This window comes from Uloborus diversus, chromosome 1 (assembly GCF_026930045.1).
Source record: "Uloborus diversus isolate 005 chromosome 1, Udiv.v.3.1, whole genome shotgun sequence".
Lineage (NCBI taxonomy): Eukaryota > Metazoa > Arthropoda > Arachnida > Araneae > Uloboridae > Uloborus > Uloborus diversus.
This window is the reverse complement of record NC_072731.1, coordinates 162715498-162787586: the sequence shown is the minus strand read 5'-3', so window position 1 is coordinate 162787586 and position 72089 is coordinate 162715498. Positions and strand designations below refer to the sequence as shown.

At 31.8% G+C, this 72089-nt stretch overlaps 1 protein-coding gene across 1 annotated transcript; it reads right to left on the bottom strand.

Moving 5' to 3' along the window:
* Nucleotides 1–23116: 23116 nt before the first annotated feature.
* On the bottom strand, nucleotides 23117–52987 carry LOC129233334 (protein Tob2-like). Its single transcript, XM_054867379.1, has 4 exons — nucleotides 52641–52987; nucleotides 32158–32722; nucleotides 30432–30681; nucleotides 23117–29501 (listed from the first exon to the last, which is right to left on the bottom strand). The coding sequence occupies exons 2-4, from the start codon at nucleotides 32460–32462 to the stop codon at nucleotides 28788–28790; spliced, it is 1269 nt and encodes a 422-aa protein (XP_054723354.1). The 5' UTR covers nucleotides 32463–32722; nucleotides 52641–52987; the 3' UTR covers nucleotides 23117–28787.
* Between the last annotated feature and the right edge of the window lie 19102 nt (nucleotides 52988–72089).

Sequence of the window (72089 nt, the reverse complement as noted above, 5' to 3'; positions counted from 1 at the left end):
TTGTTATTGAAGTACTTGCTCGTGTTGAAGACTACAAAGAAAGACTAAGGATCGAGAATGATTGTATTTTTAAACACTGGTCTCTATACCCCTATGGTTTAAACACCTATATGAATGATCTTAATATCAGCAAAATGGATAATATTTATAGATTTTTATATCAGTTCAATAGTATCATTAATATAAAAAGAGGGCATCGGGGTTCACATAAAAATAGCAAATTTAATAGTTTCATCAACGCTGTTACTTGGATCAAAAATACTGAAAAGAAGTTTATGGCTAACTTTAACGTTAGATTTGTCAAAAAATCTGTTTTCCATCTTAAAAACTATTCTTTGCGGAAAATTTATGATACAGCTTCAAAATATAAATGCATGAATAAGCAATTTCAAGACCTTTTACTTGATCTTATTAACTTCAAAATAAACAATAACAAATTAAAAATAAAAGATACTATTTGCTTGACTGTTTTGTTCCAGCAAAAATCTCTCAATAATTTAAATCTAAATAAAATTTTGCAACGAAGTTTCCTCTTTTTTTCCTATAAATAATACTCGTATTAGCATCACGTATAAATACAACAAACCTTTCAGTTCTACTATTAGAAAGTTTGCTTCCTCTAATTCAGATGACGAGGAGCAATGCATCTGTGATCAAACTGATTTCATGGAATTTGTTGATACACATCATAAGCACATTATCGCAGGCAATCTGAACATAATTAAGAATGAAAACGTTAGACATATGATGTCCTTCGGGACTAAATTTAGGCTAAATAAGCATATAAAATATAAAGTGGCTTTAGATATGTTTTCACAGGACTTAAACAACTTCATTTTAAATACTGCTTACAGATTCAGCATTCCTGTTGATGCATTTTTTGAATGGAAGTACCATGTTCATAAGGGCTTCCAAAATTTTACTAAAGTTTTTCTCAACGATAAGGGTAATGAGTACTTCATATTATACAAAGATGATATCAATTACATCAAAAAAATGCAACAAAGTTTTATCTTTGTGCCTGTCGATAAGGCAGCTAATAATTATGCTATTATATGAAAAAAGTTCTATATGACAAAATTTTTTTCTAAACTAAGTGATTCTAAATATTATGAAAAATATAATTTGAATACACAAATTATTCATAAAAAGTTCAATGCCTTTATCAGGCAATGTAAAAACCTTTTTTCCAAAACTTTTTCTATTTCTAATAATAAAAAATTCCATTCCTGTTTTTAACACCTAAATTTCACAAAAATCCTTTAAAATTTAGATTTATTTGCTGCACTGTGGGCAGCATAAACAAATGTTTCAACATTAAATTACAAGGATATTTGAAATCCATTTATGTTTTTATCAAAGAAAAAAATTTTGAAAAAAAAAATAGAACCGACTTCAAATTTGCTCTAAAAAGTGAAAAATAATTTTATTCTTTAAACACCATCGATAATGCTTTTAAACATAATTTTTAAAGTTGGCGCAAAAACAAAACGTAAAATCCAGAGTAACCATGCTTCGTTCATATTTTTTTCAGAAAAGTATCCAAAGTTACGAACGAAACATTTATATCGTAATTCAAATATGTTGTCATCAATGCATACTTTATGTGATAGTGAAGAAACTGGGCCTGGTTAAATTTATAGTTGTAGTTGAGTTATGGCTGTGAATGATTTTGTCTGTCGTTTTTGCGCCAACTTCAAAAACTATGTTTAAAAGCATTATCGATGGTGTTTAAAGAATAAAATTATTTTTCACTTTTTAGAGCAAATTTGAAGTCGGTTCTATTTTTTTTTTCAAAATTTTTTTTTATTTCATTCTTTTTAATGTAAATGTAGGTATTTCAGAAATGGTAAGAAGTTACCATCACGAAACTTCACCATATTTTTTTCATAAAAATGCTCCATACTAAAAAAAAAAAAAAAAAAAAAAAACTATAAGCACGCGTTAAACTTTAAGCGATTGGCACTAAAAACTTATCTTTGTTCCTCTTTGAAATTAATGTGTCGTTAATTTAATTATAACCCTTTAAGTATTACGTTTTTGCTAACTAATTTACATTTCACAGCATTTAACTTGCTCATGATGCAATTCTGTATTTTCTTACTTAGCCCCCATCATTTGTTATTGGCATAGATGATAACGAAAAAAATACTACTGTAGTTGAGGCAAACATAATGGTAGCATTGTGAAGGCTAAGAAGATCGTAATCACTGCAGCACCTCCCTTCCAGGTTAGGTTTACCCCCACTATGGAGCAATAGCACTGAAGAAGGGAAGATTTCGATAATTCACATATTGTTACTATAAATCAGCAAGGTTACCAAAATAAAATTATTTACGCCAAAAATGAGACGACAGAGCCAGATTCCCGATTATTATCGAAATATCCCCCTGAAGAAACTTGATGCTTGCTTCAGAGAAGCCTTCATTCAAAATTATCATTACAATTACTATTAATGTTACTGTCGTATGGCACCAAACTTTCATAACAATGGGTTTCAAATTTAATCATTTAATAGGGAAATTGCATGAAATTTATGGTTTTTTGCCCATAACTTATTTTCTAAAGGACAAATATGGTCAAACAAAGTAATGGGACCTAAGTTGAGCCATCCCCTATCCATTAAAAAAAGAATCATCAAAATCGGTTCACTAGGTGAGACGCTGTGAGTGGACAAACAAAAAAAAACATACATACGGTATGAACTGATAACCGCCTCCTTTTTGAAGTCGGTTAAAAAATTCAAGAATACTAGCTATTTCTGGTCTATTGATAATAGTTATGAAATTATCGACAGACTTAAATCTGGTTGCACACCTGTATCTATTCAAACGTTTGATTTTGAGAATCTTTTCAACAATATTCCCATCGAATTACTTTATAATAACATCAAAGATATTTTCGATTTATTTTCTTTCGATGAGGAACTCGAAATTAACAGAGATCTTTTTTTAAATCTCTGTAATTTTTGTTTCAACAATAATTTTATTCATTTTCATAGCACTATCTACAGGCAAACCCACGGCATTGGCATGGGTACTAACTATTCTAGTACAGCTGCAAACCTTTTTCTATTTTTTTACGAATATAATTACGTTATCAAATCCAATAAGAGCCTGAAAATTTTTCGTTATATAGATGACATTTTGGTTTTAAATTCTGATTTTACTAACGAACACAAAAACGTTTATCCTGATTGTTTATACCTTAATTGTGCAAATGAAGACAATAACAACATTAACTTTTTGGATATTAATATAAAAAATGAAAACAATGTTCTAAATTTAGATTTATACGACAAACGGAATAATTTCAAATTCAGTACTCTTTCTATGCCTTACTGGCATAGCAATTTACATAAGCGCGTTTTTATCAACATCATCATCGGACAATTAAACAGGTTCAGTAAAATTTGTAATAATAATGAAAATTACAGTAAGCAAATGTTCCGTTTCTTTGCTAATGTTTTTTACAATAACAATTTCCCTCTAAAGTTCATTCGGTATTACAGTCAATTTTTTCAGAAGTAGCGGCAGTATTGCTCCTAAACACTTGGATGCACGGTTATGCAAATAACCGTGATGATAACTGCTTGCTCAAGTCCCACGTGGAACGCTTCCAGTAGGATGTTGGAATTTGTGTGCCGTGCAGACTGGACTGAAAAGTACTGATTTTGGATTACGGAACGACTTGAGTTTATCCGAATAAGTTTCATTGGATGAATTTGAAGCAAGATTTTTCGTGGGGGCAGTGAGTTTTTTTAAGTCTTTTTTAAGTCTTTTTATATGAAGTAATGTTACCCTCCTTTTGCCTTTCAGGTATGGGTGGGGACGTTCCGATTCAGCAAGTTGCCTTTAAACATTGATGCCATATTTACGTTAATTCCATTTTGTCCTTTTTATAAATTGTGATTTTAAGAAAAATGTATATCTGGCTGTTCTTTAGAACATTTATTAGCTGCAATTTGCAATATACGCTAATGAATTAATGAAATGTTGTATCTTTTGCAAACGTTGTTTGATTATGTATATTATATGGTTTACTTGCTGACTCGCGACGCGTTCAGAAACCTGTGAGGCTTAGTTAGAATATGCTGCTCCCACCCACTGACGAAGAAGCAGATCAATTGCTTATATTGTTGTTCTTGTTTTTGTTCATTTTTAATAATGTTGTTCATTTGTCGTTTGCATACCTACAAGTTATCACAATTTTTAAATCATATATATATATATATATATATATATATATATATATATATATATATATATATATATATATATTCATTCTTACGGTGTTTTAAATATTTTATATGTTGTGTTGTTTAGCTATAGTTTTTTCCCTTCATTTTTTTTTATTTTATGATCCTATCTCATCATATAGGGGAAGAGTGGGTACATTGAGACGAAAAAATTGAATCACATTTTTTATCATGAAAAAGGTTCTTTTAAATTCTATAATATGCGTTAGGTATTATAAAAGTTAGTTCAGAAAAATCTACGAATTCACACAAAACAAAAATAAAATAAAAACGAAATGCAATTTTTCTCACTATTCCCCACCGTGAATGGGAAGAGTAAGACACAGTTAGTGGGAACAGTGAGACACACATTTATCGAGCTAGCGAACATTGAAAGCATCAAGATTGATCTGAAAACATATGGATGCTTGTTGCCATTTGGTTTATCCTAGGTTACGGGCTTTATGAAGTTTCATTTCAAACAAAAAAAAAAAAAAAAAGTCAGAATCGGGTTTGCCGTTGCAACACAAGGGGCTACAATTCACATGATAAAATTAGCTGGTCCCATATGACCCGAGGGCCGTAGGTTGGGCACACTCAGATAAAAACACTCTCGATAAAGTACCTTTCAAACAAAGAAAAAATATCAAACTGGTCGTCCGTTAGGTATCATTGGTTAAAATAAAATAAAATAAAACAGGCGCTGCGATGCCAAACACACACATACACACGTCTCATTATAATCACATTCCCTTTTGCGTCGGGGTTAAAAACTAAAATTGTATAGATTAAATACGAAATCGAAATAAAGCCGCCATATAATTTATATAAAATCTAGCAAAGGCATCTATATTATTTCGATATAATGGCCATAACTATACTCAACACCCTATTTGTGTTGGTGCAGGGCTTTCAAACTGATCTTGTGACTGTTTTTGTCAAGAGTTTAGTTGTAATTAAATTCCATTCAACATATAATTTTTCCACTTAAAAAGTTCCACGGGCATAGTGAGACACGAACTCATGCTGTCTCACTTTTCTTGTCTCATTGTTGCCTCATTGCTGTATGTGAACTAAGTAAACGCCATTTTCATACAAATAAAAAAATCATTTTACTGCTAAAACGAACGTTAAATAATAGGCTAATAAAAGATTAATAACACCAGTTTTTAAAGTATGTCAAACAAGGCAAGAAACGATGCAACAAGCAAAGCAAAAAAATTATATTGATGGGGTTAAATTAAGATGACGTAATTACTTTTCTCATTTCAGATCTGAACGCAACTTTCTGAAATAATGTTTACAGCATGATGATTTGACTTTACAAAATAGTTGCCAGTTTGGAAATAGATAAAAACAAAAAATAAATTGCTGCTATCGCATTGTTCCTTCTGTCTCACTGTACCCACTCCCCCCCCCCCCCACATTATATAGACACTTGTTAAAAGTGAGCTCAAATTGAAATTCAAAATTTAATTTTGTGTTTTGTATCGTCGTTGTATCTTACGTATCAAAACATTAAGAAAAAGATTTGAAAAGCTCTAATTCCATTGTAAGACGTATACTACCATATTAAGAACTTTTGCTTTATTGCGAGCAATTATTATGCCCTTTCAAAACTTATTCAATGCAATTTTTATAATGATTTTCGTCTAGACTCCCACGTTAATGCAGGTACCTAAAATGATACTCTAAACTTTAAATTACAGAAATATTTTAATACTTAGTGAAATTTAAAAAAACTATATAGAGTTGAAAATTTTCACAGAAAACTCAAAGAGTTCAAAAGAAATAAATTGAGTGCTACGTTATTAGTCAGTGCACTCGAATTATTTCTCAGAATACCGATCACAGCATTTTAAATCTTTTATTTAACTTAAATTCTCCTATCAAAGCTTGCTGTGAGGCAGATTGCCTCCTGGATATTCGCAAATGGAAAGATGTGTTTGAAATTCTTGATCCGGGTTTGAAGAGGATTATTTTGCAAAGAATTGGAATAATGCAAAGGAATTCTCGGAATGACTTCCGGGCATCGAGACATTGCAATCTCTATCTAACGATTCGCTAACAATTCTGTAAATTTATTCCTTTTTGAAAAGGACATGCAAAAATAATAATAAATTCTTATTTTTATCGTTGAGTTACAGATGGAATTCCCACTACTTGAATATACAATATATATTAAATAAAAGAGTCCTACATTTAATGTATTGTGACAAAGTTGTTAGAAAATTAATACCACGAAAAATATAGATACATTTTTTCAATAAAATTGAACGAAATTGAAAATTCATTTTGTGCACAGAATTGGTGTCTTAGAACAGTGCAATTTATTTGAAATTGATTCATCTCATCGGAAATATTTAACAAATTGTAACGTGCAATGTCAAAGGAAAAAAAAATGTTCATTCATTAAAACCGTTAAATGTTGCTCACTTTGCAATTTTTTTTAAATTTTTGTGCCATGGAAGTTATATCTTTGTAGACACTTTCCAGAATGTTGTGTATTTTGGGATACAGCTTTTTTTTATTTTTAGGTGTGACACATTGATATGTTTTGCACAGATTATATCAGCAGCTACAAGTGAACTACACCTGATAGAAATGTTAGAATAGACAGACATTAAGACAGCTCATCTTATTTTGTCCTGCTGCATTATACTGACTGGTGCGTTGTAATCAACGCCTTTGTAATTTATCTGTAAAAGACGACAGGCTATCTAAACCTCGGATCTCCACATAAGGTGCTATGGTAGTGCGTCGCTTAGTAATCAATACAGTATTGAACACTGAGCAGTTGACCTTCGCATATGTACGACGAGTCTCTTTAAACGTAATTCGTTACAAATAATCCCCTTCCACAAATCAAACATCCTCCAACTTGCTTGAATTTCACACCAACACAAATCTTGTGTATTCTGAGATATTTGAGGCCTTAATGGACATTGGGATTTGGTTTCAGAGTGCCATGTCGTAGATGATATGAAATAACACTACTTGTAAATTTCCTAGGGGCAAAGAAGAGATGACAACTAAAGTTTGTCTAGCTGAGGAGGCTCTTATGATAATATCTTGATTATTTCGTGCACTGCTTGTGGGATCTTAGCCATTGCGACGGTTTACTTCGTCTTTCGTGATCCACTGCCGCAAAGCTTGAAACCAGAATATTGTTCCAAGATCAAACTGTATAACTCTCACTTGTCCAACCCGCTTTTATGAAACCTACGAAGTTAGCAATTTTCAGTTGAGAGAGCTGTTCGAAGTTTCATGGAATACCTTTTTAAATTATTAGTCTTTAAAATCTCCTGTGCACTTAGAATGTAGTTAGGTTCAAACTACATGTGAGTTCGATGTGTACTAGCTCTTTAAATTGCTGTTGCTACGCAAATTAATTTCCCGTTGTCGAAGTTTCTGATTGTTCATCACTGCTGAAGGACTAAACATTTCAAAATTCATCAAATCTTATTATTACACCAAGTTTCGTATCCCTGGATTATTTTTTCTGTTCACATATGTCATATTTTGCATATATGACAAATGTTGCACGTAAAAATTCCCACATGTGCTGTAGTGTATTTTGTTTTCTTACAATTACGCATTACAGATTAATCCCTTTTATGCATTTGCTATGGACATACCATTTACAATAAAATTAAAATATTTTTATCTTCTTATTGTCTTTATTAATGGTATATATTAATAAAATCTAATACACTTTCAATATTTGCAAAAGAAGCAGTCGAAAACTTTGTACAATGAAATGAGTAAAAATATGTGTGTATACATGTATACATGTACAAATAAAAACAATTAAAAAGAGTTGAAAAAAAAAAGACTCTGCCAACAGCTGTTTCGATCCTATAAAAACAAACTCTTTGATTAGTTCTTAAAAGTACGATAGTAGATTAAATCAGATGACGGACAAGTGGTAGTAATTACACATGTAGCAATACCAGTAATTTTTACATGTATACGAGTTGCCATATTTTTATTTATTTTTTTTTCCTTAAAGAATATTATGGGCATTTGACTTCAAAATTGCTCCAAAGTGGGATTCAAATTTCAGTACTTTTTGTAAAAGTTTCAGTGAAACTTTTTATTTTAATCATATTGTACAGTTATAATTTTCTGTAAAAGCTGCGTTAATGTACTAAACAGTCTTAAGGCTTTATAATATTCTTTTTAATGACTTACTATTGTACTCTATTTTCATATGTCTTCAGTACAAAATATAATTAAATCTTTGTCATGAATGTGACGGATTTTGTTGCTCATCCGGTGGGAACACTAATGTCTTTCTGAATCACTTCTTCTACTTGTTGTGTAATATGTTACATTAGAGATAAGCATACTATGTATAAAATATTTATAATAATTAACAACATTTTTTAATAATAAATAAAGGTTTAAAAAGTGCTCTATTTGGCTCATCTTCTTGCTGCATTAAACAGAAATGCATAAATAGTAATAACATTTCTTTCAAATTAAAATAGATTAGATTCAAATAAATGAGCACCATATAAGAAAACAAAACAAACAAGCAAACAAAAAACCCCAAAGAATTACTACTCTCAAGAATGTATCTTCTGTTATGAGAGGCAAATTCTACGACTGGTTTGCAGAAAGAAGCGCGGGCTGAACTCTGGCATTTTGAAAGTCCTTGCGTTGGCGTAGGGGCTTGTAAAGAAAGGGATGAAGACGATGCAGTTGCCATGGCAATTACCAAGAGGGGTCGTCCTCTAGTGGAATAGAAAATTCTTTTCAGCTTCAGAACTAAAGTGAATTTAATGACATAAGACATTTTGTCAGTAATGAGTGTTTGCAAAAAAAGAATGTAGATCTTCTCTTTTCTTTGTTTTTCCATTCTTTCGTTGTTTTTTGACTTATATTTTAGTTTATTTATATAAAGAGATAAAACGTAAAAGAAATAGTACAGAAGAAAAAAATAATATAGGTAATTTATCAAATTTCTTACTTAAAAGATTATTAATGCAGAAATGAATTTTCAATGAAAATGAAGTTTACAAGCTCCAATGATTCCTTTACAAAAAATACTTCCTTTTACAAAAAAGGAAGTATTGCATTCGCAAAAAAAAATTCACTCAAAAATCGACCTTAATTTCCATTTTACTCACCCCCGAATGAATATTGTGACTTTTTTTTCGACTCGACCACACGTGGATAAGTGCCTAAGAACGTATAGACACGCGAAATATAGACAATAATGATTCCCGATTTAATTACAGCGAATTTTCTCGTGGCGTCTGTATGTACGTATGTATTTAAGTGCGGATATGCGTATGTATGGCGCATAACTTCAAGTATGGTAAGTCTTAGAAAGTTGAAATTTTGTACGTAGACTCCTAGCGAGGTCTAGTTGTGCACCTCTTGTTTTGGTTGCATTCGTGTGTATCTAAAGGGGTCTTTTGCCCCTTTTTTGGGGGAAATCATTGTTAATTTAGATGTAACTCAAGTGGTGTTATAATTTGGCGGATTCTTGGCGATATATCGCCAGTCTATTGGTCGCCAAGTTTTGTTGCCAACTTGGCGACAAATTTGGCGATTTTTTTTTTTTTAAATCTGATTTCAATTCGGCCATTGTTGGTGATATTTAGAGAGTAAACTATTGAATCACATTAAAATTGTCAGTAATGAGCAAATGACATTAAATTGGAATAAAAGAAAGTCACGTGATGCACACATCAGCTCGTTTTAAAAAGGTTATAGTTACCAGATAAGATGTCCCTATTAATCCAACGAGTGTAAATATAATTGGTCACTTTGCTTGACCCACGTCAATCTTAAAAGTACTACTTTTAAACAATTCTAAAAATTTAGAGCAGTTAAAAGCTTTAAGTGTAAGACTAAAACAAATAACTCTACTTGGCATAGTTTCAAATCGAATTTTTTATGAGTGCAAGTTAAAAAAGTCGAAAATAAATAACATCAATTTCTAGCAAAAAATTTTTTCCTCGAACAAAAACACATACAAAATAGAAAATTGGTGTTATCCGAGAAAATTCAAAGAAATAATTGGTCAGTATAGTAAAAGAAATTTGTTTTCCTGTTTCTGATTTAATAAAAAAATTGATCTGATTTAGTAGAACAACTTTTGACTTACTACTACTAGGTTACTACTTACTAGGTTACTCATGGGTTTAATCATAGTCATTAAGATTATTCAGTGCATTAATACCCTTAAAAATTATATATATACACCAAAAATACTATTTGATGTTCAGCATTGGATAAAATATAAAGACAGAATAAATAATAAAACTCTCCAAAATTTAGCAGTTACAGAAGGAAATTTCTATCATCATCAATTAAAAAACAAGTACTCAAAACGATACATTTTTTTTTTCAATTCACACATTGATGAACTTTTCATGCGAAAAGAAAAATTAAGATAGCTTTAAATTATTTTACGAAAACAATTTTTAAAGCTTTCTTTTACGTAAAATCTCTTCGTTACTACTCAAATTGGGAAATGTGGTGCAGAATGAAATGGTGAAATATATACACAGTTTTTATCACCACCTATCAGGTAATATTTTAACTATGCCGTAACACATGTAAGCTGCTCCGGTCAGGAAAATTTGTCTCTGAAAATCAAAACGCACAACAATGCAAGAACTTTTACAAAATTGATTCTCATATTGTAATATTTTGTTGTAAGACAAAATTTATCTTTGCCATTATAAAACGATAAAGTTTTTAATATTAACATTTTTAATATTAACTAGTGTTCGTCCAATGGTTGAAATTCGATCATATTCATAAATGAATATTTGAGAAAACTTGTATGAATTTAACTATTTCCAACATTTTAATTTCTGCTCTTACTCATGTTTGCTGCGTATTTGGGAACACACAATTTTTACATGTACGCACAATACCAGACAGTGATAATTTATTCCAATTTTGCTTTTTGTCTGTTATTCTCTAAATGAATGGATAAAAGGGGATATTTCGGTAATGGGGTCGTTTCCGAAATTTTAAAAGTATTTTTTTCTGATAGAGCAAGCTTAAGAACATAGGTTTTAACCATTTTTTAAATAATTTGAAAAAAATTAATATTTTGTAACAATTTTTTCAATCGGTGCGCATATTGGAATTCATTTTTTATGCTTCTGCACATGGATCAAAAGCGATGAAATGCTGTTCACTGATGCCATTAGCGCACAGCGAAAATTATCAAAACCTGGAAAACGCGGTTGACAGCAAAGCTAAACATTTAGCGCGGCAATGGAGTAGCGCGCCAAAATACATCACTGGTAACGTCATAAAGACCACGCTTTATTTCCAAAATCGAACATTTAAAAAATTAATAAAAAATATCTGACGGGGAAAATAAGTTTTTTCTGGCCCCACGTTATTTCTTGTGCTTATTCTTTCATTTCAGTGATTAAAATTAGTACTTTTGACTGAAGAAAACAACTTGGTGTGGTCGTCAAATTCTTGGTTTGAATTATTTTATTTTGGATACTATGTTGCTTTGTGCTAACCCTATGCAAATAGATATTTCCCCACTCTTTGTTTGCGTATGCAAAGGAAAAACGTTTTTCGTGCAGGTATTGGAAACAAAAAATTTGACGCCAATGGATGAAAATCGCCAACTATCTAATTTTCGAAATTTCCCCGTACGAAATGAAGCATCAAATCGCAATTTATACGTAAAACTTCTGTGTGAACAATATTACATATAAAACGTCTGCTATTATTGAGTAAGTTGTTTCTTCGTCATCTCTACAAATAATAAAGCTGAAGGTCTCTCTGTCTGGATCTCTGTCCAGATCTCTGTCCGAATCTCTGTGACGCGCATAGCGCCTAAGTGGTTCGGCTGATTTCCACGAAATTGGGAACAGAATTAGTTTATAGCATGGGGGTGTGCACTTCGAAGCGATTTTTCAAAAATTCGATTTTCTTCACTTTCTATTCCAAATTTAAAAACATTTTACCCTGCAAATTATCATAACGTTAAAAAGTAAATTACCAAATTATCATAACGTGGAACCGTAACGTAGGCGAGCAAATGAACACAGCCATATTAGCGAGAAATTCATCCATTATTTGTAAACATACTGGCGAACCGAATGACATTTTAATTTTTCTACTACGGGCAAAGTCGTGCGGGTATCGCTAGTTAGAAATATAAATGTCCAAGTACCAAATGAACGAATTCTACTCGTGGCAACATATAACTGTCCATTCGAAAACACTGCGACCTCGCAACAATGCTACAATTAAAAATAAAAAAGGTGGTCTTTGAGATTTGTTTATGGTAGAGGGTGGTGCATAACTGATGTCACACTTTTCAACATTTTCGACCCTCTCCCCCCTTTGTCACAAAGTTTCGCACTTCACCATACCTCCTCTTCCCTTTGTCATTGTCACGCTGTTTTTTATTAATGTTCCTATTAAAAAAGACTTGTCACATTCTTTCCATTGTATGTCTCTCTTGTCATTTCTTTCCTCTCCCTTGTCACAAACTGTAACTATTTCGTGAACCCCACACTAAAGCGGGACTTCATTCGTGCACAGCCCCGGTTTGTGATAACCTAATGCAAATATATATTTCCCTACTTTTTGTTTACTTATGTAAGGAAAAAACATTTCTCGCGTTTCAATTGGTGCCCAAAATTTAACGTCAATAGATGAAGAGCGCCAATTTCCCAATTATCAAAATTTTCCCGAAAGAAATGATGCTGCAAAATAAGATTATGCGTAAAACTTCTGAATGAACAGTATTGCTTCTAAAAAGTTTAATATTATTGAGTAAGTGCCTTGACCTCTTCCATTAGAAATATAAAATTTCAAACAGTCAAATGAAAGAATCCTACTAGCTACATTAAAATTTCTCCATTCAAAAACACTGGGCGCCGCAATTATGGTGCAATTTTATTGAAAAAAAAAATCGTCTTTGTGATTTGTTTTCGGTTTAGGGAATAACTGACTAATGAATTTTTAAAAATTTTTGACCCCTCTCCTCTTTTCCACAAAGTCGTAGTCAACTCCTTGCAAATAGACATTTCTCTACTCTTTATATACGAATGAAAAAGAAAAATATTACTCGCGCTGGCATTGGTGGCAAAAATTTGACACCAATGGATAAAGATCGTTATTTTCACAATTATGGAAGTCTTCCTGAATGAAATGATGCCGCAAAACTCCCTTAATACGTAAAACTTCTGTACAAACAATATTTTTTGTAAAAGTAGGCATGATCTTGCCGTTAAATACAAAAATTCCAACAGTCAAATTAATGAACTCTACTAACGGCAACATATAATTGTCCATGCGAAAGCACTGGACGTCGTAATAATACGCCAATTTTATCAAAAGTTTCACCTTGAGATATGTTTGTTGTGATAGACAAACGCAGGTATTATTGGGAGCTGGAACTTAAAAAAATTGTCCCTCACTCCGTAAAAGGATTTATTCAAATAATAAAATCTCGAAAACATAATCAAAATGAAAATGTTTTAAATGCCCGTAGTTACCCAAAAAGCCTCAATAATAAAAACAATTGCAAGAGTTTCATTCCTTTACGCTCAAGCGAGAAATAGCAACGCATAATATTATCCAGAAATTACTTCGCGTTAACCAAATCGCGTGAAAAAGCAAATAAAAATGAATTTTCACTAACTTTTAAATGCTTCTAGCGGTTCTTCTAGTCAATATAACGGGTTTGCGTTTTCGCACGGTAAACCGGGTAAAACGTGTTTTAAAGAATTTTTTGCAAGCTTTCCAAATATACCAAGTTCGAAGCACTAAAATGCATTTTTCGTTTAGAAAAAGCGGTTTAAAAAAATGAACTAAAACTAAATGTTTCACGCTTCCAACGATGAATTTCAACAATGGAAAATAGATAAAAATAAAATTTTTGAGTTTAGCTTACTAAAAAACGCTCAAAACTTTTTTTCTATACGATTTAGGTTATTGGACCTTGAGCGCCGTGACAATTTCTTCGTTAGGAGAATTTTTTAAATACCTTTCCAACCATTTCAAGTTCGAAAAAATTGGAATATCCGTTCGTGTAGAAAGAGCCATTTAGGACGAAAAATACGTTTTTAGTTAATATCTCCTTTAATTAGCGTTCGATTTGAAAATTTTTTATTGATGACACTAAAACTCGGCAATGGCTACTGAACAAAAAAAGAATAAAGGAAATCGGTTCACAAACAGAGGAGGAATCGGTACCGAAGGAAAACGGCTTGTTTATTAATATATAAATTAAAATTTAGCTTATTTTCATTTTAAATTTACTGTTCAATAAGTCAAGTGAATGTGGGTCAAAGTGAAATAGTACACTTTGTTTTCTTATTCAAATATTTATTAAAGTATTTATGTAATTACTTATTGGTTAGTTAATTTGTATTCCTTTACTTAAAAGAAACCATTTATTTATCCAATCATTCACCTATTTTCTTACTCATTCACTATTTTATTCTCGGATTTATTATTTGTCATACATCAATCAATTAAATTACTTATCTATTCGTTGATTGTTTCCTTCTCGTTCATTATTTTAGCTATTCGATAATTTGATAAACAATGTTTTTAATATTGAGATAGAAAATTTTAAATTAGAAAATTATTTATATTTCTTTTGCCCATGAAAAAATGTGACTTTACGCTTTAAACACTTTAAAACTTTTTCCACACATTTCATGCCAAGAATGAAAATAATGTTTTAATGCAAGTTTTGCTAGAAAATACACTGTTCTTTTTGTATGAACCGTAACATCCAAGACAAATTTTAAATTTGTTCACTTTGAAAAAGGAAAATTATCTTAACTATTCCACTTTACCCCACATTCCTCTACGTATAGATTTTACGAGAAACGCGCACAAAAGTGTACACGCGTATATCTTATTAAAAGAACTAGAATATAAAATTGCCAGCAAAAACAGTAATTTTACGTTGCAACTCACAAGGGGTTTTTCTTTAATTTAGACTTGAAAATTTTCACTTTCCACACACCATCTGGCGATTGAATGAAATAAAAAATAGCACACCCAATATATACCGCCACAAGGCAAAAATTGTCTATTTTAAATTACCTCTATCATTGAGTTATTACCTGTCTTGGTGCATTTTTATTAGTTCTATTGAAATGCAAGACATTCCACAAACGAAAAAAACGATATATATATTTTTAAATGCTTCAGTGTGCTGCTATAATAATTTAAGCTAAGACTCATTAAATTTAAGTTAATTTTCTCGAAAAGTAGTTTTTATAGGTGTGGCAGGGTTGTAATAGGTGTGTGAAAGCCGGTCAACGCACCATTTTTACGTGATTTATATAGTTTATTTTTCATGAACAGTTCGTTTGAAATTTCAAAATGATTTTATTTTCACACACAGCATTAAATTTAACAATTTTTGTTAACAGAAGATTTAACTCTTCTCTCTCTCTCTCTCTCTCCCCCTACCTGAGTTTATTGCAAGTAATATTTTTGAAGCTAACTGATGAAATGGAAAATTTAATGACTTTCTTTCTTTTTAATTAATTTTGATTGGAATAAAAAGGTTTATTCGAAGAAAATTCAATTACATTGTGAACATTTAAAAGTAATAATGTATATTTCAATTTGTAAAAGATGTTTTTCAGAGGGTTTTTTTTCAGAGGAGTGCATAGATAGTATTTTACTCTTTTTTTTTTCCTTTCGCAACTTTCAGATTCCAATTAATAACTATTGGGTAATTTTTCTATGTAGCTAGTTGGATTTGTTTTACAATTAATTATTTTTCAAATTTATTTCTTGAAGGGAAGGCAAATAGGAGTTATGCAAGTAAGACAAATTGTAGTAGACATTAGCGTTTCTTTTCTTTGTAAACCTCGTCTTGGCATCCCTCTTCCCCAAACCCCACCCCCACCATATATTAAGATAATAAAAGTCAATTATTGACTTTTCTTATGGTTATATACATTAATATAAGTTTTTGAGATTATTTGGTAGGATTGAAAAATACGTTTTTATTTCATTTTATCAAAGGCGTAAGAAAGGGAATTGTGCCCAGGTTCAGACACCTAGCCCGAATCTAAAAATTAATTAATTAGTTCCAACAAAATATAAGTTCCTGTAAAATTCCTGTAATGAAAATTTTCACTTCTGTTTAAAAGTTGTTTATCATAATCGAATCAATGTTACGTGTATGTGTGTCTGTGCAAAGTTTAATCATTTAATTGTGGCTGCATCGAATTGACACTTTCAAGTGTTCGAGTAGCACTTCTTGAATTATATCCGCTGTCTGGAAAGGATTAAAAATTTGAAGGTTGAATTCCTTCAACTTTTATATCCTTTCTTGCAACGAATATTCGAAAAAATCGTAAAAAAAACAGTTTCAAATGCCAAGTTAGCTTGAAATAAAATAAAAGTAAATAATTCTTTCTAATATTCCATGTTCAAAGGAGCTATTTTATTTAAGCCGTTTTTCGAATATTTTCGTTCCATCCTTAAACAGCGTGTGTATGCTTTTTATTTTCTCATTTTTTTAAAAAGTTAGTGATTTAGCGACTACATCTCTAAATAAGTTTGTAGTTACAACGTTAAAAAGAAAAAAAAAACAGTAGTTGTAGCTTACATTTGTAATAAAGATGTAGTTGTAGTTCGCTAAAAAAAATGTAATGTAGTCTTTCTGACCACTGCTTTTAAGCTAATGAACTAGCCGATTAAAAATTAATATATTTTAGTTATTGGAACAAGACCATAAAAGTTTTTGGTCGTTCTCACACATAGAATTGTTGATAAGATATAAACTAAATTTGGAAAGCGAGAAATGCGAAATGCAACAGTAGAATAGTTCAATTTATTTTAGTAATTTATTTATTTTTGCTATATTTGTCGAGATGAAACTCTTAAAATGGTTTGTCAGTTGTCCATTTCTTAATTTTGGTAGTGCTTGAATTGGTAAGTGGAAACTTAATCGCAAGAAGGAGGTGCTGTGTAACATCTGTGTTTCAGCACTTTTCTCTTTCCTGAGGGGACTGAAAAATAATTAATTACTAGCTGTATTGTTTTGTTTTCAGTATTACGCCATTCATGTGGTTCCCTCGAAAATAACTTTCGAGACTCAGATGATGAGTAACGAAGTTCATCGCAAAGGATGTTGAGACGGATTATCTTGCTAGCCTTTGTAGTTTTTTGACTTTGCAATGCAAGAAATTGCTACACAACGGTTTTTTATTTTTGTTTCACCATTTATTATCTACAAAATACAAATCTTATTGTAATGAAACATATATGGAGCAGGTTATTAACGATAAGCAAAAGTAGTGATAAGTACACTCAAAACTAAAATGACGGAGTGGGATAAGATGGTGAAAGGCAGCGCGGGCAAGATGACGAAAGATTGCAAAGTTCATCATATTAACTAATGCGTTTTTGAGTACCCATCCTATATAAGTAAACTTTTGGACATTAATATTTTTGGAGAAAAAGATTTTCAAGCTTCGTACGCAACTGATGATGCTGATGCCAACAAAAAGAAGATCCATCCGTAGATTCCCTCATTTCCTCAGTGCGAGAGAGTAGACAATTTTAGAGCTAAAAAAGGCAAGAATGTTTAAAACAAAAACCTTAAATATTATTTCCATATAAAACAGTAAGACAATAAGGAAAACTAAAACTCTACGGGCAACTGCGTTTTACGTCATTAGATAAGTTAATGTTTAAGTATAAATTGTATTTTGTAATCTCGTTCCAATAAGTTTTGTATCACATCATAGCCAGTAATTTTTTCCCCATTACGTGGCGGTTCTTTTTTTACTCGACTGCGCTTGCGTGACGCAAAAGAGAGTAATGTGCTCATAAGTCTATGTATGTACAGTGGCTCCCAAAAGTGTTCGTACACTTTGAAATTTTTTAGTAAAACCAAAATAACTCTAAACTGAATTCGAATGTGAAGTCCAATATTTTTTCACATCATTCCTATGTCATTCTAAATACAATCCATTGGTTTTTTTCAAAATATTGACGGATCTTCTTTTTGAAATGGGTCAGAAAACGAAGAAACAGAGAAATAACGCGCCACAAAAGTCATCGTGCACTCAAATATTTTCGAACTAATTCATGATTAAAATTATCACATGCCGTTTTATTAATATTTTTGCATTGTGTTGACCCTTATAAGTCATTTGGCTTTAATTTTTTGTTTATTTATTCCTTAATATTGTGCTTATTACTGTAAAATGGCTGGTATTCGTAAAAAACCGCAATCACCATTCAAAATTTGAATTTTTTACCCACAGTAGTGGTAAATTGGTTTGAAATGTCTCTAAATTAGTTAATTTATTTGTTTGTATAGTAAAGTGCTTGATAAAATGCTTTAAAGAAAGGAATCGAACCGAAAACAAGGTAAGAAAAGGTCTACCGGCAAAGTTGACAAAACGTGATCGGAGATTTAAAGTTAAAAAATTTATGAAAAATACATATTTGAGTGCTGTAAAAGTTTCTGTAGAGTTAAATGAAACATTTTATATTTAATTTTCACCTAAAATTGTTGGCCAAGTTCTCTGATTTGCTGGATTAAATGGGACCTCTTCCCGCAGAAATTTTCTTGGTCGTGCAAAATACAGAAAGCTTACGCTTTTCGTCGTAAAATCAATGATAAATAAGCTAAAAACGTTTTAGAATCATGTCTTACTTACAGATAGAAATTAATTCAACATTTTTGGTTAAATTGTTCTATAACTGCAAGTAGAAGAAAAAATTAGGAAATTAATCTTAAGAACTTATTTGGATCAGTTAATCAGGACGGTGGAGGTGTTCTAGTGTGAGGGTGCATATCAGCATCAGTACTAGGTAGTTTGTAATTTTTTGATGAAATAATTAATCATGCTGTTCCTTTAAATATTTTAAAAACCAATTTTGAACTCTTAGCTAAAAATTTGGTTATTGGAAACAACTTTGTTTTTTTATCAAGGTAACGATAAGAAGCACACGGTTTTCAACATTTGCGTCTAGTGCCTCGAAAACTGTCCTAAAGTTTAGAAAATACCCCCTCAATCTCCAGATTTTAACTTAATGTAACGTATTTAGAGATATATGGAGGCTAGATTACGAAAATAGAACTTTAAAACGAAAATAGAGCTGGAAACAGTAAGACTCGAAGTGTGGTTGAACATTTACTCAGAAATTACGCAAAAAAAAGAAAGAAAAAGAATGAAATCTATTCCCAAACGTTTAAAAGGTGTTATGAATACTGTATGATATTCTACTAATTAATAACTTAATCAAAAGTTAGATTACTCAATAATATATAGACATTTTATAAAGTGTACGAAGACTTTTGTGAGATAAAATTTCCGGCACTTTTTGGTTTTTGATTTTAAAAAAATTAAGTTTTAATATTTAAAAAAAACTTTTCATGTAGTTTTGTTAAAAAGTGATCATAGATCTTATAATTAAATACCTATTCCGAAATATTAATTATAACCAATGGATAGGGTCCTATTTCGTTGAAAGTCGTAGGTGTACGAAGACTTTTGGGAGCCACTGTATGTTTGTTCCTATGTGGCGTTGCATAGGCTAAACGCCTTGGCCAATTTTTTTAATTCTTACGTCAATGGATTTGTCTTGGGAGTGTCACTAAACATATGACGGTAATCAAAATTCACTATATACACAACCAGTTGCCATTTGTTCAATTTGGAACGTGCGACAGATGCAGATAGATTTCACTGCCTGAATTTTTTGTTTACTAAGTCTACTAATTGGGGCCTCAGTGGCCAAGTGGTCTAAGCGATTGCTTCTCGCGTTTGAAGTGGTGGGTTCGACTCCCACCCTCGCTCCGGATGTATTTTCCCCTCCTTATGATATAAATTCTTTCATGTGTTGTTTATATACATTCTGTACTGTAATAAAAACTATATCATGCGTAAGGGAGGTGAGACACTCAGATTGTAGTCCTCATCAAGATAAACCCGTGCAATTAGCAACAAAAGAAAAAAAGTCAACTAATTCGATTTTCATCTCTAACATGTTGCATTTGTTTTTGTCGGGATTCAGGGGACTGAGTTCTGTGACGTGTACTTTCTGGACAGGTTTTTTTTAGTTTTGCGAGAAAGATTTTCCTGACGATGTTTGCTAGCTCGCGTCATCATGAGTTATACAGGTTGTTTATATAGTTGTGCTATGGTTGACTTAAGTTCGCGCGTTTTTGCTGAAGGTCAAGCACATGTAGCTTTTAGTCGAGTTAGGTCCCTAGAGGGACTAATTATCAGTAGTTTAGTCCACCGCAAGTTACTTAATAAACCTCACGATGCAAATTCTCTCAATGAAATAACAAGATTGCGAAATGTACCGTCTTATAATCATAATAATCTAGTAAATGAAAATTAACTAAAAAGTGTAAAATAAAAAATTATTCCGACTGCGTATAAACTAAAAAAAACTAAAAAGAAAAATGTATAAGCACAGTAGTTTAGAATGAACAGAACAGAAGGATCAACAGTAGGGGCCCATTCCTTTCTAAATCAAGGAACCCCGTAAAATTTGAATGGTCCTCGACTGTTGATCTTTCTATTCTGGTTTTGAATTTATGATTTGTATTATCTGTGTACGATTATAAAACTATTTCAATGGTGTAGTTATTCAGTAGTACTTAATAACATGCTAAACTACTGGGCTTATACATTTTTCTTTTTTAGTTTTTTGGTTTTTACGCAATCTGGTCTTTTGTTTTTATTTACTAATTTTTTATTATTTTTTATTGAGCAATCACGATTGCTTATTGTTCTCATTTGACTGTTTTTGACGTTCCTTTGATTTTTCCCACCGCCTCCCTCCGCACCATCACCGTCGACGGGCTCCTCACGATGCTGCTCCTATAGCGAAAGCCGTCTCCAGGTTGCATTCATGTCCTACACACACACGCATACATACACAACTACACACACACACGCATACACACACATACACTTACACACACATACACATACACCAACACACATACACAAACATATACACACACATACACACATTCATGCTTGCACGCAGACACAAACACATGTGCCTACACACACAAACACATACCCCCCCACACGCACATTCATACACACAACTACCCACACACTTATGCCAGCACACAGACACAAACACACATGCCTACACACACACATACCCCTACACATGCCTACACACACATACCCCTACACACAAACACACATACCCCACCCCCACACAAACACACACGCCTACATACACACACTCGTGATTGCAAAAAACATAATTTGAATTCAATATGTCAAAATTCAAATTAATTTTTTAATATTATTTTTTATTATTATTTTTTATTATTTATTTTTATTTATTTATTTCTTTGTATTTTTAAAATCTACCATTTAATTCTCCATGTTTACTTTTAATTATCTTACCCACTAGGTTGGATAAGACAACGAAAAATACCATTTGATTTTGATGACATATTTCTCCAATTTCAAAAAAAAAGGTTAGCCAGAATCTCAATTCTTTAACTAAAAATAACAACTCAAACACATCGTGGGTTTAAATCTCAGGTTTTTATTTCACGTTAAAAAACAAGAAAAGACTTTTGAGGCTGAAATTCGTCATCTTATCCCACCTTCCTCTGAAGTTGTTATAATTAATAAAAGTCAAAAATTTGGAATTTTTTCAAATCAAAGTGACTTTTTAAAGTTATCTCTTATTTGGGTTTAAATTTTTTTAATGTATTTAAATAATCGATAGTTCTATTTGAAAACTCTGATTTACCTACTTATTCTGATTTGATTATGAAAATATTTTGAGATCAAAATTTACTTTGAATTAAAGAAACGTGACAACTGTCAAAATCTTTCTCCTACTTAGAATTTTAAAGGCAGCTCTCCTCATATCTACGAATTTAAAATAGTTCATGCTTCAAAAACATTGATGATTTTTGGTAGACGCATACTGTCTGACCACGGATTGTATGGGAAGACAAACATCCGTTTTACAGCCGGAAATGGACAAACCTATTAGTTTTAGCGATGTCAGCATTTGCAGAAGCAGAGTCTCAGTCAAATCAGCTCTCCTCATCAGCCCTCATCCCCTCAATCAGCTCTCCTCATATGTACGAATTTAAAATAGTTCATGCTTCAAAAACATTGATGAATTTTCGTAGACGCATACTGTCTGACCACGGATTGTATGGAAAGACAAACATCCGTTTTACAGCCGGAAATGGACAAATCTATTAGTTTTAGCTATGTCAGCTTTTGCAGAAGCAGAGTCTCATTCAAATGAGCGGAATACACGCATCAAATTTTTACTTTTCCCCCTTTTTCAGCTAGATTCGTCTTATCTGGACGTTTGGAAATTCCATACAATCCGTGGTTGGACAGTAACCAACATAGATGTTTTATCTGTCTTCATAGTGTTTTATTTTATTAGATGAACAAATTCATTACCAATTTCTTAAACATTTTGCCTCAGTTATTCGATTTAGGTAAATTGTGGCATTTCTGAGAGTTTTCTTATTAGAGGGTTTTCATATGACGCACTTTTATCTTGAAGTTTAAAGGTCTCTTACATGAAAGCAAAGTGATATGAATAAAGCTAACTTCTGATTATTGTTTTTTTTTTTTCATTCATTTTTCTGATCAGCTTAAGCGCTTATTTTTCTGATCATAGTAGGGGCGAAACCTAACCAGGAAGTACTAAGAAGGCTACTCATATCCAAAGAATAGCTGTATGACACATCAGCTTTATGAAAGGTCAGGTTTGCCCCAACTGTAGATAAATCATTTTGATGTTGATTAAGATCTTAATAACCCCACTTACCAAAAGATAATCAAGGATAGTAGAAACGTACTTCGAACAAGATATTCGGTAAAAAATCAAAACGTACCAGCGAAATAAGAAAGACACATATTTATAGAAATAATGCTCAAACGTTTATTACAAACTTAAAAATATAAGAACGTATGAAAATCTTACGACTATAGATATTATTATATGTGCACATCACATTAGAGGAACGAACACACGTGGAACAATAATTATAAATCTGCATTGGCAAAATGCTACAAAGATTACCATATTCATCAAAATAGCAGCAACAACAAATTGCTACAAAAATTCCAAAATGACATGAACACTGGATGAATAGTGACATTGCTCGTAATAAAAGGAAATGAAATGAAAAATTATCATAAACCCTTTTTTTAAGATCACAAGAGCAGAGGTACGAAAGGCTTAAAAATTTTGTAGTTCTTCTCTATCGAAAAGTATTGAAGGAAGGAAGGATTAAAAAGATGAAAATTCATATTTAGCAGAAAGTGACAAATAATAAATGTAAAACGTGAAACGCAGGTTTTAAAAACGTCTTTGTAAAGACTGAAACTATGAGCTTGGATTCCGTTTTATGTTCAGTCATATTTTTAACAAGAAGCATGTAGTAATAAAATATATTATATATTCACATTCATTGAAGGAAACATTATTTTAAACTTTTAAAAGATGAATTTAAAATTAATATTTCCTACCGAAGAAGTAGTTTTACGCTGTATATTTTTGGTTCTAACTGAATTGCATATTGAGTAAACTACAGATATCAATTATGCAGAAGTTTATAAGATTATTTCACAGCTATTGTTAAAATAATCATAATACTTAAAAATACAGTATAAGGAAATACATGAAAGTACAACATTATTTGAAAAATATCTACAGTTCAAAAATTTAGATAGTAACATATAAAACTATTTGTAATGTACTTCTCGAAGCACAAATGTTTTTTTTTTCTTCTAAAAATACCGATAAATTTAATATGAACTATTTATCTATACATAAATGTATGCTTGGGAGAAAATATTATTTCAAATGCTTTGTATACAAAGTCTAAAATATGCAGGGCAATAATTATTAATCTAATAAATTCCGTTTCAATCACAATTAACAAATGTCGGAAAATACGACAAAACAGCAACACATCACATTTAAATGACATAGAAAAACTTTTAGTTTTTAGAATCTGCATAGCATTATTAATTCATGCATGTAGGAGTAATCCGCATGCATGAAAATTCATTATGTACTGTTTAAGAATTGTGTCTCTCAATAAAACTACCCCGGACATAGGTGAGAATATCGTTAATATCACGCAGCCTTACAATATATGATCACACAGAATGAAATTTCTATGTTACAAATCACTTTATGAAAAAACTTCTTACGATAAATACTCAACCCAGTGTTCCACCGTTGTACTTCATATTTTTTGTACCTTTACATATAAAAGTAAGCTAATAGCATGACAACTTTGAGTAGAAAATATAAAATTCCATTTCATCTCGGTAATTTCTTCTTCGTTTTATATTATTTAAAAAGAATATTGAAATATATAATTTTCTCTCATAACATTTTCCAACATTTTTACACACAATGATATATAATATATATTTATATATATTTATTTACTAACACAACATACACCAGATTGAGTAAGAAAATATACCCGCCGGTAAGTTTATAATATGAGAAACGGCTAAATATTAAAACTCGGGCCTTAACGTGCAGTAGTGTAAGTACTTAATCAGGGAAAAGAAATTTGTTTTAAATATACTTTATTCTAGCTTAGTCTATGGAATACTAGAGTTTAGTTTTAAGTACTTCTTTCGGCATTTGGCAACTGTCTTTGAACCACAACTTGTTTCAAAGAAATTAAGTACTTGACGTAAAAGTTTTATTTTAGACCAAAAAAGCACATTTGAGTATAGGATGAACAAAACAGTAGAATGTAACTTTAACTAAAACAATTGGAATGGAAATATATATAAATAATTTTTTGGTTCAAAGACGTGTGTTTTTTTTTTCCTGTGTCGTTCTCGGAGCAATTATAGTCCACTTTTCTGCACGTAAAATATTCATTGAGCAAGTGGAACTTTCAATAAATTTTTGCAAACTCTTGCATACTGTTTTCATTTTAAACTGGGGACATTAGCCATTAAACTAAAGGTAAACTATGTTCAATATTTTGATCTATAAATTTTCAACAACGATTAACAAGTATAATTACAAATTTTATTGCATTTGCGAATACTGAAGGTCAGCGTCCCATGGCCAACAGAATTTTTTTTTCAGGAAGATGTATTTACATCCTTGAAAAGATCAAATCACTCATATATTACACCTTTACTACTGGTAGATGAACTAACATATACCAAATCCATTAAAATTTCATTTTATGAAAATATGATACTTGCTATATTTTTAACACTTTCAAACATATTTGGCTCTTTTACTGAAAGTAAGACTGAATACATCTTCAATACATGATGTTTGAAAAATACGCAAGAAAAATCCTCAAATTATGTTCTTCGTTAATACAATATGCATTAAAAGTAAAATATGTTTTTGTTTCCTTTCTCTGATAAATATCTTTGATGATTCCATTTTTTGAATAAAAAAACAAATAATAAAAAGCGACTTCCGTTGTGAGTGATTTAATAAAAATAAACTTACCTTGCTCTCATATAAAAATCATATTTTTTTATACAAATACGCTCGTTTTTTTTTTTTTTTTTTTTCTTTTCTCGTGAAACCAAAATATCATTTCCTTTCACAAATATTCTGACTAACTTTCAATTCAGAAGGAAGACCCTAAAAACTTTTTTGATGTGGCTAAAGGGAAACTCTGTTAATAAAGTTAGAAATACGTTAAGCAAGAAATATAGATCTAAGACAAAAATCACACTTTCTGAACCCGAATGGACAGTTATTAGTGAGCAGCTTGCAGACAAATATCACACAAAAATTTACATGTATTTAAAACCAATAGAAAAGTAGAACACTAGGTATTAAATGTCGTCTGAAACATTTAAAACTACCGTAAAATGTGAAGAATATATTGCATTCAAGTGCTCACATTTCATCCAACACCTGAAAATATTTTTTGAAGCGCAGTGTTACACTAAATTCGCTTTGAAATATTTCTCTTGAACAAACCAATCGACATGTTCCTAACTCTCGTAACTTAGAGGTGTAAAAAACATAATATACCGGTCAATTCTTTGAAATTTTGTTAAAAAATAAATTTTTGGTGTCTAATATATAGTTGAAATGCAATATACTTGTGTCATTTCTATCAGATCCTCAAGAAATATTATAATGTTTAAGAGGGGGATGGAAGGGGGCTGAAAAAAGTTCTCTCCTGCGTTATATATTCTTTCTTCACTTAAAAATCGCACAGCCTATCCAGGAAATATATCAAATATAGTAGATATCTTTATGAAAAGCTTATAACTTTATGTAAAAACAAAATGCAACCAAAATAACTGATTTCCATCATTTTTTAAATTTTACTTGAGGGAAAAAAAGTTTGAAAATGCTTTTAATTTGGAGAAGGCCCTTTGCCCAAAATCATTTTAACTCTTGATTCAGGTTTGTCTCAATATGAATACACGTGCACAGGAATATGTCATCCATTATTTCCACGAATAAAAAAATTGTGTCTCCCAATAATGTTTTCATTATGCTGAAAATCAATCACAACTCAACAGCAAAATATACGTTTTCATAAAGATGATTTTAAGTAATTAGCGGCAATAAAAAAATATATGTTTGCTTTTGCTTGTTTCATTTTTATTGTAATTACTTTCTTAAAGTTATGGCACTTTTATGCAATAAGGAATTGGTTTCTCTTAAAATAAGTAATTATAATAAGGTATCAGGATCAGAAACATATTTGCCACTAACTATTAATGCCTTGCAAAATAAACCAAATATGAAGTATATATCTTTATTTCATTGCTGTAGCGTCGTAAACAGTTTTTAAAACATAACATATTAATCTGCAAGAAGTATCGAAATCTCTCAATTGCAAGCTATTTTCAGACTAGAACAATGACTAAAATTAGTTTTAAAAATATATTTCAACTTTTCTGGTAGAAATTTAAAATTGCAAAACTTTTAAGTAAGTAAGAAAAAATAAGAAAAAGAGTATGTTAGACAAGAACCGCCCATTTTCATTTCTTTGATGAATATTCAACACCATTACGATTATAAAAACTATCAGCACCACTCCTAAAAATATATCTTTGAAAATTAAAGTACTTTTTTCACACCCAATGAGACTTGAAAAAATATAACATTTCAATCTGGTTTTTCCTGAATATGACCAAATCCTCGAGTTCCACGACAATTCATAGGACAGCTTACGATCATTGAAAAATGACAATGCAAATGAAGATCAATAACGAACTGAGATGTTAAAAACATTGTCTTTTTGTACAACAACAATAAACTATAAAAATAAAAAAGCTTTACCAACATTCAGGTTTTTAAAACCACAACTTGTTTACTAAACTTTAAACAATAATGTAACTAAATTAATAGAATAAAAAAATAGAAACAGACGAAAAACAACCAAGCAATTCTAGGAAAATGTGGTTTTGTACTAATCCATCACAAAATATTCCGGACAGGAAATGCAAGTAATCTCACTATCCTACGCAACCATTTTTGCATCACTGAGCACAAAATCCTTGCTTTCATTGTTCTTGATCTTGAGTTTCACACATTATGTCCATTTAAAATAACCACAGGCGTTGATCTTTTATAATATGTTTAAAAACAATATTTCAATGCTTAGAAAAGAATCACATATTTTCTTCAGAAAATAATTTTCTAATTTTAAATTCAAGAGCTTCATAGCTGCCAAACTCTCAGGGCACGGCATATTCTTTTTTGAAAAATCACAAGTAAGCTATTCCGATGGACTCTTACTGATTCACATTTCCACACAAATATATGTTAAGAGATCAGATAATGTGTGGATTCATCCTTCATATTGCAACAAACCTGTTAGGTTCTGACAAAGAGTTTACTTTGTTACCTTCCAAATCGTAGAATCACTGTGCGATCTTGTATTTTGTAAATGAATAGTATGCCTATCCAGGAAAGACTATGCATCCATTCACTGGTACAGAGTGAATAATGAATTGTGCACGCCGATGAATGCCACAGAAAGTGGCATGATTGAAAAAGTGAATGGTACTCCTGGATTCGTCTAAATCCAGGTTAGAGACTTACTAACGCTTTTTAATAGATTGGCTTAAATTTTTGAAAGACTTGAGTGTCTTCTAAGAATATTTTGTTTAATTCAATCACAGACTATCATTTCCATCAAGGCCAAAGAAACTTTTGAACACACTAGGGAATATATATTCAAGACAGTCAATTATACTTTGCCAATAGGAACAGGTTTTGATTTTATATATCTTAAACTTCTTAGCTCTCATTATTATGGTAAATCTACCAATTAAGTATTTAAGTAGTTTTGAAAAGACATGTCTAATAATATTCAACAGAATTATGATCCATACTGGAGTTAGGTGATTTTTTTGTAAAATAAAAGAAGGTAATCTTTCTGTTAGTTTTGTAAAACTGTATACAAGAGACTTTTTTGCTAATGAACGAAAAAAGACGTGGTGAAAAGAGAAAGGTGAGAAAAAAAAACCTGATTCCATATTTTATACGCATATATATTGACTGCTCAGAATATAAATTCGCAAATCGTTCCGTTCCAGTGGAATCCAAATCTTCAGTTGGCCATCAAAAGGTGCTGATTAGGATAGGACATACCACCGACATTGAAATTGTCGATGCCAAAGCCCTTATTGCCATTTTCGGATGTCGGCGTATTCTTAAAGCTGACACTACCGTTGGAGACGCCATTCGTCGTAGCATTTCCGTTGAATGGACTTTTGTCGAGGAACAGCGACAAAGCATTTGCATTGTTGACACTTTGTCCCAATCTCTGGGAGTTGGTTGCTTTCGACGAAGTGGAACTGCCGTTGGGCGTTAACAGACCGCTACTGTGTTGCTGCTGTTGCTGTCCAAGTCCATTAGACCCGGACGCGTTCGAAAAAAGGTCGTTGATGTAGCTCCCTTCGTAGAGCCCTGGCCTCTGGTTAGGAGAGAAATGCGACTGGGGCGTCGGTGGATAAGGATGAGCTTGGTGGAGGTTGGCAGCTGACGCCAGCAGCAAGAAGCTGTTGGTATCCATCTGTTGGGGCCCTCCGCTGCTAGGTGGTGTCGGTGAGAGTGATCGGGGCCTCTGCTGCTGAGTGACCGAAGCGAACATCGGTGGAATCTGTGTCTGTTGCTGCTGCTGAATGATGGCACGTTGTTTTATGTAACTGCTGAACTCTGTAGGTGACATGCGATGCGATCTTTTGCCGTTACTTTTTAACTTCGTGGAGCCAAATTTAGTCTGAGCGAAAGTAGCGGTGGTGAAGGTGATCGGAGTAGTTACCTGCGAAAATTGAATAGGTAAGTCACTCAAATTAACTCCTAAGTAATTTCTTAAATTTTCAGAAGTACTTTCAAAAATATTTCAGAGCAACGTACTTCAGACTTTAAAGTAAAATAAAAAAAACCTTATAAAAACAAAAAATATTAAATTTTTCAAGAATTTCCATGCTAGTGCCTGAAAAATCATTATATAATAAATCGTTTTACTACAGTTTCTTACATTCAAATGTCATTAACTTCGCTGAGAAATAAAAAGAGATCAAACTTTGGAAGTAATTACACTTTGGGGCTATCATCTGTTTGTGAAGGAAACAATCGAAGAAGAAAATCTTTTAGGTCATAATACTTTTAGGCTATTAAGAGGGCAAATGATTAAATGAATCAAAAATAAGTAAAACTCTATCTTCAAAGATCAGATTACAAAGAGAGTGAAACTAATACTTTGTTCAGGAAACCAGACAGAATAAAAAAAATGCAAAAAAGGTCATTTTCAATTGCGCAAAGTAATTTTTAGAAAGGTAAGTACGGAGCTTTGTTTCAAGTAAAAAAATCTGTTGCTCTGTTACAAATAAATACCACTGGAGAAACTTAATATCCTTATACGTAATGCGTAGAAATTAGCAAAAAAAAAAAAATGTTAAGGCCTAAATATAGAAAACATTGAATCATCAGTATCAGGAAAGGAAGTTCTTATTTATGGTTTATGGCAAACAACGGTACTCAAAGACGCATTTGTAAATTTCATCTGATGGGTTATTTCAACTCAAAACAAAAGGTTTCACAAATGTATCTAATATGGTTTCTTACTAAAAACTTTCAGAACTTCAAAGTATATTGTTTCTCGATTTGATTCAAAAAAAAGGGGGGGGGGTAGGAAAGCACTTTGTGATAAGCCAGACCTGAGGAAGTAAAAACGATAAATGTAGCTTACCTTTGGCAAGAAGCCGTTGACAGGACTGGATGATGATTTGTAAGTGGGTGAAGGTGAGTTACCAAAGGGACTACTGGAAGAGGAAGAGCCAGATGAAAGTGACATCGACCCTAACTGGGAAGCTACAGAATCAATGGGTTTGAAACACTGGGCTTCCGGATTAAACGTCCGATAGATCTCTCGGTCAGCACGATCTTCGGAACTCTCCGACTCGGAGTAGAGGATTTTTACGACACCTTTCTCTCCTAACCTGTTTTGAAGATATTTAGGAAACTGATGAATAATTCCGTACAAATAAATTCAAACATTATTTTATACTGCTAGGGAAAAGCATTTTTATTTATCGATGTGCGTTTCGATTTGCGATTGTTCAGCTGCAATTCTGAAACTTCTAAAAGTTTCAATTACATTTTCCAAAATGAATCGTTAGTAAAGGCATTTGCATTAATAAATTAACATAACTGTTGTTACTCTTTTCTTCCTGAACAATAATTTAATTCACGTTTAAACTACAATAAAACGCATTTTCATGACGTTTAACTTTCTCCATCAAAGCACTATGTGTATGTTAGTGTGGTTCAAAAAAACATGTAAATAAAAAAGTTACTCCTAGTAACAACACACCCCTCAATATTTTTAGAGTTGTGGATAGTAATAATATGGATAGTAACAAGATAACAAGGTGTGTGTGTGTGTGTGTGTGTGTGTTTTTTTTTTTTTTAATCTATCTCATTCTTCTTTTTTTTTCTTTCTTTCTACTAGCTTTGCCGTTTTCTTGGGGTGGAAGCTTGCATGAAAATTTTTTGAGGGAATTCACCATATTCTCGAAACCGAAAATTGCTGTAATATCCGTATACAAAGCAAAGAAGAAGTTATGTATCAAGGGCTTAAGCTGTTTTCCGCCGATCAAAATAAATCGAAACAATTTTTTCAAATTTGAATTTGTAATTAGCATATACTAGTTCAATATTTTTCCTCGTAGTTTTCAAAAGTACTTGATTTTTTTTTATATTTGAAAAAATAATCAACAATTCTTTGAGCTAAAACTTTAATAAAACCAATAGTCAAAGTAAATGATGCAAAAATCGTACAGTGTTGTTACTATATTTTTCAAGACGAGTCAAGTTTAGTTACGGTTGTGCTGTTGTGTTTTAAGCGTTCTTGCACTGATAAAGAAGCTCACTTTTATCTCTAGAATGTATGTTTGTAGCATTTTCTCCCAAAGAATTGGCCTATACTAAAGTTGATTATTAGTTTTTTAAGTTTATTTTTCCATATAATCCAGAACTTGAATCTACATAAAGTATTAATCAAACTCTACCGAGCAAATTTTTAGTCATTTATTATAGACAATATCTAAACTTTTTTATCATATTAAATACAGACTAAAACATATGAAAATCAATACGATAATGCTCAAACCAAAGAAAAATCACGAAACTTCAGAGTTGAACTCAGACAGGTAGAACAATAAAATATGCCTTTTGAAAAAGATGATATCATTGCCGAAGACATCTTTAAATGGGCTGGAATATTCAACCAGCTGTTTGATTTCATTTGAAAATTTTATTTGCACTCAAACTGGTTTTGATCTGTGATTTTAGCTTAAAAAATGGAATTGAATAAATGCACAGATAACAAACTGAATTAGTTAGATACGAGTTAAACTGAACTATAATATACTTTTAAACGCTACGTGCTTTATGATCGTATTTATTATATGTACCTGTATGAAACCTCTCCTGGATCTATCCATATGCTGAGCTCTTCTGGCAAATTTTCTTGGATGTCTGTCATTGCCATTCCGCTTTCTTGTGCAGCGATTTCAAACACTGGGTCTAAGGGCAGAGCAGTCTTGAGACATCGGAAGGCTGAACCTTTAAAAGGCTTTTCTGGATACCAGTGGCCTTCAAATTTGTGTTTAAGGGCCTTCTCAAGCTCTTCACCGAACTGGTTGACGCGACGTCTCGGCAGTTTGTTGTACAGGAAGGAGATGAAGAAGTTAAGTGCAACTTGGATTTCTACGTGCATGATGTGTTGGACAACGTTGCTCCAAGATTTGAAAAACTCCAGATTTGAATTTCTGACGGCAAAGCAACAAAGTTGCTTCCAGAAATGTTAATTGTAAATGGAGTTGCGTCAATTGCTGCGCTGAGTCAGTTGCTTTTGTATGATTGTTTAAAATAACTGTCCTGAAGGTAGTTTTCCAAATTAAGATTAGTAAAGCTAGAAAACAACTCACACATTGAAAAAGTACGAACTACTGAAGTGGATGTATTGCAGAAAGGAATCTGTAAAGAAAAAAGAAATAAAACTATCATCTTTGAAAAATAACTAAAAGCAAATAATTCTTTAAAATCATATTGCACACACCCATAATTCCAAAACAATATCGCTTTAAAATTACTTTTTTGACTACGATGAAGGTAAATTTTCAATATAAAACGGTGGCTATAAAAGTGTTGGAGCAGAAAGAATAAGAAAGAGATGTAAATATTTGACCATTAAACGATAATTCGCCAAATCAGGTGGAGAATGTGAAGTACCGAATCCAGTAGGATATATTATCAAGTTTTCCGCAGAACCAAAACTCTAAGCGATTGGTAAAAATTCTATCAAAAACCACTGTAAAACTGCATTTAATGCATTACTATGAAACTAAGAGGGAATTGTTGGGTATTTCAGAGTTTTTTTTTTTCTTTTTCTGTTTTTGTTAGTTTTACTGACATTCTTTAGTATTTAGTATACTATTTTAAATATTGGTGGTGCAGTTTCAGAATTTAGTCACCGAAAAAAAAATTCAATTTCTTTAAGATTGTACCGGATTTGTTTCCATATTTCCAACACTTTAGAGGTTCAAAAAACAGTCAAGAAATTGCTTTTAGTTTTCACGGGATATTCTGTGTAGTTAATACATTTTAATAGATTTTAATAGCGTACGAAATAGTTAAGAAAGACATTGAAAAATATGGTTTTAAGAAGCATAACTGCTTATGAGTGTACATTAAAACTCTTCTATTTTTGAAGCATGATTTCAAAAAGCAAGTTCTTTCCAAGATGAAACAGAAACAATCTGTTTAGTAATAATCTGTATTACAGTGATTTTTAAAATATTTTTAGAACGATAGTATACCCGTAATAGATTGGTGAAAAAAAAAAAAAAACATGCAGCAGAAATTATTACAGAACAATTTGTCACCGTATACGTAAACCGTTAATGCAAAGTGTCCTTTGATGGATAAAACCCCATCGATTTTTTGCTAATCGGTAATTATAAAAGTTCGTCTACTTCTCCTATGTAACTGTTGATGTTTTTTTTATTTCTCTTTAGTTGGATTTGTATTTTAAATTTACTTCTTAAGACTACTTTCGAATAATATTTATTCGTTATTCGTTATTAACTTTTAGATCTGTTTCAGCCGATGATATACCCCTGGATTATGGATTTGTCTGCAACACAGTCACAAGTCCCATGAGCTGAGAGTAACTGCATAAAAATTCGAGAAGGAATAAAAATGATGTTATAACATTTAACCTCAACCTTCAGCTAAGTTTGAACGGAAAAATGACGGAAAAGAAACCAAATAAAAAAGACCAAAAGGGAAAAGAGATAACCCAAAGCACTAACCACAATTCAATGCAAATGTTATCCATTTGGGGTTAAAAAACATGGTAAAATGTTTCAATTTAAGCTTAATTTCTGAATCGTAATAGTAATTTTCGAAAGCATTATTCGAATATTTTTAACATTAACTCGGCAATAAGCACTTTAGAAAAAACAGAATATTTAAAATCCTATTTATGTTCTACAAATATGATAGTTCCTCAATTGAACGAGGAATAGGAGCTATTATCCCGGTGAAAATCATTAAAAGTCTTTCCCCCATGAAAGGACATATAAAGCACCAGATAAACCTTATCCCAGCTAGAGGATAACGTAGAAATCGATAGCTTGCCGCTATACTATTAATAGATGATTGATTTCCGCTGCAGGTCACAAGAAGACGAAGTAGTTATCGCAAAGATCTGTTTGCAGGACGTGAGTTAACTAGAATTAGCCTCCCGTAATGTATCTATTAATATACATTGTGAGTTACTTGAAAAGGGAATCTTTAATATTTGGAAAAGTTATAACATAGGATTTTTATGGTGGAAATAGATTATAATTATGCTTTAAAGCAAATTTAGCATCTTAAACAGGAAATGTCTCACATATTTCTAGCTTTCTGAACAAAAAGTTTTTTTTTTTAAATACAATTATAATTTAGTCAAAAGGTGATGTTCATAATAAATCAACTATTTAAAATATTTAAGTCAAATGGGCGGATGCAAACGTATATTTTCATAATAAACATATCAATTAAATGGCTTAGTGACATTAAAAACAGAAGTTGCAACAAAAACGTTAATATGAAAGAAAATAATAATAATAATAAGTAAATCTAGGGCAAACTCATTAGTTTTTGAAATGAGGATAAATATTTTAGGTCAAACATATGTAGTATTTAAAAAATGGTTATTTATAGATTGTCATTCTTCTTAAAAAGAAAAAAAGCTGCATTTTGGTTGCTCAAAGCTGTGTTACGGTAATATTTCAGACAAGACCTATATAAAACTGAAAAAATAAAGAGCAGAAGATAATGGCTCCATTCCAAGAAAAATATCGTCTCTACTTCCTACTCATGTGAGAGCGAAGCACGAAAACAAGAAGTAAACACTTAACTCGTACCTAACATTCCAAAATTTTGGGAGCTCTTAAATGATGGAAAATTTAATGATGTTGGGGTAAAATGTGCTTTAGAAGGACTTCAACAATTTTGTTTCATTAATGGAAAACTGCATCCATCCGTTTTTTTTTATAAAAATTTGAAACTAGAAACTGTATACAAATTTTACGACAAGCAGTACGCATTCAGCTTTAACTTAAATAATCATAAGAAGAACATAATAAACCTAGAAAACTACAGACAAATAAATGTTTTCTAAGGTATACAAATCAACATTGTACCTGACGAAATGTAACGAAATTTCTTAGAAAAGACAAAGTACTGAAATCACTTATTTACCAATCAAATCATAAAAGTAGTATATTTTGAGACATGATTTGGATTTAGAATTCATTTTTGACTTTATCAAAACATACAGTTTGATTTTGAGTTTTTTTTTTTTTTCAGATATTACTTTTTTTTGTTGTTGTTTGTTTGTTTGTTACTCCACTGTTGCTATTCACACGTAAAGTTGAGAATATCGGCGAAAATACCAACTTCACATGAAAGTGTTATTTTTGGTATGGTTTGAAAAAAAAAGATTTTCTTTCATTTTTATTTTAAAGATGATAGCAACTACCTGTCTTTGATCTGTTCTGTGAATTAAAGTCTATGTTCTGTTCTCTTGCGGAAGACATGACTTGAATGTTTTCTTTGTAAAAAAACAGCGAAGCAATATTAACTTTGATAAGTCAGCCCTCACGTTCTGCTATAGCTCAATCTGCAGCAAACCGAGGCATTAGCTGTCGAAAAAAGTTTCCGGATTTTGGACCATTTTCGCTTTTACAGCAATATCCAGCCGTCACTTCGCACTTTTTTTCCTTAGTCACTCTCAATCTTTTTATAACACCTGCACCTATTAAATGCTAATATTATTATTCTAGTCAGTGCGTTTAAAACACTTTTGTTCTCTCGTCACACTACGCTCCTAATCAAGTTTGTAGATCATTCATTCATGGATAAACCACGTGGTACTTGCCAGTTACTATATGCTTGTTGTATAGGAACAAATCATTCAGAAAAAAAGTAAGAGTTTAGATAATTAATTACAAAACTGTTCATAATTTAACACAAGAAAGAACTTTGATGTTAATTATTCATACTCTTAAGAGTATCACATCTTAATCTTAAGGGTAATAATCTTAAGTCTAAAAATGCAAGCTGGATGCTCTATAATTTAAAAATGAATACACAAAAATGCTTCCAGTGCATTTTTACAGAAAGAAGACAATTTGCTGTTAAGCAGAAAAATCAGCGTAGTTGCCAATGAGCCAAGTGAATGTCCACGAAACAAGTTACAGCAGCATATTACAGAGCTAATTTTTTAAGCCACATATATAAATTGAGTTTTATATATGTTATATGCATCTGAGGCAGTGAGAAGCAAAGGGATATAAAAGGACATTTTCAAGTTTTAAGAGAAACACGTTTAAAGACACGTTTTTTTTTCTTAATCATGCTATACAGCAGCACCTACCTGGGCTACTAGTACTATCTCTTGCCCCAAGACAGAGGAGAGGTTCACCTACCATTTGTGCTGGTTATCTCCGAATTTTCAATTATGCCACTTATATTCATTTGCTCCTCACTGTGTTCGAATTTGCATAATTGTCACAGTAATGTTTTTGAAAATTTGTTATTCATAATTGAAAATCACATTTAACGTACAGTTTATTTTAGCTCGCGGCATGTTTTCTCACACTATTATGAAGGACCTGAATGAGGTGTTACAATATCCTAAATGTTTGAAGTATCGACAGTGCATACAAAAATGTTCAAATGCTATTGACATGAAGCTCTAAGAACGTAAGTTTCGTATCTATGGTCAAAATTTTTAGACATAAGCTTGAAACTCTATTTCTGGTGTTCCGCTGTCTCTTTGCCTCAGTGATTTCTTACTGAAGTTACTCCAAAAGTTTATTGCAGTTATATGCTCCGCTTTTTGTTACTCGTGCTATAAACTTACTACTATGGTGTTTATTTTATGACCAATATGTAGGTAGATACATTCACTGTTAACATTGGTAAGAAAATGTACTGTTTCACAATGCTTAACACAACTTCCTTCAAGGTAAAAGTATTGTAGAACATTACAAACTCTATTTCTATCGTTTTTTTGATAAAAATATAAAATTTTTACGTATTACCTACTTGAAAAAAATGAAATTATAACTATTCTAAACAAAACTTTATAACTCCCCTCCTTCCCCCTCTCCTCCCTCCCCCTGAAAATATCCTCACATGTTATAGAAAAGATTTTTTTTTTTATATATATATATTTTTTTTTTGCTAGATTAACTCTTTAGAAGTTTTATTTGGCTCAAAAGGATTTTAAATGGGATTTTTTTTTTAAATTTCATTAACTGTGAACGTTTCCAACTATTTTAAAATGCAGTTTCTGTCTGTCAAGTTATCCGAGAAATGTCACACCATACCTTTGATAAAAATCTACATCATTGTCGTGAAACAATTTTACCTTCAAAATTCACAATGTTCTAACAAAAAAATTCCATTCTGGGAAACGAAAAACAAAAACTAAAACTAAAAAACAAACATTTGCACAATCGTATGAAATGGAAAATGTAAATTATTCTTATGATAATCAGAAGAACAATCGTACAATATTTGCCCCCCCCCCCTCCCCCTTCTCCACCTCTCATCAAAAAGAAGAAGAATTGTGGCAAAAGCAAGCTCATTATTCAGCTGCACGAGCTCTGATGAAGATGCACGTGGCCTTGAAATTTGAAACATGACAATACCAAATGTTTATGACGTTATCGTAAAAAAAACAAACAAAAAACCTGAATTGTGATAACGCAAGACAATATCACTACATGTGTTTTGGCATTGAAATTTTGCTTGTCACGTTTCTTATGTTGCTGCATTGTGCGAATCACAATCATCCAGGAAATCTTAGAGATGAACATAACTTTCGAAATACAAACTTCAGTACGTTGACAGGCGAAGTTTTTTTAATTAGCTCACTCTTATCAGTTCATACTTTTTTTATGCACATTAGAATTCACACAAATATCACATAATTTAATGAGCTAAACAGTAGCGTAACTATGGGATTTAGCACCCCTGGCGAACGAAAGAAATTGCACCCCCCACCCCCAGGGTCGCCCACATGGGAAATCGACGGAGGAACATTTTGATTAAGTCATTCGACAAATAGGGGGCAGCATTGCAATTTGTTTTCGATTTTTTTTTTTTTTTTTTTGAATAATTGTTCTCAATGATACCCAATGTTCCTTTTCAGTAGATGTTATGTATGTGTGTGTATATATAAATGTATCCTCTCTAGCTCTTTTTTTTCTTGCGAGTTTTTTTTTTAACCTTTTTCAAATTTCATGATCAAAAAAAAAAAAAAAAAAAAACTCTTCATTTTTTTTAATTAGTCAAAATGCCGCCCCCTGGCTGCTTCGCCCGTGGCGAGAGCCACTCCTGTCAACACCTAGTTACGCTACTGGAGCTAAATAAATGCATTTTTCTCATTCGAAATTTCTCACTATGCAAATGCCTAACTAATGGTAGCATTTATTTTTTCTGATTTTAAGCTTGACATTAAAATTCTTAACTATGCATTTGTATTTAAAATTTGCAAAATTGAAAGACCAAGAGGAAATACATGAACGCTAGTTGACTTTAAATGTATTTTACTACTGGAATTTTCATTTTTAGTTTTCTAGTTAGCTTAGCTGTTCTTTTTCTTTTTCGTTACCTCGTAAATTTAGTTTATTAGGTATCTGTTGCTCAAAATTTATGTAAAGCGAAATTCTTTGTTAAAATTGTCCTTAGTACACTCACTTCCAAAGGTTAAGTACGATCGCTAAATCCATTACTAACACACTAGCACAATAGCAGATTCATAGCTGTCAAAACGCATTTCGGGGCCCCTTTGTGAAAAGGAATCTTTTTACACGTGCAGTTTTGGATCTCTTTCGAGACCCTTATGCCGTGAGCAATTTGCGGCACTTTATATCCGCCACTGCCTTTGCATCAATCAGGGCTATTTTAAATCAGATTGGCTTAACATTAAATGCTTTCCGTGCTTAACTTTTGACAATAACTTGTTGGACCACGGGGAACGTAAGATCAGTCTCGATTATTTTAATACTACTAGAGATATTTTTTATTTTAATTTAGGACCAACAAATAGCGTTGACAGTCCTACAAATCCTTTAATAAAATCAATGGTACAGTCATATTGAACAATTTTGTTTCAGAAAATGTAATTTTAGTAGAGCTGAGTAGCTTTCTGAATTAGCAATTTTTTTTAAAACTGTTTTCATCAAGATGGGAGCAATCAATTGAATTTCCCTCCTAAAGTAAGTTTACTTAGTTCACGATTATTCGTAGTTATTTCATTTTTTTACAGAAAGAAAAAAAAAATGATAGCATTTTTTCAGACCAAGAACTCGGGGTACGTTGTTTCACTTTTACGAAGATTACGAAAACGAAAATTTTAGAAGAATTAGAAGAACAAAATATATTAGTAATAGCAGCAATAAAGTTGACGAAGGCCCAAATTGCGCTAATGCTTGCAAAAATTATAAATTGTTATAGCATAAATAACGACGAAGTAAAAGTCCGTCACTTGAATACGTAGTTTAATAAGTTATACTGATCTTTAAACTTGGAATTTTAACTCTAAATGCAAAAGAAAATAAGTTAAATACAACTATTGATAATAATTATGATTAAAACGTAACAAAAGTTTATGTATTGCAGATCAACTTACCCCGAGCAAAGGGTACGTTGGTGCATTTTTCAAGGTTCTGTTAAGAAATTAATCAATGAAAAAATATTGATCTGATCATTTTCGAAAATTTGAGATGATAAGGAATAGGTGATGAAACTTATAGAAAATCAAAAGTCTGTTAACATTTTTGATGAGACCTTGATGAAGTATAAAAAAGCTGACCAACGTGCCCTGACGCGTTAACGTAGTAAAAAATACACTATAAATTACGTGGTATTGCGGTAAAAGTTTCTCAAAATCCTTTATTTTTACAGACCTTGATTTTTAAACAAAACTAAGGTAAAAACGAACATTGTTGCGATTTCTACGATCGCTTTCAATCTATTTTTTAATAGTTATAACTCATTAACACTTCGTAGTACATGTTGAAGCTTATTGTGACGACTGTGACAGTAAAAAAACGAGCATATTCATTTATTATTATTATTTTAATTTCAGTGCTTAGACGAGAGTGTTATCTGTCATCTGATGTGTCCCACTTTTCTCTATCCATTTTGTAATTCTTCTATAAGTTTTGAAGTTGTTGTCATGCTTTGCAATACTTAATAACATAGCTAGGAGTCTATACTTTTTTGCACGAAATTGTGTGTAAGTGTATACTTGGTTTTCATTATTATTTTATTTATTTATTTATTGTACTTAATTCGTGAATGTGCTACGGAATAATGATTTCAAGATATGTAGGTAATTTCAAAATAAAAATAAATGTACAATATTTTCCAACAGCAGATCCATTATGAAGAAAAAGATTCACATCTAAGAGAATTGGGAAATCTGGTATGCATCTTTTCAATGTTTCGGTGTTTAGTAGTACCTTTTAAAAAATGTTTTTTATAAAGTATTGTATAATTATAATTTAATAGTATTTTATTATTTTTTTAAGAAGTTATTCTCAATACTACACGTGTCGATACAAGTATAAGTTGCTTAGTTTTCTCCTTTGAGTCGTTCAGCCGCACTTCATCTTAAATTAAATAGTGAGATTCACGGGAGATATTTTTCCTAAAATATTCTCGGTAGTAAACAAGAACGTACCACTTTATACGGCTCCTTGTTTGGAGTAGTGCAACCGTGTTTTTTTTTTTATTGTTCTTTTCTCTCTTTTTTTCATTCTTTTTGACGCTGTATCAGCTCGTTTGGCAAAGATCCACGGAAACCCATGCGGTGTGAAGGAGATACGCACTTCATGACGTAAGCGAAAGTTATGCTTGTGTACCTGAAGCAAAATTCCAAAACAGAAAAAAAAAGAACAGTTTAAGCGAAAGGTGGTTTCAGATGTGTCATTTTTAACACGATGTTTGTCTTTTTGATAGACACAATCATGTATCATTCTGAAAAGAAAAAAAAATGTGTTGGAGTATTTATGAATTATCACATTTGTTGATTGAAATTTTACTCTTTGTAATACAAACCACGTCAAGTGTGTTTTCATTTGAAATCGATGATTAGATTACATCAATTTCCGTTTTATGGGTCATCGTTAATGTTCCTTTTTGTCGGTTTAGTCATTTTTTTAGTAAAGTAATGAAACGTGGTTTTCTTGCTTTTTAAGTTTTTGTGTTTATGGGTTAAGAATTTAAACAAGGGTCAGATGATGTTCACTTAGATTTAGAACAACTGAACAAAAGCTGTCGTCCTGGAAGCCTCCTCTCCGCATCACTCAGTCTGATTCACTTCATTCCGCGTAAACTAAGGCGTTTACAAGGTTTATCCGGAAAATACGTGTAAATAAGTTGAGGTGACGTATCTCGGCGCCGTGGAGGAACCGCCATGTGGCATCGCCGCTGTTTCATCTGCCATTGGTAAGGAGCTTTCGCACTGATTGAGGGACAGCGCATTAACATCAAGTTTCTTGCAAAGCTAGGCAAGAATGGCCGTGAGATTTTTGAGTGTTTGAAACAAGTTTACGGAGACAATTCTCTGAAAGAACCAACCGTGAACAAGTGGTTATAAACATTCTGGGAATGCCGAGAAGACGTGAAAGGAGACCCTCGCCCTGGACGCCCCTCGACATCAAGTTCTGATGAAACTGTTGGACGAATTCGGGTTGTGTTCTTAAAGACTATAGATTGACAGTCATAATGATAGCTGACGAGCTGTCAATCCCCAAAACAATCGTTCATGAAATTCTGACACAAAAACTGACACGTCGCTCTTTGTTCGTGAGTTTTTGGCTTGAAGCTCAATCACCGTGACAGACCACTAGCTTAATTCACCCGATTTAGCCCCTTGTGGATAAATCGGACCTTCCTGTTCCCGAAATGCAAAATGGTGCTTTGAAGTCGGCAATTGAGAGATGTGGAAGCCATCAAGGCAGAAATGATACGGCATTTTCTCACATCAGAACTGAAGACTTTCAGAACTATTATCAACAGTGGAAACGGCATTGACAGAAGTGCATCGTGTCTCAGGGAGAGTAATTTGAAGGAGACCATTTTGTAATACCTGAATAATTGTAAAATAAAGTTATTATTCAACTTTTATACGTATTTTCCGAGAAAACCTCGTATTTGCGAGGAGTGAAGTGAATCGGGGGTGAAACGAGTGAAATCGAAGTGAGACGAGACTATGAAACCTGGAAGACTTCCAGGGCTGCTAATCCTGCATTTGTGTAATGAATACGATAAGTCCTGTCAGACAATTTCATGATTAGTGAACAATATGTCACAACAACAATATCTGCAGCTGTTTATGTTAAAGCAGTGACTGCAATGCAGCAATTTTTACTTTCTTCTATATCTAATATACAGAAGGAAGTATTGGATTCGTGCAAATTTTCGACTTTCGAATTTTGATGGATTCGAACGTTTTGAGGTGTGCTGAGTCCATTTCGACTATTTTTGGAAAATGTCTGTGTGTGTATGTGTGTATGTGTGTGTGTCACGTCTGTATGTGACCAGTTTTTTGTGGCCGCTCTACAGCAAAAACTACAGCATGAAATTGAACAAAATTTGGTACACATATGTGCCCCTATGTGAACTTGTGCCCATTGGTTTTTGGCGTGAATTCCTCTAAGGGGGGTGGAGCAATGGGACGATTTTTGAGTTACGCGTGCTTGCTATTCCTCAGGAAGTAACTGACGGAATCAAACAGAATTTGGTCCACATGTTGCCCCTAACAGGATCATGTGCTGATTTAATTTTGGTGTCAATAGCTCAAACGAGAGTTGAGTTATAGAACATTTTTTGTCGTCAATTGTGACTGCTGTATCTCAAGAAATAACGAACGGAATCAAACAAAATTTTTTTGACAAGTAGCCCTTAGTGGGTATAAGAGCTGATTTTATTTTGGTGTCAACATCTAAAAAGGGGGTAGCGCAATCGCCCGTTCTTTTTTTCCATTGTGAGTGCCCTATCTCAAGAAGTAATGCTACGTTCTGGTTGAAATTTGGAATATACGTATGTGAATCCATACGTAAACAGGCTTTGGTTCAATTTTGACTCTTATCGCTCCAAGAGGTGTTGATTTTTTTTTTTTTGTGAATAAAAATAGCTTTATTAATGCAATAATAAGAAAGATAAATCGTAATAGATTGTTGTCTGCGTATTTCTCGTGATTTTAATTGTATGGAAATGATCGGAAATATTATCTCAATGGTTTAAAATTTTTAACTGTTGCCATATTATGTTTGTTAATAAATAAAATATTTGTAATTAATTCAAGCAAGGCTTTTAAAATAACTTTCAATTTTCGCTCTTTGCTTTGCTTTTACAATAATTCAGACATTGGGATGGTCGTCAAGTTTTTGCATGTGTAATTTTGTTTTTGTTAGGAATATTGCTTCTTCGTTAAGCATGGGGAGAGATCAGAAAAAGGAAAAATAAAGAAGAAAGTTTCGTGATAGCCACAACATACTAGTTTGGTTCGGAGTCTCATACGTTATTGCAGGGCTTTACGAAATTTGTTATTTTTTCCCAAGCCTTTAACTCTAAAAGAAAAGCACAAGGGAATAAAAATATATTTTTCATTACAACGCTGACTTAAAATCAAGAGATTTTAAATGTTAAAATGAAAATTTTATAATGTTGGCAATTTGGAGGAAAATTTAAGTGACGGTTTTCATCTTTTATCATAGGTAAGATGTTAACTATTAGATTTTTTAAAAAATTAGAAAGCCCCCCCCCCCAAAAAAAAAAAAAAAAAATTGAAAAAGTCAGCAAGGAAAAAAATAATTATTAAAACAGTAGAATACTTATCGGAAAACCTGCCTACTATGATAGCATATTTTATACCATTGATTATGTCTCAGAACAGTGGTGCCCAACCTTTTTTACCTGAGACCCGGACCTCATATTAAGATGAATCATGTGGGCCAGAACTCATAATTTTACATTGGAAAACAAGGAGAGGGAAGGAAACTTAAGAAACCAGGTATTGTTCTTATAACTGCTACATACTTGTTTTATCAATGCGAAATTTCCATCTGTCTTTTAGAACTTAATTTCTGACCATTTAGCTCCAAATTTACAACAATCCTTCCCAGTGTCAAATGAAGATGAACTTTTTTTTTTTGATGTTTCAAGAACATAGTTTTCTATTCGTAACACTGAACATAACTCCAGCCACATGGATCAGTTTTGAGGGTCGCATATGACCCGTATGTGATGGATGGGCACCACTGTTTTAGACTGCAGATGTTTAAAAGTTAAAATATTTAAAAAAAACCTCATCTTCTAAGCAAGAGAAAAAACATAATTTTATTAACTCGCTTTTACTTAAAGCGTTTAATTTCAGTCTATTTTCAAAGCAAAAATATCGTTTAATTGCAAGAAAGTTCTGAAACAAATAAATGTAACAAGGTCTAAATCAATTCGGCACTTGTCGCAGTTAAGACTTAATTCCAATTCTGTTGCAAATCATATTTACCCATCGCTAATATGATAATATTGTATTAAACGAAAAACCCTTTTAGATATTCTTCAATGCAATTATTTCAATTGTTCGACATTAAAAAACAGACTCATTGTAACTTAACAGACTTTTTTGTACTATCAGTATATTGCGTTTAAGGGAAACAAAATACTAGACATGTTAAAATTGTACTAACATATGAACATTTTTGCATATTCAAAAAAAAAAGGAAAAAAAAAACATAACCCTTTTGCCATTTTTTGTGACATATCAGATTACGGTGATTGTGTAAGATGCACATCAGCGTAGTTGTTTTTCCTCCAGTAATTCGTTTAACAACGTGAAGTCAGCATGTTTCACTTTTAAATTACGGCAAGGTGCCAAAGGACGCCTGTCACGGTTTAAGTTCCTTTCTTCCAAAACATGATTCACTGGTTAGAATTAACTCCAACTTTCAAATACGCCGTCATATTTTTTGAACCGTATTTTAAATAAAGAATAAGAGGAATATGTAGAAGAGTTATTCATACTAGGTTTTGGAGTACCTATATTGAAATATTTAAGAAACCATTATAGTTCGGATGTTTCTACTTTTATCTCGAATGTCTTTTCGTCCAAGAGCCTACATTTTTTGAAAAGATTAACCTTGTAATCCCAAAATAAATGTTTTTATTTTGAGTCGCGTAACTGAGCTTTAATGATGGTCGCTAATGTTTCACACTTTATAATCTTTATTTAACCACTAATTTGCGAAAAGAAATACTATTATTATTGAATGATTGATTCCGTGACTGCAATAGCCATTTTTAGTAAAGAGTTTACCAAAATTGTATTTTCGATAAATAAAAATATTTGCAGAATTTAAATTATTGCACGGATTATAATTACAGGAAGTGTACAGTTTAAATATATTTCTCAAGCGTATAATTTCCAGTAAATGTCATTGTAAGTTAGAACTGCATATGGCCAATAATTTAAAAAAAAAGTTTTTACATTCCATCCATTAAATCGAACATTGTTTCCATCGACTATAATGTCAGTAGAATACAATAACTTGAAATGAAAATAGTCGGTGACGATTGATCTGTATGAAATTTAATTTCATGTTCCGGAAAAATATTGATAACAAATTACTGCGTGTGTCTTTCAAATTTTCAAAATGTACTGCAAATTTAAATTTAAACAATATTGTTTTTAAGCATTGGCTAAAATTATACTTATTAAATAGATTTCAACGATAATAGAATACGCTTCCATTGTATTTCGTTCGGAGCAAAATAGAAACTATACATAATTCACACTTCTCGAAAACCATTGTCATTAAAAAAAAAAAAAAAAAAAAAAAAAAAAACGAAATGATGTTGTTTTCTTTCAGAGTTACAATGATTTTTTTATTCTTCTTTTATTAGTAGTTTACAGCAAGGACAAAAAAAGGTCAGTTGCTTGTCTCGAGAGATTCATACATATCAAACAGTAAAGAACAGAAAATTAGCCGATTTGTATTATTCTTGCATTTTATTTACGGTAAAACTGAGACAGTAAAGCGAGAGACAGCTTTCCGAGTATGAGTAATGTAAGTTATTTTGGATGTTGCGCAATTGAAAAATTACGAACAAAAGATGCAAACATCTATTTGGAAACAAAATACGTACAAACAAAGCGGTACGTCGAACTAAATACATACAGTTTTAGTGAACCAAACAATTTATATTAAATTCTATCACAGCTTATTTTGTAATAAACAGTATTTGTTTGAAGTTTAACCTTTTTTACCGTTTTAGTTTAAGACTAAATATTAATTTAAAATAGAATAGTTCATAAAGTTTTCAGGAGAGTTTGCTTCATATCGTTTTAAATTTGCTTTTTAAAAACTTTTAATTACTTTTTTTCTGAAATAGATTTTAAGATTTTATTTACAGTAGACCCTCGTTTTACGCGGGGGTTACGTTCCACGGAAATGCCGCGTAAATCGAAACCGCATAAATTGAGACCTAATACTAGTGTTAAAATTGGGGTTTGGTTCCATTGATAATAAAAATTCTTCATTCTACTGATAACTAATTGTATAATGAGTTTAATGTGAACTTATGTCGACTTTTATGCACAACATACATAAAGAAAACATAAGTTAATTTCGTCTCCTGCTTATAAAAAGGAGCTGGCTATGATAGTCTTTCGGCAATAATTAAGAATTTTTCTCTGCAATTCCTTACAGAGCATTAACGCATCCATGATAACTTGCGTCATTTCCATGATAGAATCTTCTTTCACTAACAAATCAGAAAGATCATTTGTATCGTCTAGGAACGGCTCAAAATTTTCAATGTGAACGTTTTTGGTTGTGCTTCACCGACGTTGGTATCCTCGTTGATTTTTTTGGCCTCCTTTTTCACTCCTAAAAGCTCTTCTTCCAGTGAGTTCTGAACTGTGTGAGTTTAATAACTTTACTTCTGGAAAGAGCTCTGGAACCAATGGCATAAAATATCTCCAGTGGCCAAGCTCGATTATTAGCACGCCAAAATGCAGTTGATTACCCGTAATCTGCAATCTTTAGGAGTTTGAATTCTGAAAGAGGGGAGAATTTTATCTGTTTGCATTGCCGCATCCGCGCAAAACTGAAACTCATCCACGTAAAATAAAATAAAGGTGTCAAATCTTAAACCACGTATAATCGAAACCGCTTAAAATAAACCAGCGTAAAACGAGTGTCTACTGTATTGATAAGCATTACTCTAATATTACCGTCTTGGATCATTTTTGTTTTTCAAATAGTTTATTTATTTTTTTGTTAGAGAACTAGTTTGTACGATGATTCAAATAACTGAAGCTCTAATTGCAGTACTTGCAAAAAAAAAAAAAAAAAAAAAGAAGAAGAAGAATAAAATAATAATAAAATAAAATAAAATAAAAAAAATCGTAGAAAAGTAATTTATTTAGATAATTAAACAGTGTTTTTATACTACTACTTCTAATAATGTTTATGGTCCGATATACTAAGTAAAGTTTACAGATGATATGTTTTGAAAATATTTTACAAATTTGAAAACTTACCTACTGCTTACACGCAGAAACAAAATTAGTTGCGCTGCCTCAAAAAATTCTAATACTCTCAGTAATTGAGCCAAGTTTAATCGTGCATTTTTTTCTCGAAGTATAATTCAGTTTTGTAACTGATTTCTAATATAAATTTTTCGAAACAAACACTGGCTTCTTAAATTAATTTAAATGTCTTTAAAAAATTATTTTAGTTTCATTTGATGTAATTAATTAATCGCTAACATTAGTTTTAATAGACTATACTTATACTTTAGATTTTAAGAGTACGCAACATAACAACAACATACAACATAAAGCAGTATAAAGGACAACAATACTAACGAAAACAATGTGGGCAACGAATAGCTCATTTTTGGAGTAAATAAATAAACATTCAAAAACAAAGGGTATGGGTAGAAAGACATTGAGTTCAGCAACGAAAACAATTTTACTTTTTCTTCGATTCAAAAATATTTCCTTTTTTATTTTAAAATTAATTTTTTTTTAAATCATTTTACGAAGAAACACGGACGATTTCGATATTATTATTTATTTTTTAAACAAGTGCCTGAACTTTTCTTTCAGTGTATGAATTCAATTTACCTTGCTTCATTTTCAAAAAAAAAACATGAATAAATAAATAAATAAATAATTTCCCTTTCATTTGCTATTCTTTAAATGTGTGGTCTAATTATTTTCTTGTACAATCGCAACCAAATGCGACTGCTAGCGACAATTGAGCTGATAGTGGCAAACGAGCTCCCGCAGCAGTGAACTGACATACTGCGAATCTAATTTTGACTTTATTTTGCAGGTGTCCTTTATCGCATGTCTCCCGGTGACATTTTGGCAGCAACTACACCCTTGAAAGTACTGAAGAAAGGGACAAGGAGAATGTTTCCGGCATGTCTTTTCTCCCTCTCTCAAAACAGCGCAATCCTAGTGTCAAGTCCATTCTTGGACGGGAGGATTTAAATAGAGAATGAGTGTAGGCGGAGCCAGAAAAGAACGCCCGTACTGCTCGAAAAGCACTCTTCTACGTTTTGGGAAGGATATTTACTGCATCGATTTTCCTCGGTTTGCTTTCGGTTTTCTTACGGCCGCTGTACACCCTGAAGCATGTTTGCTTAATTAAAAACTTAAGTTTGTGTGTAGGATGATTCTACATAATGTATGCTTGTGCAAGCAATCACGGAGAGCAAACTCTACTAGAAATCTACATTTATTCTGCGGTAAACAGAAATAAAACAGTGTTTTTGTTACAAATCGCATAACTATTCATATATTTCAGAAAATATATTAATATAAACATATACTTAATTTTCTATTCAGTACCAATTTCTATGAAAACTTATTTTCTTTTTTTTCCCAAATATCTCAATTTAAATTTTAACCAAATTCGTTAATTTGGTTCAAAAATATTTTATATCTAAAACCTGATAGATTATAAAATTGTTCGTTAGTTTTGAGTAGTTCAGCGAAGAAGGAGCCATGTTCAAAAATGCTTGATAGAGAGCGCATACTGAAAACAGTATTGTTTACACCATCATTGGAAAAAATTAATTATTTCACTTTTACGTTCACACAGCTTGGAATGAGAAAGAATAACTAAAGTGAAAATCGAACAAAAAATTGAAAAAAAAATATTTCCCTCATTCCTAAATCATTGTTAAATATACGTAGTTTGAGTACATGCATTCTTACAATAATTTAAATCCCTTATTTCTTCGAAAAGCGTCAAGTTTCACAGCACTGCAGCTGAAGACAAACTAGCCCATTTTTTTTCTTCCTAAACAAAGATTTTTAGAACTAACCTATGGCTTTAAGTATATAAGGCTTAATTAAGACTTAGCTTAGCTACGGCTTTTGTATATCTAAATCCGGAAAAATACATTAATAATAATTTATGTATACAAATTGATACCTCAAAATTATCACTGATGTGCATAATTCGAGTTTTTATCTTTCTAATTAATCATAAATTTCGGAAGCCACACTGAAATCACCAGTTTTACAAATATTTGAAACTTTCTAAACATAAAGTAACTATCTCAAGTTTGAAATAGGTAGTTCAAAAGTGTACGTTTTGAATAATATTTTATAGCTCAGTAAAGAAGCTTGCACTGTAAAATCTATAGCGAGAATATATGCTATAAACATTTTTAAAAAAGTAGTGGTAGAAGTATTTTTTTGAGGATATTGTTTTAGTGTAGTAGAAAAATTACAAAGCTTCTCCATCTAAATAAAACGCAAATATCTGGAAAAAAAAGTATAAAGGAAAATGTTTTGACTTTCCGGGTGTGTTAAATAATTGTGCATTATTAGTATCATGTTATTTACTGGTGTGTATTACAACTGTATTAGGGTAAAATTTTCGATCGAAGGTCCTAAGAAAATAATACTACTTCAGCTCAAATATTCATTACTTGAAATTATATTTAAATTTTGACTTTTAATTCATCACAAAAAGAGGCTTCAATTATCATCTAGAACTTTTAACTTAATCAAGCATCTTTACTTACTCGTATAAAGTTTACCAACAGTAAAGAAATACTGTAATATTATTTTTGCGAATAATGCACTTGAACAATATTTTTCTCAGCAAAGAAGCTTGCACTGTAAGATCTACAGCGAGAATATATGCTATAAACATTTTTTAAAAAGTAGTGGTACAAATATTCTTTTAAGGATATTGTTTTAGTGTAGTAGAAAAATTACAAAATGCTCCTCCATCTAAATAAAACGAAAATTTCTGTAAAAAAAAGTGTAAAGGAAACTGTTTTGACTCTCCAGGTGTGTTAAAAAATTATCGTGCATTATTGATATCATGTTATTTACAGGTGTGTAGTACAACTGTATTAGGGTAAAATTTCCGATCGAAGGTCCTAGGAAAATAAAACTACTTCAGCTCGAATATTCATTACTTGGAATGATATTTAAATTTTGAATTTTAATTCATCACACACACACACACACACAAAAAAAAAAAAAAAAGACTGCAATAAGCATCTAGAACTTTTAATTTGATCAAGTATCTTTACTTACTCGTATAAAGTTTAAAAACAATAAAGAAATACTATAATATTAATTTTGCGATTAATGCACTTTTAATTTTGAACATTTGGAAAGCGTAAATTAACAACATGCTTAATAAATTAAAATAACTCATCGTTTAAGCCTAATTTTTAACTTGAGCTTCTATAAAAGGAAAATTATTTCATAAAAAATGATCACTAAAATAAACAAATAAAATAAAACATATTGGTGAAAAATCAAAACCGCCTCAAAACCAATTAAAAAAATTTAGCGCATATTTTCATCTATGTGCGAAAAATATTGGAAACTGTTCAAATTCCAATCACACGGAGAAGCAGCATCGGACCTGTCAAGATCCAAACAAACTGAATGACCCACATTTGCCCTTGACAGGCACGAAGTAAAGGGTGCGCGCATGGTACTTAGTGCCATTCATGTAGATGTGGCCGACTACATCATCATCAACAAAACATCGATAATTAATATTAAGAATGGTAGAGACTAAAACGATGCATGAAAAAAATATATCATCAACAATGAGTAATATTACGAAACATATGACCCAGGAATAAATCATAGACATCGTAGCACGATATGCATTCATATAGAATAAATAAGTAGTAACTTCTGCTTTAGTTTTGCACGATTAAAAAAAATATCGCGTTAAAATAAATCATAAAACAATATACATATTTTCAATTAAGTTTGAAATGTTGCTACTAGTTTTCACAATTTTTAAAATGTAAACATACTGTGGCACGTTTTCTCCCAGTTTTAAATATAGTAAACAAATTTTCTAGTAAATAGATTCAATTAAAGAACAAACTCATTCTATTTATTTTGAATTAAAATATTGCCCAAAAAAACTTTAAAATGTGCCTAAAAAATTAAATCTATCACATGTTTCATAAAAAATACGCTCGATTTGTTGAATAAATCATATAAATTACACGCTATGTGCAACAGCGTCTAAATATAAATACACGTAAAACCACATGTATAAAAACATTGTTGAAGAAAAAAAAAGCATTTATTTATTTAAACTACTACGTTCTATAAACAGCAATCTACTGTTAGTGCGTAAAATATTTTTAAAAATACTCCGTTTGATGAGAAATTAACTGTATTTTTCAACGCAATCCAGACATGCAGTTATTGTTATTCCTTTTTTTTGTATGATATCACTAAAAAAATAATAAATAAATTCTATCTCAACAAGTATCCATGTTATTAATTTATTCTCCATAATATAACCATAAATCAGCAAATTTAAAGAAATAACTTTTTGAAAAAAAAAAAAAATCTTGATTATTTAAGAGAGATGGACTAAAACGGTCAACCGTTTCGTTCAACTACAGAATTTTTTTATTTAAAATTACACAAATATAATACCTAGCTGAGCAATCCATTTGATCGTATCAAAGATGATTCAAAAGGATAAATATTTTTTTTTTCTATTCAAATACTTTTACTCTTGTTTAAACACAACAACGATAAATGACAAAACTAGTTTTCAAATTTCATTTAACATATGTTTAACTCAAATAACAAAATTTTGTGGAAAATATTTTATACGGTACTTTTATTACCTTTTGAAAAAAACTGATTGTGTAAAATGAAAGTAACAAATCCCTCACAAACCATATGGAGAAGATGAAATGATGTAAATAAAGTTTACTAAAAGCATGAGGACATTTTTTGAACAAGTATATAAGTCACACTCAATGATAAGAAAATATGTATCAAATTACGTACCTTTGCATAGTTTTTCGGGTAATATCTTAAAATTTTCACTGGAAGTTTCCGTTTAAATATTATACATCAGTCATTAAAAACTGCTTAAAGTTCTCTGCGAAGATATAAATAGTCCATGAAATACAACTTTAAAATCGGTAACAATTTATAAAAGTATAAAAAATATAAAAGGAAAAGACGAAAAAAAAATGAGATTTAGCGGCTCGACTGGCTTTGATGGTGTCCCTCATTCAGAGTGGAATTCTTTCGGGATTCGGAACGCGAAATCCCCTTCCACGGTACCGAACACTTCGCGAGCAAAAGCGCCCGACAAGCTCAGTGTGCAGTCTTCATATAGCGAACCTGATCACTTTCCGATGTGTGACTTCCGCCTCAAAGCACAGCTGTTCGTCAGCTGGGCTCTCTCTCTGTAAGCTTCCGCGAGAAGTAAAGAGTCCTTTGTTTAATTAGCTATTATGCAGGGATAGACGTGGTTTTTACGGGTTGAAAGCCATGAATAACTTTTTTAAATGCATTTTTGTATAACAAATATGTCGTTTCGGTTTCTCAAATAGCCTATTTTGTTTCTTCAGGAAGTAAGTTCGATTTTTCCGAGTGGTAGATGTATCCAAACGTTAAAGTCAAAGTTTAGGCTGTTGTGAAATAATCGTTGCAGCTGTTTCAATGCAAAATAAAGTTTACTTCAATCATTTTATCTTTTTTTTTTTCGACATTTTTTCCTTCCTTAAAATTGAAAAAAAAAAAAAAGTTTGTGATTTGTAAAGTTGAAGTTTTTGTGCTTATCTATAGGTTATGTGCAAATTAACAGTCGATGTTAGTTATTTTAACGTCACATACAAATTAATTTTACTTGAAAAAAGTTAAAGACATTTCTCCGTACATTTTATTTGCTTGTTTAAATTAAAAAGACGGAATGGAATTAAATAAACTTGAGGCAAAACATTGCAACAGATAATTGTTTTAAAATTATTTCGAAATAAAAGTTATTTTCAATTTAATATGAGTTACATTAGGAAATGTATACAAAAAATTGAGTCTAGAACTAAATGCGCCTATTTTCCCGTTTGTCAATATTAATTTTCTAACGCCTGATTAATATTTTCTTAATCAGTTTGGGGTTGCAAATAATGTCAAACATAGCGTTTTAGCATTTAAAACTGATATTAAACAACAAAATATGCATGTCGTATGGAAAAAAAAGAAGGACGACCTAGAATATGTAGTATCAAATTCAGTTTCTCAAATTGTTACGGTTAATTTTTCAGTAAATTTCAACATGGATCTCCTATTAAGAACACTTAACGTAAAGCAATTTTCTCTGGCATTTAAGCGCATTATTTTACGAATGACAAATTAAAGAATAGAATGGGGTCGTTTCTGAAATTTTAAAAGTATTTTTTTCTGAAAGAGCATGCTTAAAATCATAGGATTTGACCAATTTTTAAACAATTTGACAAAGTTTAATATTTTTAACAATTATTTTGAACGGTGCAATTTCATTGTTTACGGTTCTGCACATGACATCACAAGTGATGAAATGCCATTCACTGATACCATTAGCATATAACGCAATATTTCATTCGCATCTTTACTCACGTGTCACGTGTACTGTCAACGGGATAGTTGATAGCAAGCGCAGAGTGCAGTGTTTAGTTCGCTACTGATTTATGAAAAGCTGGAAAACGTAAGCATTCAGCGCGCCTGTGGAGATGCAGAAAAGTACATCACTTGTGACGTCATATGGACCACGCCTTGTTTGAAAAATCGGACATTAAAAAAAAAATAATTAAAAATAAACGTTTTGCAAATAAAAAAAAAATTTCTTCGCTCCATGTTTTATTTTATTATTATTATTATTTTTTTTTTTTTTTTTTTTTTTTGCTCATTCTATCAACTTCAGTGACTAAAAGTAGTACTTTTGACAAATGGTAACAACCCCATTACGAAAATTCAAATATTTTTTCCCTTATATAACTTTTAATTTGAATATGTAAAAAAAGTAATAAATGTACAAATAAAGTATAATCAGCAATACAAAAGCAACGTATACAGTGGCTCCCAAAAGTCTTCGTATACCTACGACTCTCAATGAAATAGGCCCCTATCCATTGATTAGAATTATTATTTCGAAATAGGGATTTAATTATAAGATCTATGATCAATTTTTAACAAAACTACATAAAAATTCTTTTAAAAATATTAAAACTTATTTTTTTAAAAATCAAAAACCAAAAAGTGCCGGAAATTTCATCTCACAAAAGTCTTTACACTTTAAAAAAATTCTATATACTATTGAATAATCTAACTTTTTATTAAGTTATTATTTAGTAGAATATCATGCAGTATCAATAACACTTTTCGAACGTCTGGAAATAATTTCATTATTTTTCTTTCTTTTTGTTGCGTAATTTTTTATTAAGTGTTCAACCACACTTCGAGTCTTACTTTTCATAGCTCTATTTTCGTTTCAAAGCCGTATTTTCATAATCTAGCCACCAGATATCTCCAAATATGTTCCATTAAGTTTATATCAATCGATTGAGAAGATATTTCTAAGCTTAAGGACAAATTTTGAGGCACAAAACACAGACGTGTGCTTTTTATCGTTATCTTGATAAAAAAACAAAGTTGTTTCCGATTACCAAATTTTGGGCTAATAGTTCAAAATTTCTTTTTGAAATATTTAAATGAACAGAATGAATCATTATTTCATCAAAAAATGTCAAACTTCTAAGTCCTGATGCTCATATGCACCCTCATACTAGAACACCTCCACCGTCCTGATTAACTGATCCAACTAAGTCTTAAGATTCAGTTCCTATTTTTTTTTTCTATTTACAATTACACAACAATTTAACCAAAAATGTTGAATACATTTTTATCTGTAAGTAAGACGTAATTCCAAAGGGTTTTGAGCTTATTTATCATTGATTTTACGACAAAAAGCGCAAGCTTTCGGGTTTTTTCGCACGACCAAGAAAATTTCTGCAGGAAGAGGTCCAATTTAATCCAGCTAACCAGAGAACTTGGCGAACAATTTTAGGTGAAAATTAAATGTAAAAAATTTCATTTAACTCTGTAGAAACATTTACAGCACTCAAATGTGTATTTTTCATAATTTTTTTAACTTTAAATCTCCGATCACGCTTTGTCAACTTTGCCGGTTGACCCTTTTCTTCCCCTGTGTTCGGTCCAATTCTTTTCTTTAAAGCATTTAATCAAGCACTTTACTATACAACGGAATAAATTAACTAATTCAGAGACATTTCAAACCAATTTACCGCCACTGTGAGGAAAAAATTCAAATTTCGAATGGTGTTTTGTGGTTTTTCACGAATACCAGCCATTTCAAAGTAATAAGCACAATATTAAGGAATAAATAAACAAGAAATTACAGCCAAATGACTTATAAGGGTCAACACAGTGCAAATAATGTTGAAAAAACGGCATATGATAATTTTAATCATGAATTTATTCGAAAATGTTTGAGTGTGCGGTGACTTTTGTAGCGTGTTATTTCTCTGTTTCTTCGTTTTTTTCACTCATTTCAAAAAGAAGATCCGTCAATATTTTGAAAAAACTACTGGGTTATATTAAGAATGACGTAGGAATGATGTGAAATAAATATTGGACTTCATATTCGAATTTAGTTTTGCGTTATTTTGGTTTTACTAAAAAATTTCAAAGTGTACCAACACTTTTGGGAGCCACTGTATGCAACTTTTACGATGAGAAAAAAAAACTTTTTAAATGCTAGCAAAATTTGAAAAAAACAAAAAAAGCTTCAAAAAAATATATTTTTTCAAAAAGGGAAATCACTAGCAGATCTTTCTTGAGTTCTCGAGAGTAAAAGTATTTTTCATTCAGATTTATTTATTATTATTTTTTTTCGGTTTCCAAAAACTTAAAATATATATAAATTTTAAAAAAATGAAAAAAAAAAAAATACACATTAAAGCAAAAGAAATGCAATTTAAAAGTATAAATGATTTTTTATTTTAAGGTAATGGAAAGTGTGATACATGCAAACACTTTTTTTCTATTCTTAATATCTCAAAAAATATTACCAGTTTTTCAGAAAAGTGTCTCCATGATTAAATAGTCATTTCTTTGTGTCCTGGAATTTTTTCACAGTAAAAAAAAAAATCGTTATTTTATGGAAGTTTTAAAAAATATGTTCAATTGTGCACATGTACCCCTATAAGGGGGGCACATGTGAAACAGCCTGGGGCACAGATGAACACAATTGAAAAATGCATGACATGCAATATATTTCAACGAAAATCTCTTTAATTTGACACGTATACGCATATAACAATTACACTGAATGATTTGTAACCACGTATCAGTTGTTCGTGTCAGTTTAAATTGTACATTTACTATCAATTAAAAAAAGCTTTTTTTTTTCCCCAAACTATATAGCTCTGCTTCCTAAGAAATTCTAAAGTTTCGTAGCATGCTCCAATCACGGAATTGACAGGAAAAAAACCTTTTAAGACTAATCAATACATAGAATACTTCGTTATGTAAAGTTATTTCTTGTTATATACAGTAAATGTACAAATTATTAGGAACACTTCTCAAATTTTCGTTTTTTCTAGTTTAAGCCCATTTTTTTGAAGAAATAAACCATGGACCGCATTTTTTTTTTATTCTGCATTGCTGCTGGTATCATTGTTATTGTTTTTTAGAAGTTGCAACACCTCCAGTTTTCGTTATTTTACTAACATATGAGGTCATTCCTGTTTTAGTCTCTAGTGTGTAAAGACAGCTGTTTTCGTAAGGTTATATTAAGCATTCTAGAAATATTTCCCTGAAATTTTTGGTGTCTGCTATAAATAATACTTAGATTTCAATATTCGATTTAGATAATTGCTTAATATTGTCAAAACTGTTCTTTTTAAGAGTGGGCAAGTATTCAGGCACTTCAGCAGAAAGAATGCAGAAAAGAAAAAATAGAGAACGCAGAGAAATAAAAGCATTACTACTATTTTCCTTACATTTATAGAGAGCTATTGCAAATTTAACAGGTGTTTCTAAATCAGTACATGCACTTATAGAGAAATTCTATTGCCCAAAATAAGAAACTGAAATCAGAGATAACGTAGGCAAATAATAACATTATTTGATAATAGCACTACTTAAAAATAGTACTTATAATATTCCCAGTCCTCAACAGTCATTTTTTTGGGGGTTATTTTGCCAAATGTAGACCTTTTACCACGGTGCGGTTTGGTTTTTTGACGGCCGGCGACCCATTAGTTTCTCTTCGACCAATCGCTTCCAGACAGTCCTGGTGGAAACTGCTATCGGGTAGACCGGTGCATGTTTAGGCGGATTTTTTTCTAAGAGTTTGCTAAATTTTATGTTTTAACTTAGGATTTTTTAGACATTGTGGTTTTGTGAAGCAGTTAATGGAGTTAAAATTGGTATATTCCAGTTGTTGATCAGTTTGTGTTTTTGACCGTTAAAAAAATTATTTTTGAGTCCTTGTCGGGACTTGCCCCGGACACGGGGCACGTTTAAGCACTTTTATTTTGACACCTAACGTGGTTCTGTTTGTGTTTTGAACAGAATGTCTTACCATCGTTAGAATAAAACAAATTTATTACAGATTGAGTCGTGTATGGAGTAAAAGCTGAACGGGCATGAAGACAGCACTACATGATTGCAAGCTGTAAGATACGAATTTGAAACTCAATTAAAAGTTTAATGGCGATTTTCAAAACTAAATAGCCTGAAAATACTAAAAAGTTTTGAGACAGTTCTGAGCGAATAAAGCGTCAAGGCACGTTAAGAAGTAAGGCACAGTAAGAACTTGCGTAAAAGTGCTCAGACGCCAAAGCGTAAACTAGCCCCGTCGCCAAACTTTGGATTCATTTTTAACATGCAAAAAATTTTAACTACATTTCAGTTCATAGAAATACAGTTCTCAAAAAAGGATAAAACTCTGCTAATTTTTATATCTTTGTTCTTTCTTAACTAAGTATTATTTATTCACTCTAAGCTTCAAAACGTTCAACTCAAAATTTACTCGACTTAGTAGAAAACAGATTATTCTTTCTACATGATAGACCGAAGCTCGACTGATGCTCTAAAACTCGTGAGGATATTTGCTAGGGAGCAGCATCAATATGTTAGACTGTTGGTTCACCATTTATAATTCGTTTTGAAAAAAGGGCACTGCGCAAACGTACCCCATGCGTAAATTGTGCCCCGGTCTAACCTACCTTATTCATTCATCATCATCGTAGTGAGAAAGGCTACAACCTCTTTGCGATTTTTTAAGGTAAATATCCCTAATTCTGTGGACGTTACGAGCATTAATGATGTGTTTTCACAAAATTTTCCGAAGCGATCCGCTTCCTGTGACATGTTTTGGTCTGTTTTAATTTTGATATGTCCCAACTATTGACCTAAAATTACCTGATATACTTGCAATAACTCTCTAATTATGTGTAGAAGGGAGTAGTAATGCTTGTATTTCCTTACATTTTCTATGGGAGGCGTCTGAAACCTTGCCCACACTTAAAAAAAGTTTTGACAATATCAAGCAATAATATAAAACAAATATTGAAATTCAATCGCAAATTGTAGCAACATTGCTTTATTAATAAGTGTTACTTAAGTATTAATTATAGCAGACACCAAAACTTTCGGAGAAATTTTTCTATAATGCTTAACATACCCTTCCGAAATCAGCTGTTTTTACACATTAGAGACTAAAACAGGAATAACCCTCACATGTTAGTAAAATGACTTTAAATTGGTAGTGTTGCCACTTCTAGAAAACAATAACAATAATACCAGCGGCAATGCAGAATTTGAAAAAAAAATGTGTTTCATGGTTTATATCTTCAAAAAGTGGCCCTAAACTAGAAAATACGAGAATTTAAGAAGCGTCACTAATAATTTAGCCACCCACTGTAGTGCGTTTAGTTTCATACAAAATATGGTGATGAGATTTAAAATTATTTTAAACTTTAGTTTTAGTTTAAGGAATGTAATTTTTCTTTTTTCTCCTGTAAGTACTATTTAACACTAAATTGTTGGTCAACTATTTTGGAACAAAAGAATTAAAATAATTAATTAAACATATAACATAAGTAGAATAATAAATAAATGGTTAATGTTAATTTATATTAATGTAAAAAAACAATAAATTTACAAATTGACTGTAGAAACATATAAATTATAAACCTATACACCATTTTTAACACTTATCGTAACCCTACACTAATATTTATATTACGGAGAGGATATGGAAAATGTTCACATGTGCCCCTACATGTTGTGTTCACAAGTGTCCCATCACCTACCTTAGAACAAATTTTTAAAAATAAAGGATTCTTAATTTAATTGAAAAATAAAAAAATGTCATAAATTTATTTGAATGTTCATATAAAGGTTTCCAATAATTAGTTTTAGCTTATTCGTTAGTTTAAAATATGTTTTTACGTGAAAAGTGAGTGATAAAATTGCATCAGCATTTGCTAAAAAAAAAGAAACTGTCACCACAGGAATATAAACTGGCTCCTTGTTCTAAAAGTTTGGTCAAGACGTAAGACTGGTACTGCCATTACTTGAGAATTTATTTTTCAAGATTTTTTGTTTGATGTTATCCTAGCAAAACATACCATGTTTACATGTGCCCCCCCTTTCAAATGTGTGCCCCCCATCAAATTTGAAAAAAAATGAAGACGGTGGGTGTCATGTCCCTGCATGATTTTACACCCTTTAACCTTTTTTCCTTTGATATAATAGCAAAATAATTAGTTTTTAAAATATTCTTTACATTTGTGATTTTTTTTAGAGTTTTGTTTTCAGTTTACATTTTTCATGTTTAAAACTTTTTAAAATTTTCTCAGCATTAACTACATTTTTTTACTTACAGTACCAACTAAAGGATATTCCCTACTTCGCAGACCATACGAACTAATTTTTCTCCTACTGAAAAACGAGTAACTCTATCCAGTCTCAAATGCAATTTGCCCAAAGTTATTTGAGATCAGCTGGCCAAAAAGCTACATTGCGAAGAAAATGAACTATCAAAAGAAGTAGATCTTTCAAAACAGAATAACTGCAGACGCAAGTAGCTTGCCTCAAAAAAGATATAAATTTATTGTTTGATCAAATGGTGTTGTGTTTAAACAGCATTATTCCTTTGCCTTACGCAATTACGACGTGTGTTTCTACGTTAACTATGTTATGACCATGATCGGATATTGTGGGAGAACAGGTGTTGCGTTTTAAGCAGCAGGAAAACGTTTTTTTTTTTTTTCTTTTGCCTCATTAATGCGTTTTACAGATACCAGGTATGTATTGTGATAAAAATAGAACTTTAGTACGTTAAAAGAAACTGAATTCTTATGAGGAAAATAATTAAACTAAATATTGCTATAAAATGAGGTTTTTCAATGTGAATAAAACTTCACCTCTTTTATTTTGTTGTTTAAGTTTAACCATTTGCAAACGACTCGAAAAAATACTTCACCCTTGACACTGATGTGAACCAAGAGGCCATCGAATCTGTTCTATCCCAAGAAGTAGACGGCAACGAACATGTCATCGCTTACTGGAGCAAATGCGTATAAAAGTCGGAGTGCAATTACTGGGTCACCAAAAAGGAGTTGTTGACCATAGTTTAAGACGTAGAACACTTCCATCATTACTTCTAAGGCCGGAAATTTCTACTTCGAACAGATCATGCCTTGTTAACTTGGCTTTTTAATTTCAAGATAGCCAGATAAATTCAGCGGTTCCAGGGATATGACATGGAGATCAAGCATCGAAAAGGGTTGTCTCACGGTAATGCAGAAGCTGACAAAACATCTAGGTGACAGTTACTACTTCCGCAATCAAGGGTTCTAGATGTTCTGAAGGAAATACATAGGAGTGAGACTTGATTACATTTTGTTGTCTTGAAAACCCTTAATAAAGTTCGAGAGCGCTTCTTCTGGAGCAAGGCGAAGGGGGACGTGGAAAAGTGGTACTATTCTTCTGACTCTTGTGCTGCCCGTAAAAGACCGAAGAAACGAAGCCGAGGGTAGCTACATCTGTACAACGTTGAAGCTCCTTTCGAATGAGTCGGGATCGACATCCTGGCTCTCTTCCGAGAACTGCTGATGGGAACAAATACATCCTTGTTTCCATTGACTGTTTTACCTAATGACCCGAAGCATACCCCATTCCAGATCAGGAAGCTACCACAGTAGCAGAGACTCACCTTTTGCAGATTCATTCCGATCAAGAAAGGAATTTCATCTCTGCTGTGTTTAAGGGCAGGTGTTAAATTCTCAAAAATAAGAAAACGAGGACAACACCATTACACTCGCAATCGGAGTAGAGAGATTTAACCGCACTATCTTAAATAATCTCTCGTTTATGGTCTTCAGAAATCAACAGGATTGGGACAAGAAGCTACCTTTGTTCCTGCTGGCCTACCGCAGTGCTGTCCACGAGACTACCGGATATGCCTCATCTCAAATGCTCTTCGGACGAGAGCTTCGGCTACCGTGTGATCTCATCTTCAGTCGTCCTTCAGATGCGCCGCCATTGCCTGAGGAGTACATCCAGAATTTCCAGGCCCGGTTGGAAGATGTTCATAACTTCGCACGGGAGCGAATCAACATCGCGGCGGAGAAGATGAAGTCCCGATACGACACAATGTCCACTGGACAGGAATTCAACGAAGGTGGCAAAGTTTAGTTATAGAATCCCATCCGACGGAAAGGTCTTTCACCCAAATTGCAGTCGCATTGGGAAGGACCCTACAAAGTCCTAAACTGACTGAATGACGTCGTAGGGAGGATCCAAAAATTACCTAACGCAAAACATAGGGTTGTACATTATGATTGGTTAGCCCCATACTATGGCCATAGCTCATGAGTATTTACGTAAACAACCATGGTTCATAACATAAAAGTTGTAGATAAGTTTTGCTTTTAATGTTTAGTAATCTTTCTTGTTATTATTGTGTTTTCTGTGTCTGAGTGGTTATTATTTAATGTGTGTATTTGTAAACTTGTGATATAAGTTTGACATTCTTTCTGGGGTTAGTTGTGCCCGGGACGTGCAGTACTCAGGAAAAGGGGAAATGTTACAAATTTTGTAAATAGTAATTGTTTTTATGATTAATTTGTTGTTATCAGGCTAATTTTGGCGTTTTTTCTATTAATTTTCATCTAAAATTCTTGTACATTCTTAACCTGTAAATTGTTTCTTGTAATGAATATACAACCCCCCAACATTTGTATGATGTATATGGTCCCCGGATATCATTTGTGAATGGAATAAAAAGAAAATATAAGAAATTGATAGAACGTAGTACGGTTTTCTGGATGTTTCTTTGCTGGGTGTATAACGCTGGACGTCTTGTGAATGAGGGAGAGTTAGTTTTACTTTCTAACTGTGGAGTCTCGTTTTCAGCCGTCCCGCTAAAAGTGTGTATTAGCCTTTACGCTGTGTTTTTGCGTATTTTTAATGCAAATACGTGTGTAACGGTTTAGTTTACGGTGTTAATTGATATTTAACTTAACTGCTATGGTTATTTTAGCAGTCGTTAACGATATTTCTTGTACACAGTTGTAAATGAAGCTCCTGTATTTTTCTCAAGAACTGTGTCGTCCTTTAAAAAATGTTTGAAGTTGTATCACGAACTCTTAACACTATATATATATATATATATATATATATATATATATATATATATATATATATATATATATATATATATATATATATATTTATATATATATATATATATTATCAGTACCCGCACAGCGACGCCCGTGCTAAAAATTTAATGAAAGTCCGTTGAATAAAAAAAATTGACGCTCCCTCTCCCTCTGATGTGAAATGATCCTTTTTCTTTGCATAAAATGCGTGCATACCTTTTCAAAAAAAAATAGTAATAATAAGTTTCTTTGGAATTTAAAACTTTTTGTCAAAACAATAAAAAAGATTTACAGTTGCTTTAAAACTCTATTTAGCGAGTGAAGCGGTTTTTACTGCAATTTAGAATATTTCGCCAAATAAACAAAAAAAGACATCAAATAATATCTTTCAAATGTAAAAATAATTCCGCAGCTCTATTGTGTATCGCCAAACTTGCCCAGCAACCACGCTATCATAATCCATCCGTTTAACGAAAAAAAAACATCCCGTGGAACATTAAAAAATCATTGTCGGAAAAAAAGAAGAAAATGTCGTACATTTCACCGGATAAAAACAAATCAAAAGTTTCTTTTCTTTCAAAACAAATCGCCAAAACAATGAATTACATTAACGGTTGCTTTAAAACAATAATCCTAGAGCTGCTCAGCGCCTAACGTGCCAAGCGACCACGCTACCGGAACCCAGCCCTTTTGGGAGTGAAGCGAATGTTTTATCTTTAGCAATAACAAATGTTTCGCCAAACAAACAAAAAGGTATAAAATCACATTAACAGTAGTTTACAAATCTTTATACATTGAGAACTACTTTGCCCGGTCTACCTTGAGAACAAAAACTGAGTCAAGTGACATGTATTCAACAATTAATTAAAAGAATAACTTAATAACTTAAAGAATAGCTTAAATAAAAGAAAAAAAAACATGCAAAACTACCTTTCCAACCAATGACGATTCGCAGATATTCGGAGATATTCGCAACTCCAGAGCTCAAATACGCTACCTTGCGGTGATTAAAAACTCAACTGAAAAAGGTAAAACATTCCGTTCCACGTGTTTTCTTTGGGGTAAATTAGAGGCTTCAGACAGTTAATGATGTAATGTAATTTCAAAGGAATAAAACAGAAAGCTTCCCACAAACATGACGAAAAATTACTGTCAGTCACTAAGTTTCAAAGTAAGTTATAAGTTACAGCATTGGTTTGTTTTACCTTTTGCGTCCGCCATTAGACGTTGGCTGAAGTGCCCTTTAGTTTATTGGAGTTGCGAATTAAAATAATTTTAAGAAATTAAAATGCGAAAGATGGATTTTAAAAGCGTAACCATGGAAACATGAAATAAAATAAGTTTAAGATGCGAAATAAGTGTATAAACAATGGATTCAAAAAGCGTAAACATGGAAACGCGAAAATAAAATGGTTGACAACTTGAATCAAAATGACATACATATTTCGAAATTGATTTAAAAACGCTGGTAACTTTTTTTCCTTTGAAGATAGAAGCTAATTTTTTCGATTACAGGTAGAGAGAGATCTGGAGTAAAAAATATCGCTTTTTCCAATGCTGTCAAAAATAAAACTGTGGGACAATTCCTTCACTTTTTGTTGATAGATTTAATGAAGAAAGTAGTGCCTAAATTTCAGCTAAGCCTAAAAAAGTTCGAGCGAGAAACGCAAATTACTCCCGTTGTAATTAAGTTAGAGCATTTAAATAAATAATTTAGAACGCGGAAAATTCTACCCTTTTCAACGGTATATAATATTAACATGTGCAAGTAATTTTTCACCCCTTTAATAGAAAATTATAGGCATTTTACGTGAAATTTGAATAAAAAAAGAACTAATAATCGGATTTTTTCGAATTATAGCCTATGTTACTCAGTAAGAAAGCATCTTTCATGTAGTGAAAGAATTTTAGGGGCAGTGGTTCCGTAGATTACCTTGAACACATAAACACACAAAAAAAAAAAAAAAAAAAAAATCCGCCCTCTCTCTTTATAATATTAGTATATATATACAGTGGCTCTTAAAACTGTTCGTACGCTTTGAAATTTTTTCGTAAAACCAAAATAACGCGAAACTGAATTCGAATATTAAGTTCAATATTTTTTCACATCATTCTTATGTCATTCCAAGTAAAGCCCCATAGTTTTTTTTTTTTTTTAATATTGACGGATCTTCTTTTAGAAATGGATCGAAAAACGAAGAGACAGAGAAATAATACGGCGTAAAAGTCGCCGTACGCTAAATATTTTCGAATAAATTCATGATTAAAATTATCATATGTCGTTTTTTTATTATGTTTGCATTGTGTTGACCCTTATTTTTTGTTTATTTATTCCTTAATATTGTGCTTATTGCTTTAAAATGGCTGGTACTCGTAAAAAACCACAAACACCATCCAAAATTTTTTCCTCACAGTAACGTTAAGTTGGTTTGAAATGTCTCTAAATTACTAGTTAATTTACTCCATTCCATAGTAAAGTGCTTGATAAAATACTTTAAAGAAAAGAATCGGATAGAAAAAAAGGTAAGGACAGATCAACCGGCAAAGTTGACAAAGCGTGGTTTGAGATTTACAGTTAAAAACTTTACGAGAAATACACATTTGAGTGCTGTAAAAGTTTCTGCAGAGTTAAATAAAAATTTTTACATTTCATTTTCGCCTATAATAGTTTGCCAAATTCTCTGATTAGCAGGATTAAATGGGACCTCTTCCCGCAGAAAGTTTCTTGGCCCTGCGAAAAACAGAAAGCTTCCGCTTTTTGTCGCAAAATCAATGGTAAATCAGCTCAAAACGTTTTGAAATTACGTCTTACTTACAGATAAAAAATTATTTAACATTTTTGGTTAAATTGTTGTATAATTGTAAATAGAAAAAAAAATTAGGAACTTAGCTTAAGAACTTATAGTTGAACTAGTTAATCAGGACAGTGAAGGTGTCCTTGTGTGAGGGTGCATATCAGCATCAGGACTTTGTAGTTTGGAATATTTTTATGAAATAATGAATCATGCTGTTCATTTAAACATTTTAAAAACCAATATTAAACTTTTAGCCAAAAATTTGGTTATCGGAAATAACTTTGTTTTTTATCAAGATAACGATAAGAAGCGCACGGTTTTCAACGTTTTGCGTCTAGTGCCTCAAAAATTGTCCTAAAGTGTAAGAAATACCCCTTCAATCTCCAGATTTGAACTTATGTAACATATTTAGAGATATCTGGAGGCTAGAATACGAAAATACGGCTTTGAAACAAAAATAGAGCTAGAAACAGTAACACAGAGTGTATTTGAACACTTACTCAAAAATTACGCACGAAAAAAAAAAGAAAGAAATTTATTTTCAGACGTTTAAAAGGCGTTGCTGGTACTACATGATATTCTACTAAATAATAACTTAATAAAAAGTTAGATTATTCAATGATATACAGATATTTTTTAAAGTGTACGATTGTACAAAGACTTTTGTAAAATAAAATTTCTGGCACTTTTTGGTTTTTGAATTTTAAAAAATTAGGTTTTAATATTTTTTTAAAAAACTTTCACGTAGTTTTGTTGAAAATTGATCATAGATCTTATAATAGAATACCTATTCCGAAATATTAATTCTAACCAATGGATAAGGTTTTATTTCATTGAAAGTCGTAGGTGTACGAGCACTTTTAGGAGCCACTGTACATACAAATGAGCAAATTAAGATTAGTTATCAATGGTTTTTCGTGAAGGAATGATTTTTTCTTATTTATTAAATTTGAAACAAAGCAAATATATGAACAAACATTAAAATTGGTTACACTATTCAAATTTCAATCGCATTTTGCTCTTAATAAATATGTTTCGTAAAGGAACATGATCGATGTATATTAATTTCTAAACAAAACTGCTTCAATGCTCAAAGCAAGTTGGGATCCCGTTTTAGTTTAAAATTAAAAAAAAAAAAAAAAAGTTTTTCAGTAACATCTAGATAAAAATAGTAACTTACTTTTGTGGAAGTAAAATTCGAATCATTCTTATCAGTAAAATAAACTAATTTACATGTTTTCAATATCGGTCAAGATACTCGTTAGATATGAAATTATTCTGATGTTGCCAATCCAAATTTACAATTAACAACTTCAATGAAAATATTGAAATAAAAATTCTGCGTATATTTAATTCAATATCGATTTGCAATTTAATTAATATTGATTTAAATATTGAAAAGAGACGTCGTAATCCAAGGATAAAACATCAAGAACCATATTTGAATTGCTGAAAATTTATGCAAATGCGTGTTTTGACATTCGATGAGTCATTTTATACTCAAAAGTAACTTTTCATGAAGTAACTTTTTAGAATAATCTAGACGGTTACAATTAAAAAAAAATATTTCAAATATATTTAATATTGAGGCAATTAATTAAAATCGTCTGTGATAAATTTCAAACAATGATTGTGTAGAATTTTACTATTTAATTACGCAGTGTGATTGTCGGCGATAACTGTGACGTCTTATTGTTAACTCAAGTGAAATAACCATGGTAATAATTCGCAACTCCAGGGCTCGAATACGCCACCTTGTGGTGATTTACAAAACTGCCGAAAAAACTAAAACATTGCGTTCCACGTGTTCATTTTGGCAAAACAAACAGTTTGTTATGTGTATTTTTTTTATTTGCGTAATTCATAATTTGGAATCGTCATTCGCAACAGCGTAACATCAAAAATATCTGATATAAACTGTGAGTATACATTTTATTTGTCTTATTCTAAATGACTTTAAATAAATATCAGTTTTTCAATTCGATGAAAAAAAAGCGGACTTAACAACATTGACTGGACACTAGGGCCATACTGAAAAATTACTGCTTTTCCTTAACCTAATTCCACATAAATGATTTAAATAGCCTTGTTACTATAGCATCCAACTGAAATGGACAGTATGCAAATACATTTTCTTGAAAATATTTATCGCAGAACAGATTGAAAAATCCAGAAAGAACGTTAAGAATTTGAACAATTAAAAATAAAAGCTTGGAATTTTCATCGCTAAAATATCGCGCCAAATTTACTTTATTGCTCTGCAAAAACTGTCATTATCGGTGGAAGAGTTTCGCCAAAAATCTGTTTATAGGGTTATAGTTTTAGTATTGTGTGAAAGAATAATGTATCTTGACAAGATTTCGCATATCAGTTAAATCATTTCCATGACAAATGAATTAAATGCATGATGATTACTTTTGATATCCAATCATGTAGTCATAGAAATAAATTATCTAGTGTTAAATGTTACTCTTGACAATCTGTCACGTATGTGCACTATGTGACAAAAATGTCAACAAATGCCGGAAATGTCACAAAACTCAACAAATGCGTAAATGTCACGAAACTGGACATAATATGTTCTAATGTATAGAAAAAACAGTACAAAATGAAACTGCTGTTCGAAGCTAACCAAAAATTTATGAAAACCGAATTCAACATCGTGAAAATGGCTGCTTCAGAACAACTTACTGTGTGTTCTGCATTAATTATTTACTTTCGTAATACTTTTTGATTTCTAATCTCTTTCTACATGGGTCAGAATAACCAAAAGACTTTAAAAAATCTTTTCAAATGAATAAAAATCAAAAAATCATACATGCGAACAAAAATTTTTGTCATTTCCTAAGTTTAGAAGCAATTTATACGTTACGGCGTGCGTTTGTTTTAGTTTTTTCATCCGCCATTAGACAGTGACTGCAGCGTCCCCTATAGTTTGTTGGAGTTGCGAAGTGGTATGTATTTTTTTATAACTCCCACAATGAATAGCATGAAGCAGGCAACTTTTTATTCAATTTTGGAGCTCCATGATAATAATGTGATTTTGCGAGTAAGAATACCTTTGGCACGAGATTACTAATTTGGTCTCGCGTCGCAGCAAAATGTCGCCAAGTACCACTAAATCAAGTTGAACCTGAATGTGTACGGAATAAGGTTCAATATTTTGGTGACTATTCCCGATTTAAAAGCAACAAGAAAGTTGATTCTAGCATTCACTATACTAAGTAAACTATAAAATTTAACAATTAAACGTGCGTCATAAATGCATCAATATGTTATTATTTAAGGAATAAAGGAAAGAAAAAAAAACATATCGCTGACTTTCGTGAATATTACTACAAGACTGAATGGCGTTGGATCACAAAATGGCGAATTTTGCATCATGATGGATATAACTGAATCTTACCCTTTTGTAATAGGATATTCAGACATTTATTACAGTCAACCAAACTTTTGGTATTGCTACATTTGTTGATATATTTTTTCGTACTTTGTTTCGCATTGCTTTCTACTTTCTTTTACATAGTAAAGGAAATATTGTAATTGAGCAACTATACTGGTACTGACAGTTTCGAAATAAAATCATGAGCATTTTGTCACATTCCAAAGCAAAATACACATTATTTAAAAAAAAGAAAAAATATTCGGTTCTTTGTTCTTTTAAACCTGAGTTTAATGTCGTAATTGTACTTCGAAAATATTTTTTGGCTGATTTTTTTGAAATGAAAAACATGGTAACTGAGTGGCATCTAGAGCACTTTAATGTCAGTCATAAAATATTTTCAAAATTTGATTAGGACATTAAATTTAGTTCAAAGAGAACAATAAACCAGAGGAAAGGATTATAAAAGGGATAGGGTCTGGTGGGGGAAAGTGGTCAATGGGGTAAAGTGGTCATAAATCAAATAAATGGCTATACCTTAGAAATAAATGTTCGAATGAATGTGAAAATTTTATTTTAGAGTAGTGCAGTTAGAAACTACATTTTGAATACAAAATTTTAATACTGGCAAAATTTTATTTGGTAAAAAAAAATATTTTGTGTGATTATGAATTTTTTTAAAATATAAACACCTTTTTTAACTTCCTTGGGAAATTTTGTTTGTTAGAATTATGAACAGATTGACTGTGCAGGAAGCTTCCTACATGTCTCAAGAACTCATACTCATTAGCAGTTAGCTGAATCTATTTTGAATAATTTTTTAGAACAATTTTAGTAAGATGGGGTAAAGTGGTCATAATATTAGGCTTAACGAATATTGTTCTTTTAAAATCACTTAATCTTTAAGTATAAGGCAGATATAAATTAAATATTAATTTCACTTAATATGTATTGTTTTTACAGTAAACAAGGTTAAATATATGAGCATATGCGCATGCATACGCATATACTCGTGTAGGCACGTACATAGGCGTATTCACATAAATGCACCAATAAACAAGTATTTGGGTATCTCGGAGTATTTTTTATCTATACAGATATACATTCGACTATACACGTATATACCCGCTTATACTCGTACATATACGAACACTTATATACTCAGGTAGTCACGACGTATATACGCGTACGTGCTCGAGCTGACACTTACATACTAGCATATGATATACATGTATGCAGGGTGAGTTTAAACTCTTGGGCAAATTTTTAAAAGGTGTTAGAGAGGAGGATAAGAAGGAAGAATCATAAGAAACATATGGCTACATACTCAACGCTGACGCGCTACATGCACGCAAAGCCAGAAACTAATGAATGCAAAACAGGTCACAAATTTATTACAAAAAAGACAATTTTACACAACGACTTAAGAAAGTTTTAAAGTGATTGATGAAACTTGCGGCCGGCATCTGTAATACATGCGTCGCAATCACTCTGTTGCAATTACGAGACTCTTGAAAAACTTTCATCAGTCGCTGCGCCTTTGTTGCGATGCGTGTATTAGAGCTACTACAGGCCTTACTTTTTAACAACTGTCTAAATATTTCTTAAGAACTAAAATGTCGGGTAAAATCATCTTTGTGTAACAAATTTGTGACCTGTTTTCATTCCATCGATTTCTGGCTTTGTGTGCATGTAGCGCGTCAACGACCATAAGTTCCTTATGATTCTTTGTTTCTTATCCTCCCCTTTCACACCACTTAGATTTTGCCCAAGATCTTGGATTCACTACGTAAGCATACATGTATATAAGCGGATATACTCGTAGATATACGTGGATACATGTACTGGTGTTTACACGTAAATGTACGTATATACGTCTAACAAGTATAGAATCGTGTTTTCACGTAAGCATACGTATATACTCTTGCTTCCACATATATATATACGTGAGTAGACACGTACCAAACACGCACTGGATATATCCTCGAATTAACTCGCGTATACCCGTATATGTACGTAAGTACACTACTGGTCGTTAAAATTGCTACACCAAGAAGGAATAGTCTGAACGAAACAAAATTTTGCACACGTGATGGCAACATTGACACTAGAAAACGATTACAAAATGAAAGCAAAATGATCATTTATTACTGGAAAAATCTCACATGAATGGAGGTTTAAGTACCCTGTTGCGCTACCTCTAGCTGGAATGTAAGAGCCGATACGGTCGAGCATTGAGGTACAGCAGTTTCGTACAATGTCTTACGTCTTCTCGTACCACAGTTGCTGTAAACGCGCCACTAATTAGATCAAACTTACAGGCTGTCCAATTTACCGTCTCAAGCGATCCCAGATATGCTCAATTTGTGACAAGTCACAAATCGCAGACCAGAGCATCACGCAGACCAGAGAAAGTGATAATGCGGAAGAGGAAATCCCTTTACACCCTTGCTGTGTTTGACCGAGCATTGTCATCTTAAAAAATGGTTCCTGGGAGCCCCGTCGTGAGTGCTAACACGTATGAGTTTGATCGAATGAGTGGCACGTTTACAGCAACTGTGGTACGAGATGACGCAGGATATCGTAGGAGACTGTT

What these genes read in the sequence shown, in the direction of transcription:
- LOC129233334 (XM_054867379.1), bottom strand. Translation starts at nt 32,462, where the DNA reads ATGCACGTAGAAATCCAAGTTGCACTTAACTTCTTCATCTCCTTCCTG. An exon ending in CCAGGAGAGGTTTCATACAG is followed by an intron (nt 30,682 to 32,157) that starts GTACATATAATA and finishes TCTTCAAAACAG; the next exon opens with GTTAGGAGAGAAAGGTGTCG. An exon ending in TCAACGGCTTCTTGCCAAAG is followed by an intron (nt 29,502 to 30,431) that starts GTAAGCTACATT and finishes CAATTTTCGCAG; the next exon opens with GTAACTACTCCGATCACCTT.